Raw genomic sequence first — 72089 nt, 5'->3', positions numbered from 1 at the left:
GGGAGCAAACATATTAAGAACAGTATGCCATATACGCCAGGTCCCTTGAAACATATGCTGTGCAGATGTTTCTTCTCTGCAGCGACTGTGTCAAGCAGCAAGGATGGACCGGCTCCCAGCAGGCTTAGAAGAAGAGAGAGAGCAAGATATTGAAAACCTATTTGAAGAAATAATGACAGAAAACTTCCCCTACCTGTTGAAAGAAACAGACTTACAAGTCCAGGAAGCACAGAGAACCCCAAACAAAAGGAGTCCAAAGAGGACCACACCAAGACACATCATAATTAAAATACCAAGAGCAAAAGACAAAGAGAGAATCTTAAAAGCAGCAAGAGAAAGACAGTCAGTTACTTACAAGGGAGTACCCATACGACTGTCAGCTGATTTCTCAACAGAAACTTTGCAGGCCAGAAGGCAGTGGCAAGAAATATTCAAAGTGATGAATACCAAAAAACCTACAACCAAGATTACTTTATCCAGCAAAGCTATCATTCAGAATTGAAGGTCAGATAAAGAGCTTCACAGATAAGAAAAAGCTAAAGGAGTTCATCACCAGTAAACCAGTAATAAATGAAATGCTCTAAGGTATCCTTTAAGAAGAGGAAGAAGAATGAAAAGGGAAAGATACAAATTATGAACAACAAATACACATCTATCAACAAGTGAATCTAAAAATCAACTGAATAAATAATCTGATGAACAGAATAAACAGGTGATTATAATAGAATCAGGGGCATAGAAAGGGAGTGGACTGACTATTCTTGGGGGAGGGAAAGGGGTGTGGGGGATATGAGAAGAGACTGGACAAAAATCATGCACCTATGGATGAGGACAGTGGAGGGCGGGGTGAGGGCTGAGTCTGGAGTGGGAACTGGTGGAAAGGAGCTATTGAGGGAAAAAGAGGAACAACTGTAATAATCTGAACAATAAAGATTTAATTTTTTAAAAAAGGAAAAAATCCAGTTTTGATGGTTGAACCAGAATGAGGTTTAGAGCCCAGTCAGCCTGACCTCTGCTTCGCCCTCTAATGGTGGCTCCAGAGGCACCCAGTGACTACTAAGGTATCTGTACAATGTCAAGGGTGATGACTCAGCCTCATTTGCATACCCATAATACCTTGCGCAGAGTACAATCCTTTTCAAGTTTAAAAGACTTTTTTTTTAACTTGTCATTTCTAAGTACAAGAAACTTACTTGAAAAACGTCTTGTGCACACTTTGGGCAGAAAATACCTCCAGCGCTGAAATGCCACCATAACTGAACTAGGTGTTGTAGGTCTTGGGATAGGGAACCAAGCGCATTCTGGTTTTTCCTCAGATTGGATTAACCTTTTGCCCTTTACTGGAGATTTCCATGGAGAGGTGCAGTTTTTTTTTTTTTCATTTAGACTATATTTTATTGATTATTTTACAGAGAGGAATAGAGAGTCAGAAAGATTGGTCAGAGAGAAGTGGCTGGAATTGAACAGTGGGGCCAATACTGTCTCCACTGAGCCAAGCCAGTGAGGCTATATTATACTCAATATTTTGAGGCCTCGTTTTGGCAGGGCTAGTCCTGTGTTTTTGGAGAAGGACCACTTCTGTTTTTTTAACTTTGGCTGGACAGGATTTAAAATTGGGGCCACTGCCCTAAATATCAGCAGCCCAACAATTAATTGATCAGCAATTAGCTGAAATGCCCAGAGAAGGGGAAAATCCTGTGGGTTTCCCTAGTGACAGACAATGGCTACCTACAGCCTGGCAACCGAGCTAGAGCCATGACTACACGCCTTGGAAGACACCCAATGGGAAATCTGCGCCATCCTGCAGAATGCAGGCACCGTGATCCTGGAACTTTCCAAGGAAAAAGAGGATATTCAGAATGCCAAGAGACATATGAAAACATGCTCAAAGTCACTAATCATCCGAGAGATGCAAATCAAAAGAACAATGAGGTACCATCTCATACCTGTCAGAATGGCCATCATCAACAAATCAACAAACGACAAGTGCTGGAGAGGATGTGGAGAAAAAGGAACACTCGTGCACTGCTGGTGGGAATGCAGACTGGTGCAGCCACTATGGAAGACAGTATGGAGTTTCCTCAAAAAACTAAAAATGGAACTCCCATTTGACCCTGTGATCCCACTTCTAGGAATACATCCCAAGAAACCAGAAACACCAATCAGAAAGAATATGTGCACCCATATGTTCATAGCAGCACAATTCACCATAGCTAAGATCTGGAAACAACCTAAGTGCCCATCAGTAGATGAATGGATTAGAACACTGTATACATCTACATGATGGAATACTATGCAGCTGTAAAAAAGAAGGAACTCTTACCATTTGCAACAGCAGTGATGGAACTGGAGAGCATTATGCTAAGTGAAATGAGCCAGTCAATGAAGGAAACATACCACATGATCTCACTCATTTATTAATAAAGATCATTATAAACTTATGAACATAAATAGATACAGAGGCAGAGCAGAGCTGCTTTGAACAGACTATCAAACTACAGCGGGAAGGCTGGGAAGGGGGGTGGGTAAGAGATCAACCGAAGGACTTATATGCATGCATATAAGCATAACCAATGGACACAAGACACTGGTGGGTAGAGGAGGCCAGGGGATTGTCAAGGTTGGTGGAAAAAAAAGGAGACATATGTAATACTCTTTGTAATACTTTAAGCAATAAAAAAAGAAAGTAAAATGTGAAGGATAAATTTCATCATTTTTATGGGGAAAATTTGGCAGCAATAGTGTTTCCCCCACCAGGGTATAACTTACAGATGGTTTTCTGCTATTTTTTTTTTTTTTACTATAGTTTATATTAATAATTTCCAAATACATTGGCTCTTGCCCACAGTAAATCTTTGAGCCCTCCTCTGCTAGTTAACACTGCCTCAGAAGATCCTCTTGATATTCATTATTTTATATTTCGATTAAACAATAAACAAACCCAATGAACAAGAATATAGGCAGAGACATGGAAGAATCAAATGGACTATCACACTTCAGAGGGAAGGCAGGGAAGGTTGGGATGGGGAGTAAGAGATCAACCAAAGGACTTATATTCATGCATATAAGCCTAACCAATGGACAGAGACACTAGGGGGATGAGGGAATGTGCTGAGGGGTTGGGGTGGCCAGAGAGAGATCAATGGGAAAAAAGTAGACATATGTAATATTATATGTAATACTTTAAAAAATAAAGAATTAAACACACACACACACACACACACACACACACACACACACACACGCACACACACACACAAACCCCCCAAAACAAAAAACAAAAAAAAAGAAAAGAAAAACCACTATAGGATCCTGTTGTCAAGTGTAAAATTAGTCTGCTTTCAAGTTCTTATGCATAACTGTGAATTAAGGCCTTTGAATAGTCAGGATCCTGAAAACAATCAGAAGATACCTCCAAGTAGTGATAAGAGGACTGCTTGTGAAGATGTGGAAAAGCAAACTTTCCTCGGGCTATCAAATGAGGAGCCAGTCCTCCTCTTAGACCTCAAGAAGCAAGGGGAGGGAACAGATTGGGGAACTCAGAGAGGGTAGTTATAGGGAGAGGACTGCCTGACCAGAGCTGAAGCTTTCTGCAGACAGAGGCAGTCTTTCCATGGAAGAAAAGCTTACTCTTGCATGAATTTCATGCATCGGGGCCTCTAGAATTGAAAATAATCACCATATTAAGTCAACTTAACATCCACCACTGTATACATAGTTCCAAAAATATTTTTCGATGATGAGAACTTTAAGCTCTACTCTCTCAGCAACTTTAAAATATAAAATGTGATCTTACTACTATAGTTCTTATGCTATATTTAATATCCTTATGACTTATTTATTTTATACTAGAGGCCGGTTGCACATAAATTTGTGCACTCAGGGAGTGGTGGGGGGTCCCTCAGCCTGGCCTGTGCCCTCTTGCAGTCTGGGACCCCTCGGGGGATGACACCTGCTGGCTTAGGCCCGCTTCTCGGGTGATTGGGCCTAAGCTGGCAGTCAGACATCCCTCTGGTAGCCTGGGATCCCTCAGGGGATGTCCACTTGCCAGCGGGGATCAGGCCAAAGCTGCAGTCTGACATCCTTAGTGCTGCTGAGGAGGCGGGAGAGGCTCCCACCACCACTGCTGTACTGGCAGCTGTCAGCCTGGCTTGTGGCTGAGCAGAGCTCCCCCTATGGGAGCTCGCTGACCACCAGGGGGCAGCTCCTGCATTGAGCATCTGCCCCTGGTGGTCAGTATGTGTCATAGAGACCAGTCATTCCCAGTCGTTCTGTGGTTAGGGTCAATTTGCATATTACCCTTTTATTATATAGGATATGGAAGTTTGTAATGTTTAACTTTCTTCATTCATTTTGCCCACTTCTTCTAACCCCTCTGGCAACATATAATAGGTTCCTTCTTTAGAACTAATCTGAACTTGGAATCTATGAGCTTGTTTTTTTAAATTTTTATTTGTAGTTTCCACATATAAGTGAGATAATATGGTATTTATCTTTCTCTGTCTATGTTATTTCACTTAGCATAATGCTCTCAAAGTCCATTCATGTTGTTTCAAAAGACAAGACTGCCTTATTTTTCATGGCTGAACAATAGTCCATGTTATAATATATACCATATTCTCTATCCATTCATCCACTGATGAACACTTAGGTTGTTTCTGTCTCTTGGTCATTTAAAATAATACTACAATGAACATGGGGGTGCAGATGTCTTTTTGAGTTAGTGTTTTCATTTTTATCACATAAATACACAGAGGTGGAATTGCTAGATCATACTGTAGCTCTATTTTTAATTCCTTAAGGGACCTCCATACTGGTTTTCCATAGTGACTACACCAATTTATATTTCTACCAACAGTGCACAGAGTTGCTTATTCTCACATCCTTGCCAGGACTTGTTCTTTCTTTCTTCCTCCCTCTCTTCCTCCTTCCCTCCCTCCCGTCTTCCCTCCCTTCCTCTACCCCTTCCTCCCTTTCTCCCTCCCTTTCTCCCTCCCTCCCTTCCTTCCTTTCTTTCTTCCTTCCTTCCTTCCTTCCTTCCTTCCTTCCTTCCTTCCTTCCTTCCTTCCTTCTTTCCTTCCTTCCTTCCTTCCTTCCATTTTTGTTAATCCTCACCTGAGGATATTTTTCCACTGGTTTTTAGAGAGAGTAGAGAAGGGGAGACAGAGAGAGAAACATTGATGTGAGATAGACAAATTGATTGGCTGCCTCCCATATGAGCCCTGACCAGGGCTGGGGCTTGAGCCTGCAACCAAGGTATGTGCCCTTGACCAGAATTGAACCCAGGACTCCAGTTCATAGGCTGATGCTCTATCCACTAAGCCAAACCAGCTAGGGCTATTTTTTCATTTTTTAAAAAAAATTCGTGTTTATTATTGAAAGTATTACAGATGACCTCCCTTGTCCCCCATTGATTTATATCATCTTTTTTGACATTTTATATTTATTTTTACTCTTTATTGATTAAAGTATTATATATATATATATACTAGAGGCCCGGTGCACAAAAATTTGTGCACGGCGGGGAGGGGGGGGGGGGTCCTCAAGCCCAGCCTGTGCCCTCTCGCAGTCTGGGACCCCTCGGGAGATAACGACTTGCTGGCTTAGGCCTGCTCCTGGGTGGCAGAGGGCAGGCCCAATCCCTAGGTGCAGCCCCTGGTCAGGCTCAGAGCAGGGCCGATTGGGGAGTTGGGGCGCCACCCCCGTCATGCACAGAGCAGGGCGGATCAAGAGGTTGTGATGCCACCCTCAGTCATGCTCAGGGTAGGGCTGATTGGGGGGTTGGGGCACTGCCCTCTGTCACACTCAAGACAGGGTCAATTGGGAGGTTGTGGCGCCACCCCCTGTCACGCACAGAGCAGGGCCGATCAGGGGGTTGGGGCGCTGCCCCCGTCACTCACAGAGCAGGGCCAATCAGGGGGTTGGGGTGCTGCCCCCTGTCACTCACAGAGCAGGGCCCATCAGGGGGGTGGGGGCTCCGTACCCTGTCACACACAGAGCAGGGTCAATCAGGGGGTTGGGAAGCTCCCCCCTGTCATGCACAGAGCAGGGCCGATCAGGGGGTTGAGGAGCTCCCCGCTGTCGCTCACAGAGTAGGGCCAATAGGGGAGCTGGGGCACCGCCCCCTGTCACACACAGAGCAGGGCGGATCAGGGAATTGGGGCGCTGCACCCTGTCACACTCAGGGCAGGGCCAATGGGGAGGTTATGGCTCTACCCTGTCACACACAGAGCAAGGCCCGTGGAGAGGGGTTGGGGCGCCACCCTCTATCACCCACAGAGCAGGGCCGATCAGGGGGTTGGGGCGCCGCCACTGTCACACTCAGGGCAGGGCTGATGGAGAGGTTATGGCTCTACCCTGTCACACACACAGCAGGGCGGGGGGCTTGGGACGCCGCACCCTGTCACACACAGAGCAGGGCTGATCAGGGGGTTGGGGCGCCTTCCCCTGTCACTCACAGAGCCGCAGGGCAATCAGGGGGTTTGGGTGCTGCCCCCTGTCACGAACAGAGCAGGGCAGATAGGGAGGTTGTGCTCCTGCCCCCTGTCACACACAGAGCCGCAGAGCGATCAGGGGATTGGGGAGCTCCCCCCTATCAGGCACAGAGCAGGGCTGATCAGGGGGTTTGAGCGCTGCCCCCTGTCACGCTGATCCCGGTGCCGGGAGGCATATTACCCTTTTACTATATGGGATAGAGGCCTGGTGCATGGGTAGGGGCTGGCTGGTTTGCCTTGAAAGGTGTCCTGGATCAGGGTGGGGGTCCCCACTGGGGTGCCTGGCCAGTCTGGGTGAGGGGCTGAGGGCTGTTTTCCGGAAGCGGGTGAGTGAAGCTCCCAATCGCTCTTTTTTTTCTTTTTTTTCTTTTTATTCTGGGCCAGCTTTAGCTCTGAGACCTCGCTGCTGAAAACATCGATACAATGTTGCAGCTGGCTGAAGGCAGGCTAACTGAAAGCCGGTTTCTGGGGTTTTGTTTAGCTTCTTATTTGCAACATAGTACATAGTTGCTTAGAGTTGCAGCTGAGAGGCCGGCAGCGGCAGGCGGGGAACGTTGGAGTTTGCCGTCACTGGAGCAAGCAAGCCTCCCTGCTCACTTCAGGGCATGGCTGCCAGACGCCATCTTGGCTGACAGTTAATTTGCATAAGGATATGCTGATTAGCCAATGGGAAGGGTAGTGGTCGTATGCTAATTACCATGTTTCTCTTTTATTAGTGTAGATATCTCATTTTTCTCCCATTGACCTCTCCCCGGCCACCCCTATCCCCAGCACATTCCCTCAACTCCCTAGTGTCTGTGTCTATGCATGCGTACAAGTCCTTTGGTTGATTTCTCACCCTTCCTCTCCCACCCTTACCTTTGCCTCCCCTCTAAAGTATGAAGATCTGTTGGAAGTTTCTCTGTCTCTGGATCCTTTTTTGTTCATCAGTTTATGTTGTTTATTATATTCCACAAATGAGTGAGATCACGTGATATTTATCTTTCTCTAACTGGATTATTTCACTTAGCATTATGCTTTCCATGTCCATCCATACTGTTTCAAATGTTAAGAGTTCCTTCTTTCTTTGCAGTAGTGTAGTATTCCAATGTGTAGATGTACCACTGTCTTTTAATCCTCTCATCTGATGATGAACACTTAGGCTGTTTCCAAGTCTTAGCTATTGTAAATTGTGCTGCTATGAACATAAGTGTGTACATATACTTTCTGATAGTTATTTCTGAGTTATTGGGATTCTGAACTCTTTGATCATAGGCATTCTAACAGGTGTGAAATGATAATCGATTGGGTTTTGGTTTGCATTTCCCTTATCATTAGTGATCTTGAGCATCCTTTCATGTACCTTTTGGTAATTTGTGTGTCTTTTATAGAAAAATATCTATTCAGATCCTCTGCCCATTTTTAAATTGGATTGTGTGCTTTATTTTTTAAAAAGCTTATTTTTTACTATTAAGTCTTATGAATTCTTTATATAATTTGGATATTAACTCCTCACATATATGATTTACAAATATTTTCTAACGTTTGGTAGATCACCTTTTTATTTTTTCCTCTGCTTTGCAGAAGCTTTTTAGTTTGCTGTACTCCCACTTGTTTATTTTTGTTTTTGTTACCTTTGCTTTTGGTGTAGAATTCAGAAAATCTTGACATGCCAAGGCCCATGTCAAGGAGTTTACCTTTTATGTAGTAGTACTATGGTTTCAGGTCTTATATTCAAGTCTTTGACCCATTCTGACTTAATTTTTGTATGTGCTATACGATAGTAGTCTGACTTCAATTTTTAATTTATTTTTTCTATCTTTCTGTGAGGCTACAGCCATCATGGCCTGGGTTCAAAACCTGAAGAAAGGGCTGACATGCAAATTAATACACACTACAAAAAATATAAATTTGGAAATTATGGGGGAAGCTAGTTGTGAACTTGGTTCAAGGGATCAAGTTCCACTGAATCTCCGTTCCCATCTGCTTTTTATTTACTAGAATACACAATTGCCATTTAGGAATGCAAACAAACATAACAAAGGTGATGTTTAGCCATAACCGGTTTGGCTCAGTGGATAGAGCTTTGGCCTGTGGACTGAAGGGTCCCGGGTTCGATTCCGGCCAAGGTCATGTACCTTGGATGCGGGCACATCCTCAGTGGGGGGTGTGCAGGAGGCAGCTGATCGATGTTTCTCTCTCATTGATGTTTCTGGCTCTCTGTCCCTCTCCCTTCCTCTCTGTAGAAAATCAATAAAATATATTTTTGTAAAAAAGGTGTTTAGTAAACAGTAAAGAGATCATCAGGTTAGGGGAGTTTGCTTTCAGCTATAGAGTCAGTAGCAGGTAATGAAATGCAGATATTCAATCCTGTGAATATCAAAGCCCCATTCAACCTTCTGACTGGACTTCTCAAATGTATATTAATTACTGTTGATCTTGGCTCCTGGCATCTTTCCTCTCCTCCTGCTATTCTTTTGTATGTCTCTAGGCACAGATGATATAATGGTTGCATATAAAATAATTGGAAAGGTTGTACTATCCAATTTTGACTTTTACAAAGTTATTTTAATTTTCTCAGTATCCATTGCATTCTTTTTAAAAAATATATATTTTTAATGATTTCAGAGAGGAAGAGAGAGGGAGAGAAAGATAGAAAAATCAATGATTGGAGAGAATCACTGATCGGCTGCCTCCTACATGCCCCGTACTGGGAATCGAGCCTGCAACCCTGGCATGTTCCCTGAACTGGAATCAAACCCAGGACCCTTCAGTCCACAGGCTGAAGCTCTACCCACTGAGCAAATCCAGCTAGGACCACATTGCATTCTTGAAACACTGCATTTACTGCAAGATATAATGAACTGCTCTTACACTACAGCACGGTGAAGGCTAAGAGACAGGTGCTTAAATCAGATGTGGGTTTGTATCCTGGCTTACTTTCCAACTAGGCAATGGTCTTCGGTAAGTTATCTAACTTCTCCAAGCCTCAATTTCCTTACTTGCTGTGAGGGCTAAAACAAAAATAATTCTGTAAAAGTCAGTCTGGGCCCATCATAAGTGCTCAACAAATCCTAGTTTTTTATTCTAATCACACAAATCCCACCTAATAGAAGACGTTTTTTCCTCTCATATGAAACATTGTAGAGATGCCTATCATCTATTAAAGCCCGGAAATACAAAGGTAGTATAACTAAATGTTCAAAAGCTTTGGCCCTGGAGTGAACGTTATATGAAAAAACAAATGTTTAAATAATTACCAAAGCCAGAGGTGTTTGCAATATTGGCTGACTGACAAAGTAATTCAAGCTGCTTAGTGGTGCACAGGGCGGTGCAAAACAGTGTGTTTAGATATGTAATATCTTCACTTTCAAGTTCTTTCTTAGGTACCTAAGAATTGGGGAAATAAGAATTTTATGTCATAAGTGTATAGGTTACACTTGCCGTAAGGGATTTTTGATTCCTAAAAGAAATAATGTTTAAAGTATTTTCTTTTCATTAATGTTAATTTCTTCCTTTTCCTTTTTTATTATTAAATATTTATTGTTCAGATTATTACATTAGTTCCTCTTTTTCCCCCCATAACTCCCTCCACCCAGTTCCCACCACACCCTCTGCCACCACTCCCCACCCACTGTCCTCATTCATAGGTGCGCGATTTTTGTCCAGTCTCTTCCCGCATCCCCCACCCCCTTTCCCCGCCCCCAAGAATAGTCAGTCCATTCCCTTTCTATGCCCCTGATTCTATTATAATCACCAGTTCATTCTGTTCATCAGATTATTTATTCAGTTGATTTTTAGATTCACTTGTTGATAGATGTGTATTTGTTGTTCATAATTTGTATCTTTCCCTTTTTCTTCTTCTTCCTCTTCTTAAAGGATATCTTTCAGCATTTCATATAATTGTTATGCCCAGATTTCAGGATCCCCATGAGACCACACCAGGGAGCCAGCTGTGTCTGATGCAAAAGCATAAGAGTCTTATTCAAACCCGGGCTTGGCTCCCCTACCCTCCTTACTGACACAGCAACAAGTGGCAGAGAGAGCCAGCCCTGTGGGGAGAGGGGTTTTATAGTAAGGGGAGGAGAGAGGACTGTGGGCCCTGCTGATTGGCCAGGCGCAAGTCGGTGTCTCGTTACACAGAATGTGGTCGTATATATGGCACGCACTTCCCTTGATTATACTTCTGGGAAGAAGCTTCTTGCTGAGCACATGCCTGCTGCCCAAAATGGAGGATTCGGGTCAAGACGGAGGGCGTAGCCTCGTCCTTTTATTCCCCCCTTTGTCTTGGAGCTTCCGGCTCAATCACGAGACGGACTGCATTTCTATTTCACCGTTGCTAGAGGCCTGTACTGGGCACACAGAACTATCAACTGAACTATCCCTATACACTTAATAAATGGTCCGGTGGAAGGGAAAGAAACCATTTTAGCTTTAACAACTTCTATTGAAATAGGATTTTTCTTCTTAAAATTCCTCCATGGCTATCAAAAAGCCAAATCAAGATTAATTTATCTACTGTATTCAATTTGGCCTGATGTTTGCATAAACACAACAAGAATGGTAACTGACCACCTTTGCTGGAATCTCATGGTTGAATCTTAATGTGCCCCGTAGGAAGCCGAGAAGCCAAGCCATCCAGCTGCCATCAGGCCTGCCTGCAGTATCTGCTGAGTTAGGTGAATCCTTCATCTGTAGCAACTCCACCTGAGCCCACGCTCCAGGCTTTAAGGCCCATCTCAGTAGCCCTCCTATTTGTTGCGTCCTAGAGTGTGTGGGGGTTCCGCAGGGATGCAGAGGCATCCTTGCTGCTCCCCTTTTACTCTTACCAACCGCCAGTGATGGTAGGGCATGGGCCTGATGCTCCAGCGCCAGCCATCTTCAGGGCTTCCAAGCAGGATACCAGGCTTTCTTCATGGCATTCTTACTGGCTTTAAGTCTTTAGAGCTCAGACAGGGCTCTTTAAAACATGATACTCCAGTCAAAGTTTTCCGTTAATAAAACCACTATTAGGAACCAGTCTTATTGAATCTATGCAAAGAAATGTATTGCCATGATTTATTTAGCATTGCCAAATTTCGGAGGAATTACATAAGGAGAAAACCATACTGATCTGCTCTAAGATTTTCTGATTTTTCCTTGCTAATTCCTTTTCATGGATTTTTCAGTTATAACAAAACAGTAATTGTTGGCATTAAAATTTCTTTCTATGCATAACCATGACTCAGACCTTCTATTCCAAACAGGCCTTTCCCAGCTTTCTACAGTTGAGGTTTGTACTACCCCTGACATGGGCATGGTTACGCAGGCCTGCAAGACAGTATACAGGCTGCCAACCGTCAACTGTCTTTCAACAGAGACCAAAACCTGATGGGCACCCTTCCCTGCTCAGTTGGGCACCTGCCCTCTTGGCAGCTAGGCACCTTTTACTTTTGGGGCTCACCCCACACAGTCCCCTTCCAGAACAGCCAACATACATTCAAACCTGCAAGAGAATCAAAGGTCAATATAACATATCAATACAATGAAGTATCATGGCCTCTTCAGGCAGCCAAATCTTTTGCTACTAAACATGTGATACTAAAGTCTATTCTTGACCTTCCTATAAATTGTCCTTGTCTCTTTGGAGCCATGTCCATGAAGATGCAGGCATTATCTAAGTCTATTATACAGTATTGTGGGGGCTCCTGGTAGCAGGAGTGATCACAAGGAAACTTACCAGCATCAGGCAGGTCGAGCACACCGTAGCTTGAGCTTGAGCGGGTTGCATTGATCTCGATCGATGCTCCATTTGGTGATGAAGTCTTCCCGGATCACGGATGGGTCCTCTGACCGGACATGAGTGTGATGGACCCAGGTCGCGACGCCGTCTACCTTGAGAGCGGTGGGGGTCATCAGCACCACAGTGTAGGAACCCTTCCAACGTGGCTCGAGGGTCTCCCAGAACTGGAGCTCACAGCCTGAGATTCCCTCCTGATTGAAAAAGACAACCACGCCCTCAGCCACCAGCCCGCTCCGCTCCGGGTGTGCCTCTGTACCTTAGTATTTTACTTCTGCACCACACCTCCTCTGAGTCTTGGTATGTTTTTATCTTTCCTTCTAGTTGTAGAATTTCCACTCAGCCAGCCTTCCTGTGGTTCTGGGTGATGTTCGTTCCATCTTTTAGTTGTATTTTTGAAGTGGTTGTGTGAAGCAGCAAACTCCGGTGTTTACCTATGCTGCCATCTTGGTTTCTCCCATTAATGTTAATTTCATTGCTTGTATATTTCTTGCCTTATAAGTTATGTACCACTTGAAATGTTTTAGACACTTAAATAATTGTCCGCATGAAGGCACAGCAATTCTTCTGGAGTCTTGGTTTCTATCAAAACTTGGTAGCTTTCTTTGCACAAAGGTATATGCTAAGTAGTCAAAGATCAGTATAATTAGTTCAATTCCATTCCAGAAATATGATCTGAGCACCTAACATAGGCCAAAGAGCTTTGAAAACAGGACTGACATTCATGAACCAAAGGCTACCTGCACATGTATTGCTGGAAAAAGATAGAACACACCAATTAAACCTCCATTAAGGGAATTACTTCAGCAAAAGTATGGAGGAGTGTATTAGCTCTCTGCCTAATTTCCAAAACAAATTTGGTTCTTAATCTGGTCACAGTGGCAACAACATTTAATTATTTATTATACTCTAAGTGACTCAAGAATAACTTCAAGGCATTATTTTTTTTATCATTTTAATAAAAGATTAGTTATTTGAATCCACGGATTTTATCAAAGTAATTTGCAAATCCTTAGAGAAGGATTATCTGGACCAACATTTAATAATGGGTCCTTAATATACACCTTTTTGGTTCATTAAAGTCCATGTTTCTGAAGAATTCCATGCCTTTCACTTGAGTACTTGGTTCTATTTTATTTCTTCATATCACTTCATTGATAAACTTACAATTTTTTCCCCTCAAACTCTTATTTCCATTATGCCTGTGGAATTGCTGCCAGTCAAAAATTTTCTGAATTGTCATTTCACTTGCTTTGGAATATAGATTCAAAAACAATAGTGCTATAATGCCAGTAATGCACTCTAACTTTCTGTGCCTAAGCATGGCAGTATGAGAGAATCCAATGATAATCAAGTTCTATAGCTACTGAGTAAGTCTCAGATAGGTTAGAAAATGACTCAAATTGCAGAGCAATTTAGAATAGAACAGAGATTAAAACTCACGTTCCCTAACTACTTGTTTAGTCACTTTTGTATACTCAACAGAATTTTTTCACCATTTAAAGATTGTTATAGAACCGCCACATACTCCAGAGAGCAAATAAGAGATTTACGTATTCTAATGGGTTTGGCCTGTTAAAATATGTTTGCATCATCTATCTTTTGAAATATTTCATGGAGTGTGTTTGGTAGCAGCAAGATTCCTTTAACTTTGTTGTAAGAAGCCATCTGGAGCTCTTGGTATACATTGTGTAAAATCATTTGGAAATCATGGGTAATTTGGCAAGACACACAATGAAATGAAAAATAAAGAAATTAGGAAATCACATTACAAGAGTCCTTAGAATCTATATTTTTCTATTTATATTGTATTTAGTTTTTTGAATGTGTTTTTATTGACTTCAGAGAGAAGGGAGAAGGAGGAAGAAAGAGAAACACCTTACATGGATCAGCTGACTTCACATGGGTCGGCTGCCTCTCACATGGATTGGCTGCCTCCTGCACACCCCCTAATGGGGATCAAGCCCACAAACCGAAACGGAGACATGTGCCCTGACCAGGAATTGAATCTGTGAGCTTTCTGTGGCCAAGAGGACATGCAACCAACTGAGTCACAACAGAGGAATGGATGCCTGTTCCAGGTTTTTGTCTTGAGTTGTCTTTTTCTATTGGGGGAATCAACTTTTTCTTGGTAGTATGTGACTACTCGTCCATTGGTTAGTATTTCGTGGCCTAAGTCAATAGGCTCTTTGTAGGGGTGGTAAAAGTTTGTGGTAGGACCATAGTAGACAAATATGTGTGGGTGAGTTCTCTGGAATAAAACACATTGTAAACATTCTAGATTACATTTTCATGTGACATTGAACTTACTGATTAAACTATTGCAAAAGGAACAGTTTTCCACAAATGGATTGGGCTACTCTGAAACCTTTTTACAAGGCCATCCAAGGACAGTAAGATAATCAAAATGATGGTCACTGTCCAAGACTATTTCCTTTCTGATTCTGAGGTTATTTAAGTGAAAGATCAGAGTTAGCTTCCAAATCTGCCAAGTATGTGAGTGTTCAAATTGTGCTGGGAAGTATTCCTTAGTGTTTTCTCCAGTATTCCTACATTTAATTCTCCTATTCCACAAGCTTCATGTGATATCCACACAGGATAAAATGCTACATTCTACCATTCATACCCAAAATAAAGCTCTGTGAGGATCATATTTGGAAATACTCAGATATAATAGCAGATGAATTCACCAAATAAGGTGCTCCTACCCCAAACTTCAAATGTGTGAGCTGGGCATATGAGCTTATTGTATAGACTAGAGGTCTGGTGCATGAAATTCATGCATGGGGGTGAGGGGTCCCCCTCAGCCCAGCCTGCACCCTCTCTAATTCAGGACCCCTTTGGGGGATGTCTGACTGCTGGTTTAGGTCTGATCCTGGGGATGAGGCCTAACCCGGCAGTTGGACATCCCTCTCACAATCCTGGACTGCTGGCTCTGAATCACTCACCTGCCTGCCTGCCTGGTCGCTGTAGCTGCCTTTCCTGCCAGCCTGATTGCCCCTCACTGCCTCTGCGTGCCAGCCTGATACCCCTAACTGCCCCCCACTGCTGGCCAGGTCACCCCAACTGCCCCTCCCTGCTGGCCTGGTTGCCCCTAACTGGCCCTCCTGCTGGCCTGGTCACCCACAATTGTCCCCCTCACCAGCTGGTCACCCCTCATGATCCACCCGCTGGCCTGGTCGCTCCACACAGCCTGCTGTTCACTCATTTGGTTGTCCCTCACCAACCCCTCTGCTGGCCTGGTCGTAGACAGCCATCTTGTGAGGGCATGAGGGTTAATTTGCATATTACCTCTTTATTATATAGGATATCGCTCATTCATTTATGTAAAATGAGATTAAAAATGAGCCAGACACAGTGTTGTAGGTCATATCAAAATTCTTTGTCATTATGCAGGTGTATTCATTTCTTCTGTGTGAGGGTCTCCTCATCTGCCTCATGGATACTGTGTGAGAGATATTTCTTTCTAAGGGCTCCATATGGAAGCAGCAGAAACTGCTTTTTGCTTTCTTCTCCACATTTTGAATCTTCTTATTTTCCTTGTTGGGATAATAGGTTTCAGAATAACATTGACCATGTATTCATCCTATTCTCTTTTCTCTTGCTCCTGTATTCTTCCTCTGGAAAAGGTCTCCATTCTATTCCTATATAAAGCTTATCTAAGAAAAAGTAAAAGACAATGTAGGCTGAGATCATTCAAGTTTTGATATGTAGATGAGTAAGATTAAAGCATAAAAATATCTCTAAATTATTGTCACTTGAAAATTCTATAATGACAGATGAATAGTAATGGTTAATTTTCTTTGCATTCCTGCTATAACAGTTTTAATCCTCCCCAGGGCATTGACTAGAGAGATCATATTCAAAGAAATAAAAAAATTCAAAAATATTATACTTGTTAAATATGTTTATTGTTTTAAATTAAACATTTATTGTTCAGATTATTACAATTGTTCCTCTTTTTTTCCCCATAGATCCCCTCCACCTGGTTCCCACCCACTCACCCCCTTTATCCCCCCCCCCCACTGCCCTCATCCATACGTGTACGATTTTTTTCCAGTCTCTTCCCACACCCCCCCAAAAATTTCCAGTCTCTTCTCTTTCCCCCCCAAAAATTTTCAGTCCACTCCCTTTCTATGCACCTGATTCTATTATATTCACCAATTTATTCTGTTCATCAGATTATTTATTCACTTGATTTTTAGGTTCACTTGTTGATAGATATGTATTTGTTGTTCATAATTTTTATCTTTATCTTTTTCTTCTTCCTCTTCTTAAATAATACCCTTCAGCAGGTGCCTCCTGCACACCCCCCACTGGGGATATACCCACAAGCAAGGTACATGCCCTTGACCAGAATTGAACCTGGGACCCTTCAGTTCGCAGGCCGATGCTCCATCCACTGAGCCAAACTGTTCAGGGCTATCTGTTGACTTTTGAGTGCCTTAAAAGATCCTGTATTTTTTTAAAATCCTAAAGTGGTCAAATGATACCAATTCTAAAAGACTCATTTCTAGATTGAAGAGGTGCTGCTTCCCCTTATGTACCAGAGCCCCGTACATTTTTAGTTTGGATCTATTTTATAGGAAATAAAGTTATTATAAATTTCTGAGCAGAAGGATATTATTACACACTAGTGGCCCAGTGTAATAACATGGATTAGTGCACATTGAAAGGACTTTAATTGCCAATAGTTGGTCTTCAGACATATTCTGTATATGATGCCACTTTCTTTCAGCTTCAGAGGTACATTTTTCCAATAGTTGGTCTTCAGATACATTCTGGCATTACTTGTGTTTGGCTTTATTTATATCATGCATGCACAAATCCATGTTTACTTTTAAATTGCCAGTGCACGTCATATGTACCAGCCTGTCAGTAATTTGGTTGGTCGGACGTATGTATGGTCAGTCACTTAGCCTTTTAGATGTTTAGATGACATTTTGGGATGATATTTGTAGGAGTGACATGCAGGATTGCTGGTGGTTTCAAGTGTGTAAAACATTGACACATTTACTATAACAAAAAACAAATGAGAGAGAATAAATAGATTGAAAGAAGGAAATGATTTCTAATTGATTTAATATAAGGCCCTTGGTTAAAAGATTAAAAATTTTTTATCAGAAATAAGCAAATATGGAACTATAATAACATATTTTCATGGAAATCAACATAATAGGAGTTAATAAATGTCATTGACTGAGTTCTTCCATGTGCATGAAATATAAAGCAAATGGCTTTCTACTGAGGTTGAATATTTGAGCTGCAGTTTTAGAGCAGTGGTAGAGATAGAAGTTACTAGTATTTGGAGGAAATTAAGGGGTAAAGGAGTTATCAGGTAATTGTGCATTCAGGGCCCAAGGCTATGGCACACTTTTCTTGTGATAGGATGTCACTACAAGATCAGTTGAAAATTCCAGTTAATAACTGAGCTCAGTAAGTTGATTCATGTGACTGCCAAGGGGTTGGGGGAGTCTTCAGGACTTTTTGGTTTTGCATTCTGTTACAGTTCGGAAAGCCTGCTGTACTCCCAGGACACCATTTCCACAGCAGGAGTGAGGCTTGCAGAACTCCAGGCTTCCAGACACTCCCCCGATTGGCTGTGACTATACTTTTTTATTTTTTTAATTGGGGGCATTATCTTATCTAATAAAAGAGAAACATGCAAATTGACCATACCTCCACTACACCAACAAGCCATGCCCACAAACCACACCCACCAGCCAATCAGGGTCAAGTATGCAAATAGACACAACCAAGATGGTGGCAGCCACAGAGCTGGAGCGAACAGGAGGATTGGGTTGCCCCTGGCGATGGAGGAAGCCTGCCCTGGCCAGCTGTGGTCTCCACTCAAGGCTACAAAGTTTCAATTATAGAAGATAAATAAATCCCAGATACTTGCTTGCAGCCATTGAGGCCTCTGCTCAAGCAGGGTTTGGGAGCCTGTTTGCCCAGGGCTGTGGCCAGACAGCAAACAGCCATCAGCTACTCACCCAGGCTGGCCAGGCACCCCAGTGGGGACCCCCATCCTGAAGGGGGTGTGGTCAGCTTGAAAACAGCCCTCAACCCCTCACCCAGGCTGGCCTCGCCTCCCCAGTGGGGACCTTCACCCCATGGGGGTGTGGCTGGCCTGCAAACCACCACAGGCCCCTTGCCCAGGCCGCCCCGTGCCCCAAGGGAACCCCCACCCTGGTCCAGGACACCCTTCATGGCAAACCTACTGCCCCCCCCTCCCGCCCGTGCACCAGGCCTCTATCTATATGAATAAAAGGGTAGTATGCTAATTAGACTGGGAGACCTTCCAGGATTACTTCCATATGTTCTTCTGGACAAAGCCATGTTGTAGGGGCTGAGGTAGAGGCGGTTAGAGTCCAAGAGGGGAGGGCAGTTGTGGGTGATCAGGCTGTTGGGGGTAAGTAGACCAGCAGGGGGGCCAGTTGGGGGCAAGCAGACTGGCAGTGGGGGTCAGTTGGGGATGAGCAGGCTGGCAGGCAGTGTGGTTAGGGGCAATCAGGCAGGCAGGCAGGCAGGCAGGTGAGCAGTTAGGAGCTAGCAGTCCCAGATTGCAAGAGGGATGTCCAGCTGCTGGTTTAGGCCTGACCCCTGTAAACCAGCAGTGGGACATTCTTCGAGGGGTCCCAGATTGTAGAGGGTGCAGGCCGGGCTGAGGAACACCCCCTCCCCCATGCATGAATTTTGTGCACCGGGCCACTAGTAAAATTATAAATGTTTCTAGATTTAAAAACAAACAATTTTTCCTTAGTTGTCCTGATAGAAGATATTTCTCAAGTTCTCTTTGCTCTGATAGACTATCCATCAGCTTGAAACAAGGATTAGAAAATCAACTGTCTTCCAAGAGCAGGCAGGTGTGAAGCAAATGTGCAAAATAGGCTAGGTGTCAGACAATTGGGAGCGACTTCCTCTAGTAAACTGATTAGGATGCCCCACCCAATAATATACAAATTAAAGTGCTTTTCAAACCCTCTTTATTGCAGAGTAAACAATATAAATAAGTATGTGTTTGAACAATGTGTTTTAATGAAGATCATGTTAAATTGAGGTGTAGAGAGCAGGATCTCCCACAGAGTTTCTGCTCTTATGTTATAGGCTTGTCTCCTTCTTGCTTTATATCAAATGGATGTACAGGTTGGACCTCCAATTTTATATCATATCTTGAAATTAATGTCACAATATCTTATTAAGATAGAATTACTATAAAATTTTAATTAAAAATTTAGTAAGTGAAAAGGCAATAAGAGTAGACCACTGAATTGTCCTATGATTGGCCACATTGTTATCCTAGGGCAGTGATAGTGAACCTTTTGAGCTCAGCGTGTCAGCATTTTGAAAAACCCTAACTTAACTCTGGTGCCGTGTCACATATAGAAATCTTTTGATCTTTGCAACCATAGTAAAAAAAAGATTTATATTTTTGATATTTATTCTATATATTTTAATGCCATTTAACAAAGAAAAATCAACCAAAAAAATGAGTTTGCGTGTTACCTCTGACACGCGTACCATAGGTTCGCCATCACTGTCCTAGGGCTTGGAATAGGTAAATATTTGCACTGTTGGTACTAAAATTTATTCTAACCTTCACTCACTTCTAGAAAGTTTGAAAGTTTTTTAAAAAAACTTTGACAAAAAGCAAAAACAAATATGTTTAAAACCTCAATAAAAAACAAATGAATACTGTTAGAATTTAGCATGACTATTTATTTTCTCTTAAGTATTTTTATTTCAAGATGTAGTAATTATAGGGGAATAAGAGAATAAATATTCTGAGCATTACTATGAATGCTTATGCAACATTAATTTTATTTATTAATTAAATCAATTAAACTTTGTTATATAATTAAATATGGCTTTAGTTTATCAAGGGGCCATATTTTTCCCTATAAAAACATGCCTATGATGTTTTCATGACATAGAAAAATAGATTTACACTGTCAGAAATTTGTTTTCAAACTTCTGTGTTTTTCAATAGAATATTGTAAAGCAAAAGATGAAGTTTTATAATATTTATATCATAGTAAGATATCTTAAGATTAACTTCAAATATTTGTAATTTCCAGATCCTTTGGGATCACATAGCTTTGACGAATAAACCAGAAAGGCATTGACATGTTTCCATACACAGTGTGGGTGAAAGAAAATATAGGAAATGCAAGTGTATTTTTTTCAGTCCAGAGACTATTAGATTTAGTTTGTACTATTCCATTCTTTACCTTACCTGTGAAAATTTCCATTTGCAGGGGACAATACTAATTAAAAACATGTGTGTACATCCAAGGGTTTGTTTAACTTAAAGAGATATCCTAACTAATAAGACTAAAAGGGTAATTAACCATACCTCCGCTATGCTTCCCATGGACTAATCAGGGTGATATGCAAATTAACTGCCAAGAAAGATGGCAGTTAACCACCAACAAAGATGGCGGTTAATTTGCATACATAGGCGCAATTCTGGGAGGCGAAAGAGGAAGAATGGAAGAATGGTGATCGGAAACCCAGGTGGCAGGCAAGAGCCTACCCACAAACCCTGGATGGGAGAACTGGGCTGCCTTTGCTTGGCCCCAGGCGGTGATCGCATTTGGAGATCACGGGGCTGCAGGCACAGCGGTGGCAGCCTGGGGGCCGGGTGCCGCTGCCATGCCTGTGGCCCCATCATCACCCTCACCATCGCCATCAGAGATCATGGGGGCTGCAGTCCTGGAGGCGGCACCCATTATCTCCAATCGTGAGGGTGATGAGGGGCTGCAGGCACAGCAGCTGCACCAGGCCCCTGGGGTGCCGCCTCCAGGACTGCTTCCCCTCATTGCCATCACGATAGGAGATGAGATCACGGGGCTGCGGGCACGGCACTCCGGGCCGGGTACAGCCGCTGTGCCTGCGGCCCCGTCATCACCATTGCGATGGGAGATCACGGGGCTGTAGACATGGAGGGCACCCCTCATCGCCATCTCGATCAGAGAGCCTGGCCGCAGGCACGGCGGCACCTGGGCACCCCAGCACCTGACATACAAATGTCAGGGATGAAATGACTTTTCCCAATCACATCTGCAAATATCCTGGGGAAGGCATCACTGAAGAGTTCACAACAACTCTCTTACTGGGCAAGGAAGAAAACAGTTGGCAATGGAAACAATCCCTTACATCAAAGTTAAGGTCCCTCTGAGTAAAAAAGAATATTTCCAACATAAAGGAGGGAGCAGGCAAAAGTAATAGGTTCTCATGACTTCCACTGAAGTTTGAGCATGTGACAGAGTCAAAACGAACACACAAATTAAAACAGACAGTGGACATTCAAATGACCCGAATTAACTGTCACTGTTTGTCCCAATAGCAGCAATGCTTATGTGATAATATAGTTTAACAAACATACAAAACAAGTCACATGATAAGAGAGGTTTGGCTTCTAAAGTAAATTGAATATGGTCTTTAAAAATTCTCATGTCCTCCCCTCTGACTATAATTCTTAATTTTCCAATCAGAAAATTACCTCAGGTGATCCAGTAACATGTAGAACTCCAGTAACCTAACTTATTTAAAAAAACAAACATACCAACCATTTTTAAAATATTTAAATAGATACTTTAGGGTTAAAAATTATATAAGATATTTAGATCCAAATATGTTTTCTGAATAGAAAATATTTCAGTTTTTATTTAAAAAAATAAACATAAAAAATATATGTGACACATTTTCCCAAGGAACTCTGAATTAGTACCTTTCCCTCTAACTTTCTTCAAATTAAGAGAATCTATGGAGTTCCCTATACTGCACAAGTTTTGATGAAAGAAAATAAGACTTTCTAAGAGCATCAAATACATGTTTTCTTATTTACAAATATATATTCTTCTCTCTCTCTTTCTCTCTAATATATTCTTACTGATTCAGAGAGGAAGGGAGAGGGAGAAAGATAGAAACATCAATGATGAGAGAGAATCATTGATCGGCTGCCTCCTACATGCCCCGTACTGGGGATCAAGCCCACAACCCCCTGGCATGTGGCCTGACCTGGAATCAAACCGTGACTTCCTGGTTCATAGGTCGATGCTAAACCACTGAGTCACACCGGCCGGGCTCAATTCTTACTTATAAATTCATTCCAAGGACATATACAGCTTGAAAAGCTTTGGAAGTAGTTTCAAAAAAACTAGCTTTTAAGTAACAAGAAAACAGTTATAGAAGAAAGTTTAAATTAAAAGAAAAAAATTGTTTTAATTTATTCAAGAGTGGGAACATCCTCCATGAAAATGTGTACCTTGAGTGTGGATGGCTGGGTGGCCTTATCACACCTTAGGAATTCAAATGCTTTTTACAATGAAAAGAAAGAGAGTTTCATCTCATTTCTCTCCCAGGGTAAATGTCTGTCAATAGAAGGTGGACATCAATAAAAGGAGGGGCTTGCACAATCAATCCAGAAAGCCAGCAATCTATGGATAATCCAGAACCGAGTATTTATCTCCTCTGCCACACACCCTCCCTCCCAGCCAGTGAGCAAGATAATTACTCTCAAGGTCAAGCTAACTGCCCACCAGTCACAGTGGCCCAAAGCTGACATACAAAGCATACAAATAATTCTCACTTTGGCATAAAAGTGATACTGTAAGTGATACTTGGAAGAAAAGCAGATACTGTAAATTTCTCAAAGTCTTTCTGAAACATTTTTAAAAATAATTTTTACTTCTTCAGAAAAAATGCATACATGGCAAACAATCTGTAATAAAAGGCCCATTCTATAAAATTTTACCTGGTCCTACTCATACTTGCAATCATAATCATATTTATAGACAAATATACCTATACTAATATAAGAGTAATATGTTAATTAGACTGGGAGACCTTCCAGGAGACCTTCCAGATGTTATGTGGACAAAGCCATGGTGGCGGGGCCAAGATAGAGGTGGTTAGAGGCCAAGAGGGGAGGGCAGTTGTGGGTGATCCGGCTGGTGGGGGGCGGGGCCGTTGGGGGTAAGCAGACCAGCAGGGGGCCAGTTGGGGGCAAGCAGGCCATCAGTGGGGGTCAGTTGGAGGGGATCAGGACAGCGGGGGGAGGGGGCAGTTTGGAGTGAGCAGGCCAGCAGGGGGACAGTTGGGGATGAGCAGGCCAGTGGGGAGGGAAGGTAGGGGCGAGCAGGCCAGCAGGGGAGGGGCAGTTTGGGGTGATCAGGCTGGTGGGGGGGCATTTGGGGGCAAGCAGGCCAGCAGGCAGAGTGCTTAGAGGCAATCAGGCAGGCAGGTGAGTGGTTAGGTGCCAGCAGTCCCGGATTGCGAGAGAGATGTCTGACTGCTAGTTTAGGTCCGATCCCTGTAAACTGGCAGTAGGACATCCTTCAAGGGGTTCCAAATTAGAGAGGATGCAGGCCGGGCTGAGGAACACACCCTCCCCCATACACGAATTTCGTGCACTGGGCCACTAGTATTATATAAACATTTTTCCAAAGAAAAATGGCCAGTTCAAAGTTCTATGTCCAGTGGCAAGCAAACTGAAGCAATCAGTGCAAGCCGGGTGATGCCCTGTTAAAATTTCAAAGGTTACCAAGTTTGGGCTTTAGAATTTGTTTAGAGAAGCGTGATAACCTTGACTCTCAGTGAAGTATAAATTTACTAATCTGAGCCTCATTGTCCACATTTAAATCACTATTCTCCCCCTCCCCCCCTCAAAGTTCAGGTAATTATTTTTCACTATAGATTTCTTGGTTCTTATAGCTGAGTGATTATATTTTAAGTTTTTTTTTTCCCCTATGCCTTTCCATTTTAAATTGTTATAGTTATAGTTTCATTTTAATTCAATTTACTCAATTCAATGGCAGGTGACCTCACACAGTTATTAGGCATCTACAATGGTCTTTGTGCCTAAAACAGGATTAGGTTTGTGACTTGATTGCTAAACTCAAGTTCAGGCTCTTTTGTGTGTTCAGTTTTTAAGGGCTAACACAGAAACAGACCTCGATTTTATCCTATAAACCAGATATCTCACTTTTAACAAAAATCTCACTGGTTAACAAAGAAGAACCTTTCATTAAAAAATATTAACACTAATTGGTTGAGAGTAAACCTTCTCAAAACTCATTTAATAAATACTCAGTGTGCTAACCTTTACAAGTGAGCACCTCTGACAGCTCATTTGGATTTCCCTTTCCTGGTTTTAATGTGATAGTTCCTCAGTTTTATTTTAAAGGTTCAAAAAAACCCAAACTTGCCTTTCTACTTTTCAAATCATACTCAAACCAGAATTGTTATTGTTATTTCCTGATTTTATTCTTTCACTTGCCACTAAAATGCTATGTTTTTTTCCTTGGATATTTGAGTTAGTAGTAGGTAAATTTTCCTCGTTTTCATATATCATCTATTTTAGGCATTTTAAATGAAGTCCAGGATAATAGAAAGCTACTAGATCCCAACTAAGAAAAACCAGGGATTTTGTCTTGGCTCTGCCACTCATTTGCGTTTTAAACTTAATCAAGTTTGTTCTTTTCTCTGGACTATTCTCATAGTCCTCCAGTGCTGTTGAAAGAATTATAGCTAACATTTTACAGGATATTATGCTGCATTGTTGTGTATCATTATTGTAATTATTATTAGGTATTGAAATAAAAGACTAGTGCCTATTTAATTAAATTATGTGGATTATATTTTGAATGAAAAATACATACTCATGGTTTAACAAATAATTTCTTTTTTATTTGTGAGTTTAAACAGCAAGCATTAATAAATGCTCAAATGCCCTTAAATATATAAACTTAAACCATATTCTATTCAGAATAAAGTTAAACAAAAATCAATTTGGAACATAATAGAGAAATCAGAAATAAACCCTCGCTTATTTGGTTAATTAACCTAAAACAAAGGAGGCAAGAATATCCAATGGAGAAATGAAGAATTGATAGTCCCTTCACCAAGTGGTGCTGGGAAAAGTAGAACGATACACGTAAAAATTGAAACTGGGATCACTCTTTCACACCATCTACAAAATAAACTGAAAATCATTAAAAGACTTAAATGTAAGACTTCAACCATAAGACTCCTAGAAGTTTCAGATAGTTAACTATTTGACATTAGTTATAAGTAATTTTTATTATTTTTATTTTTGATATATAATTGTCTAATCACTATGCTATCCACATGAAATTAATACAAAATAATATTTAATGTAAACTGCAGTTGAAAAAAGTAAAAAAATAAACCCTTAAGAAAATTGAGTAATGTAAAAAAAGTAGAGTATCGCCCTGACCGGTTTGGCTCAGAGGATAGAGTGTCGGCCTGCAGACTCAAAGGTCCCAGGTTCGATTCTGGTCAAGGGCACATCTTGGTTGTGGGCACATCCCCAGTCAGGGGTGTGCAGGAGGCAGCTGATCGATGTTTCTCTCTCATTGATGTTTTTAACTCTCTATCCTTCTCCTTTCCTCTCTGTAAAAAAATCAATAAAATATATATTTTTAAAAAAGTAGAGTATCTTTAAACATATTTTACAGTATCACGAATTAAAATAAATTGGAATTACTCTCACATTAGAAAGTTTTTGTGCATATATTATTTATTTTATTTTACTTTTTAAATAAAAAAGATATTTTAATTAATTAATTTTAATCTTTATTCTTTATAGTATTACTTATGTCATCTTCTTTTTCTATTGATCCCTTCCAGCCCACCCTCACTCCTAGCCCCAGGCCGTCACCACCCTATTGTCTGTGTCCAGAGTTTATGCATACATGCACACTAGAGGCCCAGTGCACAAAATTGTCCACTTGGGGGGGTCCCTCAGCCTGGTCTGTGCCCTCTCCCAGTCCAGGAGCCTTCAGGGGATGTTTGACTGACAGCTTAGGCCAGTTTTAGGACATCAGTCAGACATCCTTAGTGTTACTGTGGAGGCGGGAGAGGCTGCCGCCACTGCCGTGAGCTCGCCAGGCATGAGCCCAGTTTCTGGCTGAGTGGCATCCCACCCTGAAGCAGCTGTGGGCAGCCGAAAATGGTCCTCAGCCCTTCATTAAGGTTGACCAGGCACCCCAGTGGGGACCCCCATTATGAAGGGGTGTGGCAGCCTGAAAATGGCCCTCAGTCCCTCACCCAGGGTGGCCAGGTACCCTCGTAGGAACCCCCACCTTAAAGGGGGTGTGGTAAGCCTGAAAATAGCCCTCAGCTTCTCATTCAGGCTAGCCACACCCCCATGGGGTGAGGGTCCCCATTGGGGGGCTTGGCCAGCCTGAAAACAGCCATCAGTTGGCGAGGCACCCCAGTGGGCCAGGCTGGGAAACCCCACCATGAAGGGGGTGTGGCCAGCCTGAAAACAGCCCTCAGCCAGACTGGCCAAGTACCACAGCGGTACCTCCACCCTGATCCGGGACACCCTTCAAGGCAAACCAGCCGGCCCCCACCCATGCACCAGGCCTCTATCCTATATAATAAAAGGGTAATATGAAAATTGACCCTAACAGCAGAATGACTGGAAATGACTGGTCACTATGACACACACTGACCACCAGGGGTAGACGCTCAATGCAGGAGCCGTCCCCTGGTGGTCAGTGTGCTCCCACAGTGGGAGCTCTGCTCAGCCACAAGCCAGGCTGATGGCTGTCAGCATAGCAGTGGTGGTGGGAGCCTCTCCCGCCTCCTCAGCAGCTCTAAGGATGTCTGACTGCCAGCTTAGGCCCAATCCCCTGGTGGATGTCCACCAGCCAGCAGGTGGACTTCCCCGAGGGGTCCCAGACTGTGAGAGGGCACAGGCCAGGCTGAGGGACCCGCCCAAGTGCAAAAATTTTTGTGCACCGGGCCTCTAGTCCTATATAATAAAACCCTGATATGCAAATCGACCAAATAGTGGAGCAATTGGTTGCTATTACATGCAATGACCACCAGGGGGCAGACACTCAATGCAGGAGCTGCCCCCTGTTGGTCAGTGCGGTCCCACAATGGGAAGGCTGCTCAGCCAGAAGTGGGCTCACAGCTGGTGAGTGGGCCTAATCCAGAAGGTGGACATCTCTTCAGGGGTCCCGTACTGCAAGAGGGTGCAGATTGGGCTGAGGGAACCCTCCCAATGCATGAATGTCATGCACTGGGCCTCTAGTAGGCTAATATAGGCCATCTCCAAGACAAGTGAAAAAGCAAGGAGAAGACTATGTATCCTCAGCTCCTGTGTGTGGGGGAGTGGAAGGGGGTGGGTATATGGAAGATTGTAAATGTGTGGATTGTCTCCGAAGAATTGTGAAGAATTTTATTTTTTAACCATAGTTTTCTCTGGGTTACTATGGGAGGAGATTTACTCTTCACTGTTTGCTTTTATCATTTTTATTTTCAATTGATGTTGACATATATTACTATATTAGTTTCAGGTATGCTCCCCAATGAATAGACATTACATAACTTAATAAGTTAGCATCCTGATAAATCTCACACCCATCTGACACCATGAGTAGCTATTAGACTATTATTATATTTTTGTATTTTAGAGTTATGAGAGCTTCATGAAATATAGGAAAATCAATTCTCAGTTTCAAAAATGATGAATTTTATTTTTTTTTGTTTTCTATATGAACTATTGTGTTACAATATGATATTGTAGTGAAAAGGAGATTGAGAAACAAATACTATTATTTTCGTTTATTAAGTGAAAAATAGGCGCAAAGTAGATGTGTGCCTGACAGAGGCCTAATTTTGTAAATTAGAAATACACTACATTCAGTTATAACAATTGCATGTTTGACGAAGTCTTCCCTGGAAGCTCATATTGAAAAAAGGCTAAGGTTAGAAATTGACTTAAAAAAAAGAAGTGCTTATTCTTCTTTCTCAGGAGGCAAAGAGAAGCCAATATAATTTATCCAAAAGGAAATTACTTTCTCTATTTGAGAAGTTAGAATAGTTTCCTTTTTTTTCTTTTCTAATTTAAGTTTTGGGGCTTTCAAAGTAGTTTTCTCTAATGGAAATAATTCCATAGGCAGAATTATTTTATTTCTATTCCTTAGTGGTATCTGAAAAACAAGTCTGGCTCCATTATTCATGTGGAAAGCATATTTGGAATTAGTAATCTACACAGTTCAGAGCTTAGCTCTTTAAGTAAGTCTTGTTTCCATGCTAAGTAATTGGTTTGGCTAAGTTTCTGCAAATATTAAAAACTAAAATGTTCAAGTGGTAAATCACACACAAATAACATGGAAATGAATAACGCATATAGCGACAAAAGTACGTTTGCAGGTGCTTGTATGGAAAATGATGCAATCATTAGTAAGTAATTATACAAGAGTGCAGGCCGGGCTGCACTGACCAGCTGTGGTCACTCCTACTCACAACTGTAAGCCTACTTTTGCCCTGGCCGGTAGATACAGATCATTTTAACGCTTTGGTCAAATTGGATAAGATGTTTTATATAACTGTAATGAACTGACAAAGTCTCATGGAGAAAACAGTTCCAGATGGCAAACATACGCAAGGGAATTAGTAAAACAAATTGTTGGCAAGGAAGCTATGAATTGTATAATCAGTTGAGGGCAATGAAAATACAAAGGTAAGTCTAGTTAATAATCTACAATGATTAGTTAAAGAGTATATTAGTGCTAATGTCTCTCCATTCATCCAGCCCTTTTTCTTTTTTCAACCCCACAAGCTTTTGGCACGATGAAGTGGATAACATTTATTTATGTTCTCTTTCTTCTTGACTCTGCTTACTCCAGGGGTGTGTTTCGCCGAGATGCATGTAAGAATTCTACGATTTATTGTTCAAATTTATTTCATTTTTCTAGTAAAAGAAATTTTCAGTATACCCTGCATCTTTAAAAAAGAAAGTTTTCCTTTAGCATTAATTTCTGGACTTTGATATTTTGTATTTGTGAACCCTCAGAAAGTTATCTTAATACTTAGAGTTATCTTAATACTTAATACTTAGAAGCCCGGTGCACAAAAATTTGTGCACTCGGGGCGGAGGTTGGGGGGGTCCCTCAGCCCAGACTGTGCCCTTTCACAGTCTGGGATCCCTCAGGGGATGACCACCTGCTGGCTTAGGCCCACTCCACGGAGGATTGGGCCTAGGCTGGCAGACAGACATCCCTCTGGCAGCCCGGGGGCCTAGGGGTATGTTCACTTGCCAGTGGGGAGCAGGCCTAAGCTGCAGTCAGACATAGTTAGCGCTGCTGAGGAGGCAGGAGAGGCTCCCACCATCACCACTGTGCTAGCAGCTGTCAGCCTGGCTTGTGGCTGAGAAGAACTCCCCCTGTGGGAGTGGAGTGACCACCAGGGAGCAGCTTCTGCATTGAGCATCTGCCCCCTGGTGGTCAGTGTGTGTTATAGTGACCAGTCATTCCTAGTCATTCTGCTGTTAGGATCAGTTTGCATATTACCCTCTTATTATATAGGATAGAGGCCTAGTGCATGGGTGGGGGCTGGCTGGTTTGCCCTGAAGGGTGTCCTGGATCAGGGTGGGGGTCCTGCTAGAGTGCTTGGCCAGCCTGAGTGAGGGGCTGATGGCTGTTTGCAGCCTGGCCACAGCTCCTTCAGAGTAGGGGTTCCCCCTGGGGTGCCTGGCCAGGCTAGGTGAGGGGCAATGGCTGCTTGAAGGCTGGCCATAGCCCTTTCAGTGTGGTGGTCACCACTGAAGTGCCTGGCCTGCCTGGGTGAGGGCCTGAGAGCTGTCTTCAGGCTGGCCACCCCCTTCAGGTTGAGCAGGGGACCCCCAGCCCGCTCCAATTGCCTACCCAGGCCTCAGGCTTCTGGCCGCAGGTGATCACCAGCTCCGCCTCCACGGTTCCGATCTGTGGCCCGGATCTGGCGGGGCATCTGGCACTGCCTGCCCCACCTGCAGTATGCAAATTTAACGACTATCTTTGTTGGGTTAATTTGCATACTCTTCTGATTGGCTGGTGGGTGTAGTGAAGGTATGGTCAATTAGCATCTTAGTCTTTTATTAGTGTAGTTTTTCATACTGTTCTCTCAGTAACTGTTAATAGATATTAAGAGCTTTAATAGATACTTTTTAGGTCTATTGAAGTTTGAATATAAATCTAAAGACATTTAATAATTTTAATGATTTTTTTCAAATAGTATCTCTGGTGATTCAATATTGCTTTTGTTTAAAAGCAGAAGAAATAGTTCACCATCATCCTAAAATATTTTGAAAGAATCAGAGCCCAATATTTGGAGCAAGTGAATACCTAGTGAAATGGAGAGAAACATAAAAAGTAATATAACCAGTTGTTTCTTCCAAATTTAAACCAATCTTCTTTCCCCCCTGCCAGCTACAAGTGAGCTTGCTCATCGATATAAGGATTTGGGAAAAGAACTTTTCAAAGGCCTGTAAGTTAAAATATTGAAGAGTCAAATTTAATGTTTCTAACAGCATGCTATTATTCTGAAGTTCTTATCTTCCCCTGTCTTTAGAGTCCAGACCCAAGAACAATATTGTCTAATAGAATTTTCTACATTGATGAGACCATTCCATATCAATGCTGGCCAATACGGTAGCCACTGGCCACACATAGTTGTTGAGTACTTTTAAAAAACTATGTATTTTTACTGATTTCTGAGAGAAAAGGGTGGGGGAGAGATATCAATGATGAGAGAGAATCATTGATCAGCTGCCTCCTGAGGATTGAGCTTGCAATCAGGGCGTGTGCCCTGACCTGGAATTGAACTGTGAACTCCTGGTTCATAGTTCAATGCTCAACCACTGAGCAACATCAGCCAGGCTGAGTACTTTAAACGCTGAAAGCACAACTGAGGATCAAAAGTTTAAATTGTATATTGTATATAATTTTAATTAATTTAACTATATAGTCACATGTGGCTGATGGCTACTGTATGGGGAAGTGTAGTAGCTCTGGAACTCTTACCTAAGCTTGATGGAAGGAAAGTCTTTAAAATATGGTTCCTTTCCCAGCACACACTCAGATTCCTTTACCTAGCAAATAGATCTCTGGTTTCTCCAGAGCATTTTAATATTTTTTTTAAAATCCAGTAAAGAATTAAAAAAATAGTTTATTTTTTAAAGATCAGTTTTATTCTATATCCTGATCAAAGAAGATGTATGTTGTGTGTTTGTCTTAAATAGTCCAAGGGTCTCTGTAACGCCTCTCTTCTTAACAGATCTATTTAGCATGCATGTTGCTTTCTTACTCTGTATGTGTTCATCTACTCACATAGATATGTAAACATGGTAGAAGTGCATATCCTCTTTGTTTGGAAAACCACCTATCCCTGGTTAAGCCTCAGATAATTGGTGATGTGAATAGTTTTTTAGGATAATAGTGAGATGCATAAAATACTATGGGATATATACTGATAACAATTTGTTCTCTAGCATAGCAACCGACTTTATATTAAAGTTTATTATACTACATTTTCCTATGTCCCATTTTTCAGGTTGCTGGTTGATTTTTCTCAGTTGCTTCGGAAGTCCCATTTAGATGAGATTGTAGGATTAGCAAATGAACTAACAGACCTGGCAGATGTATGTGCTCTTAATGAGTTAGCTGAAAATTGTGGCAAGTCACTTGTAAGTACACTGTGATTTTAAATATTATTACTTTTTATTTTAAGCAATCCTGAGCATTTCAAAGGGATAAGATCCTATTTTGGCTTTCTTAGTTATTACTTAAATGACCATATTTGAGAGAAACACTCACAAATGGGTAGAACCATCGTACCTTCTGTGATAGAGACATTCTAGCTATGTCCACAGTTTTTAGGCATTTCTTTATTGAGACCACACACAATGAATTCGTCATTTGTGAAAGTCTCTTTGTTATAAATCTGAAGTTTGAGTTGTTTTCATAGAGGCTAATACTAATAGCATGGTTTTTAATTTTCAGAAAGCACTTGGGTGATTTTTACCCTAATTTTGTTAGCTGGATAAAATAATACTACAGTGATATATTCCCCCTTTTAAGGATATTCATACTTTTATATCAAATCAAATCTGAGGGCATTTAATGTTTTAAAGGATTTTGAGCTTTTGGTGTTTCCAGATAGGTTTTTGTTGTTGTTAATCCTCTCCTGAGGATTTTTCTCTAGAGAGTGGAAGGGAAGGCAGGAGGGAGAGAGAGAGAGAAAAAAAAAACATCAGTGTGAGAGAGGTACATAAATTGGCTGTCTCCAGCATGGCCTCCCTCCCCCACCTCCCCCAAGCCATGGATTAAACCTGAAACCCAGGTATGCATCCTTGATTGGGAATCTAACCATCAATCCTTGGGTGCACAGTTTGATGCTCTGACCACTGACTCATACCAGCCAGGGTGGCAAGTCCTTTTTTCATTTATCACTGAAGCTATTCCTCCTCTTATTTCTCTATATATGTGTCTCCCCCTGAAGTCAGCATCAGTACTTTAACTTCATACAATATTTTGACTCTAAATGTGAATAATAAATATATATTTTTGAAAATCAACTTCATACAATATTTTGACTCTAAATGTGGATAATAAATATATATTTTTGAAAATCAATAAGTTCTGTCTTAAGCAGTATATTTTCCCTGGTATTACAAGTATTTTCATAATAAAAGTGAGTGGGGATGGAAATAATTCCTTTAATGCAGTGGGTTTTGAGACAACAGTTTCTGAAATAAAAAAGATTGATATTTTAGTGCAATAACAATTAATATATAGTGAATTGTAGTATTTCTCAATTTTAAAACAGTATCTACTAAGAAGTTGGACCTTTCACAAAGGAGTAGGTCAAGTAAGAAACTACCCCAACACTTTCTTCGCTGATGTGAATTCATCTGCTTCTTAGAGGAGTATTTCCCCTTGATTTTTATTATGATTGCTTCTAGTCTTTAGCCTCAGGTGAAAATTGGAGTAACACTCATTCTTTAAAAGCCATTGGCTGGCACGTTGCCCTATTGTCTTATTCGTGTGACAGTTACTTCTTAAAAATTACAGATAGGCCTAGCCAGTGGTTTAGTGGTTAGAGCATTGGACTGTGCACCTGAAGGGCTCAGGTTTGATTCCTGGTCAAGAGCACATATCTGGGCCCTACCCTGTTTGGCTCAGCAGATAGAATGTTGGTCTGAGAACTCAAGGGTCCCAGGTTCAATTCTGGTCAAGGGCACTTACCTTGGTTGAGGGTTTCTCCCCGACCCCACTCCCTGGTGTTCCTCTCACATTCATTTTTCTCTCTGTCTTTCCCTCTCTCTTCCATTCTCTCTAAAAATCAATGGAAAAATATCCTCAAATGAGGATTAAAAACCAAACACAAAAAAAGAGCACATATCAATCCCTGGCCCCACCTGGGGCTTGTGTGGGAGGCAACCAATTGCTGTGTCTCTCTCACGTGGATGTTTCTCTCTCTCACTTGCCCTCCTCCTCCCTCCCCTCCACTCTCTCTGAAAAGTAATGGAAAAAATATCCTCAAGTGAGGATTAACAATAAACAAACACAAACTTAAAAAGAAACATAGATGATCAAATTAAGGGAAACTAACACTGAGAAAAAGTGGATTTCTATATGACTTCCTCAGCAAGGTTTACTGGTACATTACATTTTTAATATTGTTCTTTGGGTTATGCAAACTATAAAACACGACCCACCAGTCTGAAACCTTCTGTCTGCCATTTAGCACACCCTTGTGGGAGAGAAATTGTGTTCAGTTAAATCTCTTGGCAACCTGGCTGCGTGCTGTGAAAAACAAGAACCTGAGAGAAATCAATGCTTCCTGAAACACAAAGATGATGATCTGGACATCCCTCCACTGGCGGCAATAGACCCCAGTGCAATGTGCACTGCCTTTCATCAATTCGAACAGAAGGTTTTGGGAACGTAAGTAACTTATGCTTCAAATTTAAAAATTATGAAATAGGTTAAGACTCAATGATAACAATTACTACCACAAAATATTTCCAATATGAAAACTTAGAAGCTTTTGTTCTAATGACAAATAGAAAGAAATATTATTTAATGATATAAAATGTTACACAATAAAAAATTTGAGCAATGATCTGTTGGAATCCATGAGGACAGATACGATCTGCATGAAAAACATTGTCATGTATTAAAATATTATGAAGATATATATTTTGCTATTGCCAGAATTAACTTCATTTTAGTCAATAACCTTATATCACCAATACTTAAATATTTTATATGTGTGTATACACTTTATATAGGTATATAAGTTTAGATTTTTCAATGACATAAAAAATGACCAAGGAAAGGTCAAATTGAGTTTAATTAGTAAGTCAGATGTCTTTAGGTTTTGGAATTCCTAGAGAAAATGTTGATAATTAGTGTTCCTGTAATCCTGTCTGCTATAGAAAAAAGACTGTCTGTCCTTCTTTTTAAAAATTTAGGTTCATAAATGAAATTGCCAGAAGACACCCTTACTTTTATGGCCCAGAGCTCCTGTACTATACTCAAGAATATAAAGAAACTTTGACAGAATGCTGCCAAGGTGCTGGTGCAGATGCCACGCTGGGCCCAAAGGTATGCCCAGCAGAACAGAAGAGCCAGTTCAGACTCAAACCTCAGATTTGGGGCATCTTATATAGGGCACCTAAGTTGCTGATATAAACTTTTTTACCTTCAAAAAAGCCTTCCTTACTCTTACTCATCCCAAAGATTCTTCACCCTTTTTGAAGGCCTCTGACATTCTTATTCCTTTTTGGATCTGATAGAAGGAACCACTGTGTATGTGTCTAAAAGCCCCTCTTATTTTATAGTGAAATACAGAAACTCATTTGTTAAATTGCACAACAAAGAGCCACAGCTTTTGTTTATCATTTTATGAACCTTTCATATTGGGGATGAAATTCAAAGTGGAGAATTTCACTGCTTCTAGAAGCCTGTGGTTAGTCATTCATTCTATAAATATTTATTGTGCACTCATCATGTTTTATAAGGTGTTTATTTTTAAATATATTTTTATGGATTTCAGAGAGGAAGGAAGATGGAGAGATGAGTGAGAATTATTGATCGGCTGCCTTCTACATGCCCCTTCCTGGGGATCAATCTCAAAACCTGGGCATGTGCCCTGGCCAGGAATCGAGCCCTGATGTCTTGGTTCTAGGTGGATGCTCAACCACTAAGCAGCCCTGGCCAGGCTATAGGGAGTTCATTGATGTGAGGGTTGGTGAAGGAGAGATTTCAATGAATTTATGCAAAATAAAAAAATCAGTAACATTTTATTCCCTGGGATATTAGTGTATTTTCCCTTCTGTTCCCCTTTCCCTGGCAATGCCCCCACGCTGGTTGTTCATTATCTAGGGGCTTCCACTATGACCAAACTGATTTTTCCTATAATGACATAGCAAAATAATTATTTTCCAACAGTGAGTACTTGAGATTTTAGGTGTACAGTATGTCTTTAGAATTTAATTTTTCAAAGTCTCATCTGAACTTATGAAGGGGTGTTTCATGTAGAATTTTTTTTCTATTTTATTTTCCCCATCACCATTTATTCTCCTGTACCCTCCTCCACCTCACCCCACTTTTTACTCCTCTTAATCACCATGTCCATGAGTTTTCTCTCTCTTTTTTCTTTTTATTCATGTGAAATTAAATTTTTTTTTCAAAATTATTTCTTTTTCAGTTGGATGCCTTGCAGAAAGAAGTACTACGTTCAGCTTATAGAGGGAAATTCAAGTGCTCCATGCTCCAAAAAAGAGGAGAAAATGCTTTGCAAAAATGGTATTTTAAAAGTAGATTTGTACTTTATAATGATGTAAAGGATGATGGTTTAGTTGACAAAATTGTACATTTTTATGAATTTTTACAAAGTGCTTTTACATACATCTTTTTGGTTGTCTAAAATGTAGAAATTTAACACAAGTGAAAAATCAGAGCATAAATGACAATTTGCATTATTTTAAATCATATTTTCTCAAGGTACTTAAAAATTTAGAGGATATCTTTTTTGTCATTCTAGACCATGTATTTTATGTCCCATTTATTTGTAAAGACTAGGGATCTTATTCTATTGGTCCATGATTTTTATACAGTTGTAGTCAGCATCTTTTATTTTATTTTTATTGCCCCCTGCAGTCATCTGAAACTGCCTGCTTATTTTTTGTTCTGATAATTAAATTCAGCCATTAAGGTCACTTTTCATTTTCTCACAGCTCCTGCTCTGTTCTTAATTTCTTGTTGCCTGGGCCTCTATTTTTATATAACGTAGCTGGTTCTAGGAGTATCCTTCAGCATCTGAGCCAATAAATCCCACCCTTGACCCCAATCCCTCACTTGTTAGTCAAGAATTAATTAGGTAAATTAATTGTGTTTAATCATCACAAACAGAGGATAAAATGAAAAGAAATAGGCATTTATCAAGGTCTCCAGAAACCATCATTTCAACTATGTTTGCCTGTCACCTCTACTATCTGCACAACAAAATCAAGCAAATAATTAAACAAAACCACCCCAATGTGAAACAATGCACATTTAAACAGGCTGTGACTGATTTTGGGGAAGAAGTATTATTTATCAGATTTAGGCAAGTCTGAAACAATTTGTGAAAGCATGTGCATATTAGCCTTTCACTCTGTGATCAGGCGTGAGACTGTGCTGGATTAATTTCTGGATAAAAATATGTTAAACTCTATAATCTTGAAAAGTTATTAAATTTACTTTCTTAACATCCTTTGGAACTCAGGAGGAAGGCTTTTAATTAGATAAAAAAATAGCTGGAGTTTGTGTGATCCTTTCCAGTTTATATAGAGCTTTCCTGTGCATCATCTAATCTAGTTCAAACCACAGTCCTTTGATGCAGCACGCGGTGTGTCTCTCCAGGCTGAAGCTCAGAGAGTCTAAATAACTATCCGAAGATCACACTGCTAATGAGCAGTAAAGTCAGATCTGGAAGTCAGATATGGGCTCCAGATGTCATCTCTTTCAGAATCCTCTATGATTTCTAATTTTATGAATCGCTGACTTCTTTCTACTCATCACACACACTTAGAATGGATAATTGTGCCCTAAGCAAACATTTGGCCCAAAGATAATTTGGTTTAGAACTAGCACTAATATATGAATTAATGAATTTTACAAATTATTTACATATTTTATTTTGTCCTGAATTTACTTGTTGTAAGTAGTATTTTCCTAGTGCTTTCACATAAAATATTGCATGTTAATAAACTGTTATGGGAAATTTTCCTTTTAGGTTCATATCTGAACTGAGCAAGAGATTTCCTAATGCTGATTTTATGATCATTTCCAAATTGGCAACAGATTTTACCAAAGTCCACAAGGAATGCTGCCAAAGTGACATGCTTGAATGTGCAGACGACTGGGTAAGGAATGCTCAGTATTCTCTTCGGTGGCTTTGCTTTGGTAAAATGCTCAGTGGATGCAATGAATCTATTTAATGTAATTGGTGACAGCTGACAGTGAATTGAAATCTCTTCTATGTCTAATATACTCAATTCTTTCCCTGCCTCCTTATGGCATGTTATTTATTTATTTATTTATTTAAACCTGGCTATCCCACTCACAAAATGATCTGATACATACATTCACTAATTTGTACTCCCTTTCAGTCATATTCTATCTGAGAACAAAGGTTCAAACTGAAGTAGGACAGCTGCAAAGGTAGATTTCTAAGAATACTTCTTTGTAAACATGGGTAGAGTTGGAGAAGAGCTGGTACCTGAAGACATTGTTCAAAATTATGTAATTTTTCTCTATATATCCTCCATTAATACACAAATATTTAGTATAATATATCTTCCCCCGAAATGTAAATATATAACCAATTACCAGAATCCTAATCTCTCAGAACACTTTCTGGAAAATTTAAGGCAGATATTTTACATGTGTAAGTAGGGCCTGTGACTATGATCTTGATTAATTTTTCAAAAATCCCTTGTACTTTATTTAGTTATTTGGTTACACAATGCCTGCACTTAATGTTGGGGAATATTTGGAAAAACAATACTAGGTTTTATATATATGTGCTTTATTTTTCAATTACTGTTTATATTTAGTATTATTCTGTATTGGTTTCAGATGTACAGCATAGGTAATTAGTACATCATGTGCTTTATAGTAGAAAGTGGACCCCTGATATTTCCCACACATAGTCATTAGGATACTACTGACTATATTCCCTGTGCTATAATTTACATCTCTGTGATTATTCTGTAACTACATATTTGTACTTCTTAATCTCTTCATCCCTTCCCCCAACCTCCTAATACTAGGCTTCAATTTCAAAACTTAAGTGCCTTGACAGTAGAAATATAAAATTAATAAGTAATTGTTACTGACTCATTTTTTTAATCAATTGGAAATATTTTAGTAGTGCTATCTGAATCTACAGATTTAGGAGCATTGATTAAAAATGTTCTTAGAAAGCAGGTTAGTATGTATATGGTCTTAGAATACAGTGGATGCCCTAACCGGTTTTGCTCAGTGGATAGAGCGTCGACTTGCAGACCGAGGGGTCCCGGGTTCGATTCTGGTCAAGGGCATGTACCTTAGTTGCAGGCACATCCCCAGTGGGGGGTGTGCAGGAGGCAGCTGATCAATGTTTCTCTCTCATCGATGTTTCTAACTCTCTATCTCTCTCCCTTCCTCTCTAAAAAAATCAATAATATATATATATTATTGATTTTTTTTATATATATAAAGAATACAATGGACATGTTCTGCCAACATAATAAATGTCTAGAGAAAACCTATAATGATGTCAGTTCACATTGAATAAATTTCATCAATTAACTTACAGGCAGATCTTACAAAGTACATGTGTGAAAATCCATCAGTCTCTCCTAAATTGAAGGAATGCTGTAATAAGCCTGTGTTGGAAAAATCTCACTGTCTTGCTGAGAAGACAGGTGACAATTTGGATGATAACGTGGTTGCTAACGTGGCTGATAAGCTGGCTGTAGTAAAATCTGGTACTTTTGTTGAAAATAAGGATGTTTGCAAAAACTATGTGGAGGCAAAAGAAGACTTCCTGGGCAAGTAAGTGTATGAAGAATTATCCTTTCAAAGCTTTTATGTAGCCTGAGGCTTTAGAAAACACTTCTAGCCTTTCCTTTGGAGGTGTTACAGTTGTTGCCTGCAATGCTTATTCATCCTTCCCTTTAGGAGCCTTTAAACATTTTTGGAAAAAGTTAATAGTTTTAAAAAATAGTCATAAAATAATACCGGCTCATGGCAAAAGCTCAATCAATAGAGAAGAGAATACAAAGTTATATGTAGACTTTCCTATCATCTCTCCCTCCCCATTCCTTTCTCCCTAGGAATATTTCTGGGAATATCTCTAGAAACATTATGTATGTACATGAATTATATACATAATATTCAAGTATTGATTCAAATAGTATTTCTTGAATGTGCCATGACTTACATGGGTAAATATAAGTCATACATCTTAATATCTCTGTATCTGACAGCAGTATAGACGTATAAAGAGAAGTATGGAGTCTGCTACCAGGTGCCCTATATTTGTTTGTAAAGATCAGAAGTTTCATAGCATGACAAGGCAGCATTCAGTTAAAAGATAAAAGAAATAGCCCTGGCTTACATGCGTGGCTCAGACCTGGTTAGAGTGTCTGCTGGAGAACCAACGTGTCTTGGATATGCATTCTGGTCAAGGGCACGTAGCTGGGTTGCAGGTTCCTTGCCCTGCTTGGGGTGTATGGGGGAGGCTATCAATTGAAGTGGCTCTCTCACATCGATGTTTCTCTCTCTCTAAAATCAAGTGAAAAAGTTATCTCCAGTGAGGATTTAAAAAAAAAGATAAAATAAATAATTATATATAGTTAGTAAGTGCTCATAAACTTTGAATTTCAATTTTTGGATATAATTCTGTGCACTAAATAATGTTTCATAAAATTATGTACCCTTCCAGATTTCACTCATGCAGAGAGGAAAATAAAAATGTAAGAATATCTATCTATCTATCTATCTATCTATCTATCATCTATCTATCTACATCTATCAATCATCTATATCTATGAGAAGCTTTTTGAGATATAGTTCAAATCAAACAATAGATACATAATAACAGGTGTTATTTATCAAACATTTAATATGTGCCAGTGTGTGTTATGCATAAATTATGGCATGTGTTTCTCAAAATCCACCTTATAAGTTAGATTTTATTATTACATCCATTCTAAAGAGAAGGAAACTAAGACTCTGATAGTGTTAATCAGTTGCCTAAGGTACACCTAGCCCTTGGCCACCAACCTTTATTGCATGGATTTAGTCAAATTGAGACCTTTGGAGTATAAGTCATGCTCGTGGTTAGTTAGGTGATTTTCTTGCTTCTTTGTTTAATGAAGTCTATTTTATTTTCATCTTAATTAGGTTTTTGTATGAGTACTCAAGAAAGCATCCTCACTACTCTGTCTCATTGCTACTGAGACTTGCCCAGATGTATGAAGCTACACTGGAGAAGTGCTGTGCCACCGATGATGCTCATGCATGTGTTTCCAAAGTGGTAGGTTTCTCAAAGGAAGAATGAAATGCAGCTCTTCAGTGATTTCAATAAAAAGAGAGAAAAATAATGCCAGAATGCAAAATTTTCTATAATGCAATTGAGCCATTCTCTTGAGATAATTTCAATTTTGTTCTCTTAAACATTTTGGGAAAAATGACTTCAATAGAATGGTAAATAAAACCTAGATAAGTCAAGAGAAAATGATTCGAATGCAGCAAGCTCTAATTTCAAAATCTTGACCATATCTTTCTACTTTCTCCAGGTCCTGAGAATAAAATAAGATAAGGTGAATGTAAATGTTAATGAAAAGAGATTTAATTTAAATATGAAGAGAGTTTACATGATTTCAAGGTTCATGAAGTATCAAGAGTTAAGATCTTAAGGGAGGTTGTGAAATCTATTTATTTAAATAAATTTAAAAATATTTTATAAGGTTTATAAATAGGTATATAAGAAATTATGTAAGGAGAGGAAATCTGTTCTTGAGGATTTTTAGCATATTTTGCTATGCTCATATGGGATTTTAGCAGGCTTAGGGTATTTAGCACCTTTAACAAATGTAGTGGTTTCCAAAGTTTAGATTTAGAGGGAAGTCATTTTTTCCTCTATCAAGAACCTGCTGTATGCTAGGCACCATGCTGAATCCATGACCGAAGGTGAAATCTCTTACTTCAGAGAGCTCAGAATCCAACTGGAGAGTTGGCTTTATAATAAAAATAATGCTTATAATCACAGCTATAATTTCTTGAGCTATGACTGTGCACCAAGCACTGTTGTCAGCTTATCATTTCATTAGCTCAGGTGGTTTTTACGGAGCAATTCTTTGAGTTGAGTACCATTTTCATCCCTATCTTAAAAGTGAGGTTTCTAAAACTTGGATATCAGAAGTAAACTTCCACAACTAGAAAATGAGCAAATACCAGCAGTCACCCTGCAGAGCCTGAATATTTTTACTCACTATGCTATGCAGTTTGGATGTACCTGAGAAGATTTGCATCAAAGATTTATTCATACGACTTTGGGCAGAAAGGAAGAAACCTGCATCTGGTCCTCTGGTGGAATCCTGTAAACACAATTCTTCTATCTTTTAGCTTGATGAATTTCAGCCTCTTGTGAATGAGTCACACGAAATAGTAGAAAAAACCTGTGAAGTTTTAGGAAACCTTGGAGAGTATGGCTTCCAAAATGTGTATGTATTTTTGTTTTTGACTAATTTTTTTCCTATTCAATTTGTAATTTTTAAAGACTTTATGTGTATACTAGAGGCCCGATGCATGAAATTCATGCTAGAATAGGCCTTCCTTCCCCCTGCTGTCGGCACTGGCTTCCCTCTGGCACCTGAGTTCCAGGCTACCCAAGGGCTGCTGGCAGGCACTTGGGACCCATGTTTCCCTCGCAACACCAGCTTCATCCAGAAGGACATCTGGAAGGACGACAGGTCTAATTAATATATTATGCTTTTATTATTATAGATACTCCCTGTCATACAACTTTCAGTCATTAAAATATAGTATATATTTCTAATCCTTTGATAAGAAAGACTGGATAATGGGAGATGAAATAGTTGATGGGTTGAAGAGACCTATATTTGAATGAAGTTTTAAAAATTACTCTCGAGATTGGGAAGGAAAATACAAAATCTTTTCCTTGGGATATAGGAACTGTGGATGCTCTGTGAGCATTAAGGGAATAGTTTATGAACAAATAAAAGACAACAATGCTTTCCAGAATAAGAAATGGTTTGTCTTGAGTAGCAGTGGCTCAGAAAGTACTGTAATATATGAGTTGATAGACTAATATCCTGATCTAATAGAGCCTTACATACAGAGGTAAAGTCAAAGGAGGGACACACCATTAGGTAGATATTTACTGTTCAACTTAGGCATGTCAGCACTCTTGTAACTGTGGGTGCTAGGGATAGCAATAATTAACAAGTCTCTTCCCTTGAGTAGATTACAGCCATATACTGCCTTACAATGGTGGTTGGAATTCCTAATAAAGGATTGTTACTTTGTGCTAGGTTGATGGCATACTTTGTCTCTTTTAATTTAATCTCTGCACCATTCCTATTGAGTCAGGTAAAGATCCTCCCATTGTATAGACCAGAAAACTCATTCATATCTTTCTAATTTAGCACAGTGCTGCTACACAGGGGTGGGCAAGAGTAGGTTTACAGTTGTGAGTAAGCTAAACATAGTTAATAAATCTGTGGTAATAATCCTAACCTGCCTGTGTTTTTCCAGATGAACAACTGTAATTCTACTTCATTCCACCCTGTATATTAAGCTCTAAGTAGGTTTTATTGAAAGAAAGAAGCAATCAATAAATACATGAATTACACTGAATTATAGTAAGCTAAATCACTTTCCTAAGATTATATAGCACACGTGGAATTCAAAATTAGGCTTACCTTGTTGCTTAAGACAAGGTCTCCCAACTTTACCTCATGGTGGAGATAACTTCATGAATGGAAAATTATTGTAATTGATTTTGTCTAAGTTCTCTGCTTCACCTACTATGCTAGATGAAGAACTCATGGTTGAGAACTCATGTACTCTTTTGTTACAGAGTCTTAGTTCATTACACAAAGAAACTACCCCAAGTGTCAACTCCAACTCTTGTGGATTTCTCAAGAAAACTTGCAAGAGCGGGCAGCGAGTGTTGTAAGCTCCCCGAATCACAAAGAACAGCTTGTTCTGATGACTATGTGAGTACTTTAAAATATAATTAGTCAACAGTGATGAATTTTGGCCTTGAAATATTTACAAAATTAACTTTCAGAAGCAAGAGTGAACTAAGTGTGTGTGTGTGTGTGTGTGTGTGTGTGTGTGTGTGTGTTAGGGTCAGCCAGAACTTGATTGTCTACATTATTCTGACTATCAGAATCAGGATTTGGATAAGATTCTAAAGATGATAAATTATTCTGAAAAAAATTCCATGAATTTTTAATGTTTCATCTTGACATGAAAATATATTTACTTTTTGGGGTGACTTTCCCTGAATGTTTCAGTATATGACTGCTTTCTCCCCTATCCAATACATACCTAAGAGTCACCTCAAATTATTTTAATAAATTATTTTCTCAAATGGATTATTCTGCAAATGTAGGCATATCTAAAAGAGAAAAGACTTCTAAATGTCCCTTATTACTTGAAGTAAGTAAATCACTCCCTCAAATCAAACTTGCATTCAGCATTGGTAATTAAAACACAACACTTTTTTTGGTCCATCGGAAAGTAGAGTTCAAGAAAACTTTTCATTATGCTTCTTTTGAATTTCTGCTCTATTCTCTGTTCTTCAGCTGTTCAACGTCCTGAACAGTTTATGTGTGGCACATGAGAAGTCACCAGTGAGCGACAGAGTTACCAAATGCTGTGCAGAGTCATTGGTGAACAGACCATCATGCTTTTATGCTCTGGAGGTCGATGAAACCTATGCTCCCAAAGAATTTAGTGCTGAAACATTCACCTTCCATGCAGATGTATGCACACTTCCCGAGCCTGAGCAACAAGTCAAGAAACAAACGTGAGGAGCATTGCATTCCTGCATATGTTTGTAATCTTGATAGGGAGAACTGTCCATTGAATGGGCGACTTCTTATGAAGTATTGATTAAATTCCTTAGAAAAGTAATTAAATTCCTTAATATGTAAGTATTGGCCTTTTGAATGTGATAAAAGTGTGAAAATTAAAATGGATAGATTTTTGTTTTCTTAGCAAAAAAAAAAAAGAAAGAAAGTACAACAAAACTTTATTATAATTTGGCCTAGCAATTATTCAGAATAATTTTATTTTTAAAAATTTATTTCAGAGAGAGGAAGGGAGAGGGAGATAAAGCATGAATGATAAGAGGGAATCACCGAATGGCTACCTCCTGCATGCTCTCTACTGAGGATTGAGCCCACAACCCAGGCATGTACCCTGATCAGGAATTCTAATACTGAGCTCCTGGTTCATTGGTTGCCACTCAACCACTGCACTACACTGGCCAGGCAAGAATAGTCATGTAAATAAAGACTACAGTAGAATAATATCTTATCCAGGTTCAATTGAAAAAGCTGAACAATTAACTGATTCATTTGTGCAGATAGTAAATAAGTCAATAGAAGTCTTAGAAGAATATATGTCTACACATAAATGATTTTAAGTTGTTTTTCTGTGCTATGGCAACCTGCAGGCAAGGCAAACCTCTGAGATGTAACTTTTGTGAAAGGAATTTGGATGAAAAACATCTAGAAATGAGAGTTCTGAGACTAGACTCTCTGAGGCTGTCACTAGGGGTTAGATAGGCAACATAAAGTTGCTGTCCTGTCTGGTGGGTTCTGATCATGGCCATAGACTTAATTGGAATATTGCAAAACTTACTGTCTGCACACAACTCTCTAGCACTTTTATCTGTGCAGATGTCAATGAAAGAGAACTGCCAGGTCCCATGAGTTTGGATAGTTTATTTCCCATGGCTCCTGCATATTTATTTTGAATGGGCCAATTTCTTCTTTTTTTTTTTTTATTGCTAAAGCATTACAAAGGGTATTACATATGTGTCCTTTTTCCCCCCCCACCCTTGACAAGCCCCTCCCCTCCCTTACCCCCCAGTGTCTTATGTCCATTAGTTATGGTTATATGGATGCATACAAGTCCTTCGGTTGATCTCTTACTCCCCTCCCTCCTGTCCCCCAACCCTCCCTGGCCTTACCACTGAAGTCCGACAATCGGTTTGAGGCAGCTCTGCCACTGTATTTATTATTGTTCAAAAGTTTGTAATGGTCTTAATTATCCATGAAAGAATGAGATCATGTGGTATTTTTCCTTCATTGACTGGCTTGTTTCACTTAGCATAATGCTCTCCAGTTCCATCCATGCTGTTGCAAATGGTAGGAGTTCCTTCTTTTTAACAGCAGCATAGTATTCCATCGTGTAGATGTACCACAGTTTTCTAATCCATTCATCTACTGATGGGCACTTAGGCTGTTTCCAGATCTTAGCTATGGTGAATTGTGCTGCTATGAACATCTGGGTGCATATATCCTTTCTGATTGGTGTTTCTAGTTTCTTGGGATATATTCCTAGAAGTGGGATCACAGGGTCAAATGGGAGTTCCATTTCCAATTTTTTGAGGAACCTCCATACTGCCTTCCATAGTGGCTGCACCAGTCTGCATTCCCACCAGCAGTGCACAAGTGTTCCTTTTTCTCCACATCCTCTCCAGCACTTGTCGTTTGTTGATTTGTTGATGATGGCCATTCTGACAGGTGTGAGATGGTACCTCATTGTTGTTTTGATTTGCATCTCTCGGATGATTAGTGACTTTGAGCATGTTTTCATATGTCTCTTGCCTTTCTGAATGTCCTCTTTTGAAAGGTGTCTATTTAGATCCTTTGCCCATTTTTTGATTGGATTGTTTATCTTCTTTTTGTTAAGTTGTATGAGTTCCCTATAAATTTTGGAGATTAAGCCCTTATCAGATATGATGTTGGCAAATATGTTTTCCCACGAGGTGGGTTTTCTTGTTGTTTTGTTGATGGTTTCTTTTGCTGTGCAGAAGCTTTTTATTTTGATGTAGTCTGAATGGGCCAATTTCTAAGACAAAATATATGGATTCTTGAATTAGAAACTTTAAAATGGAGTCCAAGGTAATTAAGCTGATAAGGATCATTTTTAGTTCTTACAATGCTATAAATTGGATACTTTTTAAATGTAATGACATATAATTTCCAGAGATATATCTGGGAAGAGTTTATTGATTTATTGACAATATTACTATTGAGCAATTTGCATTGATGATTTTATTTGAACCTTCCACCAACCCCAAAAAGGTAAACTTTTTTCTCCTCCTCCTTACGGAAATGAGGATATTGAATTTTGTAGTGGTAAGCCTGAGCCTCAGGATCAGAGACTTGCCTGGCTCCAAGAATTATGATCTCAAACAACAGTTCAATGAAGCCAGCCCATCTGGTGAGGTGCTGTTCACTGGAATAGGAGCTGTTGTATGGAATGGAAATGCTCTGAATAACTTAGGCAGTGGCTTTCCTTCTTCCAATTCCCATTGAAATCCCACCAATGACAGTAAATATTTAGAGTTTTCAGATTGCAGTGAATACACCATATGAGAAATATTAATATGATTGAAAGCATTTATTACATCTTGAAAATTTTTTAATGTTTTAGAAATTCATTGGGAATATTTTTTATATGGAACCCTTTTGACTTTTCAGTCATGTGGCTTTATATTGTTAGTAGAAAGTCAGAGACTGCAGACTGGAGAAGTATGCAGAAGCATCTCCATTTTTCTTGTGAGTAACCTCTTCCGTGTTTTGTTTTGGTTCATTTAAATGCAGTGCACTTGCAGAGCTGTTGAAACACAAGCCCAAAGCAACTGAGGAACAACTGAAAACTGTTATGGGGAACTTCTCAGCTTTCTTCCAGAAGTGCTGCGCAGCTGCTGACAAAGAAGCCTGCTTTGCAGAGGAGGTGCTGGAGTCGTCTTCATTTTAATATACAGTGTCCTTTGTTGTTGGCTTGCTCAGGCTGGGGCTCAGTGGTCTCTGTTTCTGTACCTGGGGCCCAGGAATCTTATTCTACATGCATTGTCTGAAAAAATGACCTAAATTAGCTCTTGTGTTTTTCCCCTCCTGCTGCACTGAAGCATATTGTTAAATGTTTGTGGTGTTTGTTCTGTTTACAAACTTGGGCCATTTATGAATTCAAATAGGAATATTCAGAAGTTCTGAAATCTTTTGGTAGAGACATCATTAAACCAGAACCTTAATTTATTAAGCATTTTCTTCAAAAGTTCTGGTCTGCAATTTGGTTGAACTTAAGTGTTTGATTTCACAGGCAAGTGGGGGAGTTTATCTCTAAATGTCGAGTCATTTACTGTTTTTTTTCCTATGACTTGACAGCAACGTTTTTATGTCTTTGGGCACAATGAGTGTCGGTAATTTTCCTTCTAGAGATTCTAGTACTAAGTTGGTATTAAAGGGTATGAAGCATGGAAAGTTAGTTTGTAATCATCAATGTCTGTATAATGTTCATTTATCCTAATAATGATGCTAATACTTCCCTGAAATATGTCATTTCTTTGTATTCAGGGTCCAAAACTTGTTGCTTCAAGTAAAGCTGCCTTAGCCTAAAATCAGCATAATCACAAGCATTTCAGGTAACTATCCTCGGGATTTTCTTTAAAAAATCAATGATAACAGTTAATATTAAAATAGATAAGAACCATATGGTCTAGTGCCAATCACTATTTTTAGGGCCCTTGTGTAGATGAACTTATTTAATTCTCACAATAGTTTTCTGAATTGAGTTCCATTATTATTCCCATATTTCAGATGCGAAAATGAAAGCACAGATCAACCATAGACTAAGTAGTTTACCCAAGGATCACTGGACTTCTGAGAGGTGGAGCCACAATTTAAAGCTGAAACCAGATGTTGACAGTTAATTGCTTTCTGTTCTGACTTAGTGTGATAGGGTAGATAGACAGAGCCATTGAACTAAGCAATGATTCACAGTGGATTACTTCAGGAATTAGGCTGGACCATATGCATTCTTGCAGGGTAAAAAAGCTGAATGACAATGATTGCACAAGGTTCAACTTAATAGCTCAATACCAAATTCATGTCATTGGAGAATATGAGAACTCTGCCATGAGCTCCTATTTAATAGTAAATAATTTGCTACTAAGTTTCCAGTAGGTCAACATTCCGAGTTTTAAGATCTTAGATCAAAAGGTCCACTTTAAAATTTAGGTGTTTGACAATAAACATATTAACATGTTTTATCCATTTTGGTTGTTATATTTTGGGGAAAATTAAAAAATAGAATAAACTTTCTTTCTTAAAATAAGTTGTCTAATAATTTTGTAGCATGGATTTCTTTAATATTTTTCAAACTGACCGTGATGCTTATTCCACTAACTACGTTTTAACTTACTATTTGCTAAATGATAATCCTATATCATAAAAGCCTAATATGTGAAGTGTCCGACTGTTTGATGAGTTACTATGATGCACACTGACCACCAGGTGGCAGATGCTCTGACCAGTAGGTAGCTTGCTACTGGGGTCTGGCTGATCAGGACTGGGCAAGATGGGCCCTCCAGCAGTCCTTCCCCGGTACCGATTGTACATCAGTGGGGTCCCATGGCCTGGCCTGCACCCTCTCGCAATCTGGAACCCTTCTGGTGATGTCAGAGGGCTAGTCTTGGCCAATCCCTGCTAGCCAGCCTGAGGGACTCCACAGGTTCAGGAGTACCTGCACCAGGCCTCTAGTATCTACATATTGTGCATTCAGGCAAGGAAGAACTTCCTGTCTCTGAAAATTTGGTTGTTTGAAAATGGTTTGTTGTAGTACTAAGTGGTAAGATTTTATTCCTTGAGGTGTAATTTGGGAAAACACCTTGCTTATTTGTAATTATGAAGGTAAGAAATAGATATTTAGTGAATAACTTGGAGGAGTCATGATGGCATCTGTGACCCTGAAGCCTGAGGAGTTGGATGATGTCAGTGACTAAGAGAGGACTTTACAATAACTAGTGGAGTGTCCTCTCCCCTAGCTCAGCAGAAGAATTCAGCTGCCATGGTTTGAAGGCAAGCTTGAATTATTTTCATTGGTGAAAATGGAAATTGCAGAAAGACAATCTCCAGTGGTCGGCAAACTGCGGCTCGCGAGCCACATGCGGCTCTTTGGCCCCTTGAGTGTGGCTCTTTCACAAAATACCGACTTCTACGCATGGGCCATGAAGTTTCAATCACACTGTATTTGCGTGACCGCACGTGGTATTTTGTGGAAGAGCCACACTCAAGGGGCCAAAGAGCCACATGTGGCTTATAAGCCGCAGTTTGCTGACCACTGGAAGCTAATTGACATTCATTTAAATAGATTTGAATGAGGGAAGGTGGGGGGGAGTGAAGGGTTAAGAGATCAAACAAAGGTCTTGTATGCATACATATGAGCATAACCAATGGACACAGATGGGGGGGCGGGGAAGGGGTTGGGGGTGTCCAGGGATAGATCAATGAGAGAAAAAGAGGCTTATATAATAAAGAACTTAAATTAAAAAAATAAAATAAAAAGATTTGAAAATGCACGATATTTTACAAACAGTACTTATAGTTGTATTTTTATTTTTCAGATTTCCCTGAAAAAAAGAGAAATGAAGACCCACATCTTATTCATTTGTTTTTCATTTCATGGTCAATCTAAAAAACATACAATGTAAAAAATATTTTGCCTATGTTATTTGTGATGAAATTAATAAAACAAATTTAAAAATCTAATATCATGGTTGAGGACTGTTATTTTTCAGAGTCGTTGCCATCCTGAAAATTTTGTAGTCTCGCTGTCCCCCCTTCCCCCCCACTTCATTGCACAGCTTCTCATTCCTTTGGGATCATTAATTAAAAGAAACATTAATACTCTTCTGAGTTGTGGATTATAAACATTTAAAGTAGCATTTTAGCATTATTATAATTCTGGAAAAAGAGTAAAGATTGTGGTACAGGTAGGGTATATGAAACATGGTGTGTCTTTACCACTAGAACTTTTAAGCAATGCGAAGTACAAAGAAGATAGAGATGATTGTAAGGATAGTTATTTGCATGGGGAAGAAAACAGTGATCCTGGAAGAAATTTAACAGTCTAGGATGACAATAAGTTAAGAGTATAATAAATTTAACAAGTTTGTAGAATGGAGGAAGTGTAAGAGTTGGAAGATAACATTTTCTTATAAAAATTAGATGTTATACTCAATATTGGGCCTCTTTTCACTGGTTCTAGATGTGGTCACTGATGTCAGATCATTGTCTATGAATTTACATACTGAAAAATAATTTATAGGCTTGTTATTTTTTATTTTTATAGTATTGGTTTTATATTGTACATGGTATTCCGCAACTTGTTTATTTTGTCCTTAATAATTATGCTTCATAGTTTTAAGTATGATGCTTGCAAAAGGTTTTGGTACCAAGTTAACACAAAAAGGCTCCTTTTGCATCTGGAGTTTTACATTCTACACTCTCCCCCATCCATATCCAACCCTGACTTGGCCTCATGTTGATTGTATCAAATATTTTCCCCATTTGTTGCCATCATCACAAAGGGGTAAGAGAGCCTGGGAGGGGTGAAATGGAGGTGGAGTGGCTTGTTCAGGATCTCAGAGGCAGACCTAGATTTTGAGTAAGATGTTTCCATATAACTGGACCCACATGGGATTTGGTCTGCCATACCCTTGCCTGGAATGTCTTGCTGTTCAGACACCAAGTGGGGACTTAAACCTTTTGGAAAAACATTCTACAATATGGGACCCTGGAGCCTAGCTTCCTCCAATTTCTGCAGGGTCAAGCAGATTCCCTAAATTTTCTGAACACTTGAGCCTAAGAGTGGTCCAGGAGCCCAATGCCTGCCCTGGTTCTGAGACAGTGGCTATTCTGTCTGGCTCTCACTGTATGTCTTTTGCTACACAGATTGGGCAACCAGAACATGTAGGCACCCAGATGTGATGGTGTGTGTGAGTGTGCGAACTGTTCTTCTCATTTCTCATCAGGAGGTACATGACATCCACATGATTTATCATCAGGGATTTCATGACGGAGCATGTGGTTAAGTGTACTGATGTCTCTGCTCCAGAAATGGAATTTATTCTGCATTAAAACTTTCTTAAATCCATCATTCAAACAACAAATCAAGATTTGATTGTTAATATTTCCCAAAATAAATGTTAACACTTTTGCTTTTTTTAAGTATCCTGTGAATATAAATATTCATCATTTGTAGAATACATCTGAATTTGCTGGTTGAAAGAGTTACTCTTGGCATCTATTTTTCTTTTGTGCAGATTCATAGTTAAACTGCTTTACTCTATTGCTTTTTCATTTATAGATTTTTCATGTATAAAAGGTAAATTCTATTACGATCAGAGGGCACTCTTTATTAGAGATTTGGCTCTAATGAGTTACAGAACTCTCAGCAAATTATCTTCCCTTTCTAGGCCTCTGAATGAGATGAATGAGATGATCTCTAAGGTATCCTTCAGATTCTGTTATTTGCCATGATGGCAAACTATTATTCTTACACTAGAGGCCTGATGAACGAAATTCGTGCACGGGAGGGGTCCCTCAGCCTGGCCTGCACCATCTCCAACCTGGGACCCCTCTCGCAATCCGGGACTGCTGGCTCCTAACCGCTCACCTCTCTGCCTGTCTAATCACCCCTAACCACCTCTGCCTGATCGCCCCTAACCTCTCTGCCTGCCACCTGATCACCCCTAATTGCTCCCCTCCCAGCTGGATCACCCTTAACTGCTCCCCTGCCTGCCTGATCACCCCTAACTGCCTCTGCCTGCCAGCCTAATCTCCCCTAACTGTCCTCCCCTGCTAGCCTGGTAACCCCTAACTGCCCTCCCCTGCCGGCCTGGTCTCCCCTAAGTGCACTCCCCTGCCAGCCTGATCGCCTGTAACAGCCTATGCCTTGGCCCCCACCACCGTGGCTTTGTCCAGAAGGACGTCTGGATGGATGTTCGAAAGATGGCCAGTCTAATTAGCATATTACCATTTTATTAGTATAGATAACGTATATGCTCCTAAAAAGTTATATTATTTTACTCGCTTTAAATTATATAGTACATATTGAACCTCTATTACCCTGTCTTTTTTTCTAAATATATCTTATTGATTTTTTTTAACAGAGAGGAAGGGAGAGGGATAGAGAGTTAGGAACATCAATGAGAGAGAAACATCGATCAGCTGCCTCCTGCTCACCCCCAACTGGGAATGTGCCTGCAACCAAGGTACATGCCCTTGACTGGAATCAAACCTGGGACCCTTCAGTCCTCAGGCCAATGCTCTATCCACTGAGCCAAACCAGTTAGGGACTCCCCACTTTTTTTTTAGATCATCCACACTTGTAGATATGGCATTAGTTCATTTTTCCATTGATTTTTAGAGAAAGTTGAAGGGAGAGGGATAGAGAGAGAAACATCAATGCAAGAAACATCCCTTCAGTTGCCTTCCTTAGGAGCCCGACCAGGGATCCAACTTGAAACCCAGGTATGTGCCAGGTATGTGCCTGACCTAGAATTGAACCTGCAACAAGACCTTGTTCATGCTCAACCAACCTATCCACTACAGCCCAGCCATTATACAATTTCTGGAATTTTATTTCAATTAATTCTTGCAAAGTCTGTGGGTTAGGTAATATTCACATTTTGCTGATGAGAAAGAAAAAGCTAACCTCTTCATTTTGAGACATTATTCTTCACTCATTGCTGCGTTTTCCTGCCAGCCCTAGAAAGGCTCTTGACAGCAGTTTCACTGGGTATCCAGAGTCGGGTGCATTCCCTTTACCACCACCCTTTCCAAAGCCCCCTCTGCACTGGCACTGAGGCTGCCCTGGAGGGCACTGAGGCTAGGTAACCCGAGACAATGACAGGATTTGGACCCCTGGAGCCACCGTACACCTCTCCTCTCTGCCTTTCTCTGCAGCGCTGGGGATAGGCCAAGGTTTGCGGCATTTCCAGAGCTGCTGTTGCTGCCTGGAGGTTTAGGGCTATGCTGGAAGTCCTCCACAGGCCTCCCTTCGGGGCAAACATGGTGCTGGACTTGGCGATGGAACTGCTATTTTTAGATACTTTTAAACACCCCAGCGCTGAGGTGAGACTTCGCTTCTTGATTCTGACTCTGCTTCTCGACTGTGGGACATGTACAAAAAACCATTAGGCATGCCTCAGCTTTCCCTCCTGCCGGCGGCCTTAAATTCTGCACATACACACCCCCTCCTCCAGCTGGGTGTGGGCATGATGTCTGTGGAAGAGCATCGGTGGCCAGGACATTTCTCTGTGTTATCTTAGGCTTTGGTTGAGTTGGCTGTTCTGCTTGCTTTGCTCCCCTGCTCCTTATCACCGTCAACTTTGGGCCTTGAAAATTCCTTGGCTCTCAGGTTTGAAAGGGCGAGGGCTATGCCCTCCATCTTGCCCTGAATCCTCCATTTTTGGGCAGCAGCCATATGCTCAGCAAGAAGCTTCTTCCCGGAAGCTCAAGCCTCTGCTAGCCACACCTAGGATTTCTTTAAACTAACCAATGATAATCAAGGGAAGTACGCGCCATAGATACGACCATATCCTGTGTAACTAGACACCAACTTGTGCCTGGCCAATCGGCAGGGCCCACAGTCCTCTCTCCTCCCCTTACTATAAAACCCCTCTCCCCACAGGGCTGGCTCTCTCTACCACTTGCCGCTACGTCGGTAAGGAGGGTAGGGGAGCCAATCCCGGGTTTGAATAAAGACTCTTATGCTCTTGCATCAGACACGGCTGGCTCCCTGGTGTGGTCTCATGAGGATCCTGAAATCTGGGCATAACATTTGGGGGCTCGTCTGAGATCCCCAAGACCATCGAGGGACCCCTGATCCAGAGAGTCTGACTGACCGAGGTAGGTGTCTGTGTTGTTGTGTGTTCTGTTCTGTGCGAGCTCGTTTCCGAAATCTGTAGTGCCTGAAGCAGTCTAGGTGGATGCACTGTTGAAGGACCACAGGCCGGGGGAGTCGGAAGACGTTCCCCTCCCCCTCTGGAGGGATGCGGAATCCCCTCACTTCAGGAGGGATTCGGAAACCCCTCACAAGGGCCGTGTATTCCCCTCGAAAATCTGAGACAAGGCGGGTCACTCTCGCCAGTTGGCGCAAGGCCATCGTCTAGCTTTCGGTTTTGCTTCTGCTTGGTCAGAAGGCTGTTTTTGAGTGTCTTTGTTTGTCTGTTTTCTGTCTTATTTTATGGACTTACTGGACAGACATTATGGGACAGACTCAAATTACTCCTTTAAGAATTATGATTGATCATTTCAAAGAGATTAGGGGAGGCTATAGAGCTCCCTCAGGAATTGGGAAATTGTCAGGAATTGGATGGATTGTTTAAACTCTGAATGAATGTCTGGTGAAGTGTGTGAGTGTAGAGGGAGGGGGCCTGCCCTCTCCCCTCCTTTGTGTGGCTCCATGACTTCGGTCAGGCTGGCATCTGAGTGAGAATCTGTGAAAACAGGTCACCCCCGCCCCAAGTAAATGCGTCTGGGATTTCTGTGCACGTGTAAAGAGAAAAGCTGGCTTAAAACTAATGCGCGCATCATCCGATTTTGGATAGAGTTTTGAGCTGGAGTCTCTTTGCAATGTGCAGGATGGAGCCCAAGACTGATTATTTACCCAAAGGAAAAAAGATGCTAGCTAGATTCTAGCAGAAGGATTAGCATTTCCATAATAAAGAACAGTTTTTAAATGCTAACGAAGGGTGTTAAGGCTGGTTTCCCAAGGCAATTTCTAATGGAGGATGGGAATAGTCGCTTCCCACCTATAGCAAAATCTTAAAAGAAAGAATGTGGTCAATTTACATCTGAAAAGACCAGGTAGGCCAGAACCTATTTTGCAAGGCTCAAATGTGGTTTTCCAGAGCCGCTTAAAAGTAAAAAGTAAAGTTTACTCTAATTTGCCTCATGAAAAATCTAGAGGACAGAATTAAATCTGTTGGTTGAGTATTGAGAAATGCTGAATATTTAACTTGCCAGCTAAAAGTTTAAGGTTCAGATTGAATTGGGAAAAATTATGTAATTGTGGTAACTAAATGCCTTTGCTTATTGGTCTGATTGAGAAGGGAGGATTGATTTTGTGACCTCAACTGAAGATTTTTGATGCAAAGACCAGTTTAAATTTAATTGATATTATTTAAAATGATTATAAAAGTATAAACAGCTAGCCGAAACCAGTTTGGCTCAGTGGATAGAGCGTCGGCCTGCGGACTGAAGGGTCCCAGGTTTGATTCTGGTCAAGGGCATGTACGTAGGTTGCAGGCACATCCCGAGTGGGAGATGTGCAGGAGGCAGTTGATTGATGTTTCTCTCTCATCGATGTTTCTAACTCTCTATCTCTCTCCCTTCCTCTCTGTGAAAAATCAATAAAATATATTTTTTAAAAAAGTATAAACAGATAATAATATTTCCGTTTGTCTGCAATACAGCCACCATTTTGAGCTGCATGACTTGGGAGCCACCATGTCAGCCACATGGCTTGCCTCTTCCCTGGGGACTGCCATTGTGAAACAGCAAAGGCCCCTCCCTCTGATTTAGTCAGGGGTGGAGCTTTTAGACGGAGTTTTGCTGCAGAAATGTGGATGGGGCAGGAAGTGTGCTTGCCTCTCGGATTTATTTTTAAACTATAATCTCTTAAATCTAGAAAACCCTGCTTTCCTTAAACTAAGGACAATTAAAGGTTATGTCAAAATTTTTAAAAGGGACTGACTGATAGCAGTAATCCAATTTCTAAAGTACGATTATTTCAGGTAGAAACTGTGGTTTCATACTGATCTTAGAGGGCACATTTTTCCTTTGTCTAGGAGGGACAGCACAGCTGTCCCAGGGTTGGAGGGCTCCAGTTAACTTGTCAACTCAGTGTTCTGGAGACCCAGGACATGCCTAAGTTTAACCTAGGTTACCCAAGGACTCTAGATAATATGTTTACCCAAAACTGTGGTTTGGGTTACATGTTGTCTCTGCTTCTGTAAATTGATCTGTCTCTATTGCTTAAATATGTATCTTTGTTGTTTAAAATTGTTTAGCTAGTGAAATTTCTGTTTATGTCTCTTAAAAATATGAATATATTGCTATTCTGAGGCTGTTGGTTTGATAGGGACTTTGATTTGCTAAAAGGTACTTGTAGCTTTTCTAGTCTGATTTGGACATTTAGGGGTGGGGCTCACAGTTCCTCAGGGCAGAGATTTTTATGGGCCCCCCCTGCCTGTGCTGAATTAAATAATACAGGCCAGTGTCATTTGGCTTTCTGGTTAAAGGAAGGCAACGGGCCCTAGAATCTGTAAAAATGGCTGGGAATGAAGCCGGTTAAATGTATTGAAAGGGTTTGATAGCTGTTTCTGCTAGCAAAGGAGGGGCTGATATCCCCTTCTAGCGCACTCCCTTGAAAGAGGCCTGGTTGCTGCTCTGCCACAAAGGGAATGGTAGAAAGGCAAGAAAGCAGAGTGCTGTAACTAATAAACAGGGTTAACAAAAGGGCACTCTTCCTGGACCTGGAAGCCAACGGGACTTTGAAGTTCTCCAAGAGAGGAGGAATCTGACTCAGAGACTGGCCAAAACCTTGTTGGGTTGGGAGAACCGGAGGCTGCGTATTGAACTTAGAGACTGCAGTTTGCTGGGCAGAGATCCAAGCCCAGTTGTATAGAGGTTGAGCTACCTGTGTGCAGCAAAACAACTTTCTCCCGTGCCAGAATACATTTTAAGGAAATTGGACAGACTGTGTTTGTTGCAAGAAAGAAGAACTGGCCACAGTGCACAGCCCTGACAGTGACCTGCAGAACACTGTATATTGACCTTTGATTCTCTTGCAGGTTTAAATGTATGTTGGCTCTCCTGGAAAGGGACTATGTGGGATGAACTTCAAGAGTAGAGGGTGTCTGGCTTCCAAGAGGGCAGGTGCCCAACTGGGCAGGGAAGAGTGCCCATCAGGTTTTGGTCTCTTTTGAGAGACAGTTGATGGTTGGCAGCCTGTATACTGTCTTGCAGGCCTGCATGCCCATGCCCATGTGTGTTCCTGAGACCGAGCAGGTCAGGATGGCTTCATGATTTCTAACCCTCCATTCCCAGGTCCTTTTTCTAATGGCAGTTAGGTTTCCCAGGTGTGACACTCATTCTGTTTAGGATTCACCCATTAGGACATGACATATTTGCAAGGAAAGGCTTGTGTGAAGGATACCTGCGAGGAGGGGAAAAAGCAGTGAAAGGAACCAATAGCAGATTTGGAACCCCCAGACCAGGAAACTCACTCACTCCCCACATGTCTCCCCACTGTACTCCCAGAATGTCTCCCGTGGGGGCCAGCCTGGGTGTGTGGGATGCTTGGAAGGCAAGCCTCCCGCCTGCTCTGCTGGCTTAGTGGCTCCGGTGGGCACCTCCATTTTTGTAGCAGAGTGATGGTTAATTTGCATATTACCCTTTTATTAGATAGGATATTTGCTATTTCCTCCTGTGACAACTTGATGATTCCCCCTCCTGTGATGTCAGGCTTAGCCATGGGACTCATGATGTCCTTTCCTGTGGGAAGGTTATACCTCCCAGCTCAGTAATGTCAGGTGTTGCCAGGTTACACACATTGGCCACGGGAGTGTAAGTGGAAATTGTGTGCCATTTATGGCCAGGAGCTCTAAGAAGAGACATCCTATGTCCTTCTCTCTCTCTTTTTACTCTGCTACAACAGTGACAAAGTTTCACATAGAGGCTACTTTGTACCCAGATCATGAAGGGAAGGGGATGTGGAGCACACACTAATCACCAGTTCACAATAAAGTAAAAATATTTTTGTTGTTGTAAATGCTGTAAATCTCTGAGAGATTGGGATTTTTATTATTGAAGTATAAGCTAGTAAAAGAAGATTAGTATATAAACTCATCAATAATTGCATAGCAGTTCCTAATTAAAATTTAAAATAATTAAAATTTAATATAAAACTCATAAAGGAAATGTATATACATATGTATATGTGTATATGCTTATATACATTAAGGAAATGAATTATAAAATTAAAAATACAACAAAAGTATAACATTTACATTAAGGAAATTGACCTATATATCTACTCAGAATATTCCTTGCAGTTTGATGTGGGAAACCGTTCATTGTCTTCACTAGCTGATAAGCATAGACAGAGAACCCCCCTGAAGGCTGGGTACCTATGAAACCCTAGCAAAGGTAGGAGCTAGGCACCACCTCTGTTTGCCCAGACAGTGGTAGCTAAAGCAACTTCCCCATCTATTATTATGTAAATCCTTGCTGATGGGCAAGTCTGCCTGTTGCCAGGGGTCGCCTGCCTAAGGGCTATGCTATGGGTATATACCAGATCAATAAAAGCTTGGTGAGGCCTGAACACCAGTGGAAGTCCTTCCCCTTGAGTTGGAGTTGCCCGCCTGGCCCCCCAATATTTCCAATTATCTCTTGTCTCTTCTCTTTCATTTGTATGTGGCTCCTCTTCCAGGTCCTGAACCCTGAACCACACGGAACATGGAGGGAAACACATTCAACAGTTTCTACCTTGAATCCTTGAATGGCCCTTCCCAGTAAAAATGAATATTTTTCAAAAGCAATTCTTCATTACTAAAATATTACATGTATATTCTGTATGGTAATATCCCTTAGGGATTCAATATTTTCAAAGATGAACTGAAGAGTCGGTCTTCTCCTAAAGTAATATGATTTCCTGACTCTGCTATTGTCATTTTAAGGCTGGTTAAAGGAACTGAAAAATATTAAAGCTTGTCAACATTGCATGTTTGGCACAAGCATACTGACTCATTTTTCTCCTTGCTTCCCACAGCAAAGGGGACATGGAAGTCCATTGTCTGTGGCAATGACTTGCCTTCATGACTCCCTCCCAATTAAAAAAAACAACCATATCTTCAGCCACCAGCCCTTTCCGCATGTGCCTCTGTACCTCTGCACTTTACTTCCACACCTCATCTGAGTCTCAGTGTGCTTTTCTCTTTTCTTCTAGTTGTAGAATTTCCAAAAGGCAGTCTTTCTGTAGTTCTGGATGATGTCCATTTTGTCTTTTAGTTGTGTGTTTGAAGTGCTTGTGGGAGGCAGCAATTTCAGGTGTTTACCTATGCCACCATCTTGGTTTCTCTCTGATTTTACTTCTTTATTTGTTTTTTTGTTAATTCTCACCTGAGGATATATTTTTTCCATTGATTCTTATTTTTACTTTTACTTTTTTTATTTTTAATTGTTTTATTGCTTAAAGTATTACAAAGGGTATTACATATGTCTCCTTTTTTCCCCACGCTTGACAATCCCCTGGCCTCCCCTACCCCCCAGTGTCTTATGTCCATTGGTTATGTTTATATGCATGCATACAAGTCCTTTGGTTGAACTCTTACCCCCCCCCCCCACCCTCCCTGGCCTTTCCGCTGCAGTTTGACAGACTGTTCGAGGCTGCTCTGCCTCTGTATCTATCTGTTCATAAGTTTATAATGGTCTTTATTATCCATAAATGAGTAAGATCATGTGGTATTTTCCCTTCATTGACTGGCTTATTTCACTTAGCATAATGCTCTCCAGTTTCATCCATGCTGTTGCAAATGGAAAGAATTCCTTCTTTTTTACAGCAGCATAGTATTCCATCATGTAGATGTACCACAGTGTTCTAATCCATTCATCTACTGATGGGAACTTAGGCTGTTTCCAGATCTTAGCTATGGTGAATTGTGCTGCTATGAACATATGGGTGCATATATCCTTTCTGATTGGTGTTTCTGGTTTCTTGGGATATATTCCTAGAAGTGGGATCACAGGGTCAAATGGGAGTTCCATTTTTAGTTTTTTGAGAAAACCCCATACTGTCTTCCATAGTGGCTGCAACAGTCTGCATTCCCACCAGCAGTGCACAAGTGTTCCTTTTTCTCCACATCCTCTCCAGCACTTGTCGTTTGTTGATTTGTTGATGATGGCCATTCTGACAGGTGTGAGATGGTACCTCATTGTTGTTTTGATTTGCATCTCTCGGATGATTAGTGACTTTGAGCATGTTTTCATATGTCTCTTGGCTTTCTGGATGTCCTCTTTTGAAAGGTGTCTATTTAGATCCTGTGTCCATTTTTTTGATTGGATTGTTTATCTTCCTTTTGTTAAGTTGTATGAGTTCCCTATAAATTTTGGAGATTAGGCCCTTATCAGACATGACATTGGCAAATATGTTTTCCCATGCAGTGGGCTTTCTTGTTGTTTTGTTGATGGTTTCTTTTGCTGTGCAGAAGCTTTTTATTTTGATGAAGTCCCATTTGTTCATTTTCCCTTTAGTTTCAAGTGCCCTAGGAGCTGTATCAGTGAAGAAATTGCTTCAGCATATGTCTGAGATTTTGTTGCCTTTGAATTTTTCTAGAATTTTTATGGTTTCCTGTCGTACATTTAAGTCCTTTATCCATTTTGAGTTTATTTTTGTGTATGGTGTAAGTTGGTGGTCTAGTTTCATTTTTTTTTTGCATGTATCTGTCCAATTTTTTCCAACACAATTTATTGAAGAGACTATCTTGGCTCCATTGAATGTTCTTTCCTCCTTTGTCAAATATTAATTGAGTATATTGGTTTGGGTCAATTTCTGGGTTCTCTATTCTATTCCATTGATCTATATGTCTGTTCTTGAGTCAGTACTAGGCAGTTTTGAGAACAGTGGCTTTGTAATACAGCTTGATATCTGGTATTGAGATCCCCCCTACTTTGTTCTTCCTCAGGATTGCTGCAGCTATTCGGGGTCTTTTTTATTCCAGATGAATTTTTGGAGAGTTTGTTCTAGGTCTGTGAAATATGCTGTTGGTATTTTAATGGGAAGTGTGTTGAATTTATAGATTGCTTTTGGTAGTATGGACATTTTAATGATGTTGATTCTACCAATCCAAGAACATGGTATGTTCTTCCATCTGTTTATGTCTTCCTTTATCTCTTTTTTCAAAGTCCTTTAGTTTTCTGAGTAGAGGTCTTTTACCTCTTTAGTTAAGTTTTTCCTAAGTAACTTAATTTTTTTTGGTGCGATGGTAAATGGGATTTTTTTTAGTATCTCTTTCTGTAAGTTCACTATTGGTGTATAGAAATGCCATAGATTTCTTGGGGTTAATTTTGTATCCCGCTACATTGCCAAATTCTTTTATTAAGTCTAATAGTTTTTTGATGGAGTCTTCAGGGTTTTTTATGTATAATATCATGTCATCTGCAAATGAGGACAGTTTTACTTCCTCTTTTCCAATTTGGATGCCTTTTATTTCTTCTTCTTTTCTAATTGCAATGGCGAATACTTCCAGGACTATGTTGAACAGGATTGGTGAGAGTGGGCATCCCTGTCTTGTTCCTGTTCTTAGGGGAAATGGTGTAAGTTTTTGTCCATTGAGTATGATGTTGGCTGTGGGTTTGTCATATATGGCTTTTATTATGTTGAGGTATGATCCTTCTATTCTCACCTTGCTGAGAGTTTTTATCAGAAATCGGTGTTGAATTTTGTCAAATGTTTTCCTGCATCAATTGGTATGACTATGTGGTTTTTTATTTCAACTTGTTTATGTGGTTTATCACATTTATTAATTTGTGCATATTGTACCATCCTTGCATCCCTGCAATAAATTTTACTTGGTCATGATGTATAATCTTTCTGATTTACTGCTGGATCCGATTTGCTAAGATTTTGTTGAGGATTTTGGCATCTATGTTCATGAGGGATATTGGCTTGTAATTCTCTTTCATTGTGTTGTCTTTATCTGGTTTTGGTATTAGGGTGATGCTGGCTTCATAGAATGAGATTAGAAATGTTCCTTCCTCTTGTATTTTTTGTAGTAGTCTGAGGAGGATAGGTTTTAGTTCTTCCTTGAATGTTTGGTAAAACTCCCCTGTGAAGCCATCTGGTCCTGGGCTTTTGTTTGCTGGAAGCTTTTTGATGATTGCTTTAATTTCTTCCATAGTTATTGGCCTATTGAGATTTTTAGATTCTTCCTGATTGAGTTTTGGAATGTTGTATTTTTCTAGGAATTTGTCCATTTCTTCCAGGTTGTCTTGTTTGTTGGAGTAGAGTTGTCCATAGTATTTTTTAACAATCATTTGTATTTCCGTGGGGTCTGTTGTTATTTCACCTCTGTCATTTCTGATTTTGTTTATTTGGGTCCTCTCTCTTTGCTTCTTGGTGAGCCTGGCTAGAGGTTCATCAATCTTGTTGATCCTTTCAAAGAACCAGCTATTGGTTTCATTGATTTTATGTACTGTTTTTTGGTCTCTATGTCAATTATTTCTGCTATGATCTTTATTATCTCCTTCCTTCTGTTCACTCTGGGCTTTTCTTGTTGCTCTCTTTCCAACTCTTTGAGATGTAGAGTTAGAGGATTTACTACCATTTTTTCTTGTTTTTTTGAGGTAGGCCTGTAGAGCTATAAACTTCCCTCTCAGGACTGCTTTCATTGTGTCCCATAGGTTTTGGATTGTTGTGTTTTCATTGTCATTATTTTCCAGGATATTTTTAATTTCTTCTTTGATCTCATTGGTAACCCAATCAATATTTAATAACATGCTATTCAGCTTCCAAGTGTTTGAGTATTTTAGGTTGTTTTTATTGTAGTTAATTTCTAATATTATGCCATCGTGGTCTGAGAAGATGCTTGATATGATTTCAATCTTCTCGAATTTGGGTAGACTTTGCTTGTGACCCAATATGTGGTCTATTTTTGAATCTGTCCCATGAGTACTTAAGAAGAATGTATATTCTGTGACTTTGGGGTGAAATGTTCTGAAGATGTCATTTAAGTCCATCTGATCCAGTGAGTCATTTAAGATTTCTGTTTCTTTGCTGGTTTTTTGTCTTGAGGATTTATCCAGTGGTGTCAGTGGTGTATTAAAGTTCCCTACTATGATTGTATTGTTGTCAATCTCTCCCTTGATATCTCCCAGGAGTTTTCTTATGTATTTGGATGCTCCTGCATTGGCTGCATATATGTTTATCAGGGTTATATCTTTTTGTTGTATTGATCTCTTTAGTATTATGAAGTGGCCTTCCTTATCTCTGGTTATGGCCTTCACTTTGAAGTCTATTTTGTCCAATATAAGTATTGCTACCCCAGCTTTTCTTTCATTGCCTTTTGGCTGAAAGATATTTTTCCATCCCTTCACTTTCAGTCTGTGTGAGTCCCTTCTAATGAGGTGGGTCTCTTGTAGACAGCAGATGTATGGGTCATGTTTTTTTATCCATTCAGCCACTCAATGTCTTTTGATTGGAGCATTTAGTCCATTTACATTTAAAGTTATTAGTGAAAGGTACTTGTTTGTAGCCATTTCTATTTTTTGTACCTGTTTTCTTTCTTAGCTTTTTATTTATTGTTTTTATACCAGTCCTTTTAGCATTTCTTGCATTGCCGGCTTGGGGGTGATAAACTCCCTTAGCCTTTTTTTGTCTGTGAAGCTTCTTATTTCCCCTTCAATTTTGAATGATAGCCTTGCTAGATAGAGTATTCTTGGATTCAGTCCTTTGCTTTGCATCACTTTGTAAATTTCTGTCCATTCTTTTCTGGCCTGATGTGTTTCTGTTGAGAAATCATTTGATAATCTAATGGGAGATCCCTTGTATGTAACTTTCCGTCTCTCTCTTGCAGCCTGTAAGATTCTCTCTTTGTCCTGAACATTTGCCATGGTAATTATGATGTGTCTTGGTGTGGATCTTTTCGGGTTCACCTTGTTTGGGACTCTCTGTGCGACTTTTTTCTTTCCCACCTCAGGGAAGTTTTCTGATATTATTTCTTCGAGTAGGTTTTCTAACCCTTGTTCCTCTTTCTGTTGTTCTGGCACCCCTATTATTCGTATGTGGTTTTGTTTCATGTTGTCCCATAGCTCCCTTAAGCTCTCCTCCTGTCTTTTAATTTTTTTTTTCCAATTGCAGCTCAATTTGGGTGTGTTTTGCTTCCCTGTCTTCTAATTCACTAATTCAGTCCTCCGCTTCTCCTAGTCTACTGTTGAAACTTTCAATGGTATTTTTTATTGCAGCTATATCATTCTTCATTTCTTCTTGGTTCTTACCTAAGTTATTGATTTTTTCATCCATTTTTTTTGATTCTTACATAAGTTGTTGATTTTTTCATCCGTTTCTTCTTGATTCTTGCATAAGTTGTTGATTTTTCCCTCCATCCCATTTATGCACTCTAGAACCCTTAATCTGAATTCTTTTTCTGTCATGTTGCATACCTCTGTTTCACTTAGCTGCTTTTCTGGTGAGTCCTCCTTTTCTTTCCTTTGGGAGATTCTTTGTCTACCCATGTTTGATCTCACCGACATATCTAGATGTTGAGTCATTCAGTGGCTGCTCCTTGGGTGGCAGTGGCTCCTCCGGCTGTGGTTGCTCCTCGGGCAGTCGTGGTAGCAGCTGCTCCTCAGTTGGCAGCAGCTCCTCTGGTGGGTACTGTTCACAGCTCTGGTGGCTCCTCTCTTCATTGATTTTTAGAGAGAGTGGTTGGGAAGCAGGGACTAGAATAGAAAGGGAAAAAAAAGTGATGTGAGAGAGACACATCATTTGTTGCTTTCTGCATGCTCACTGACTAGGCCCGGGATCAAACCTGCAAACCAGCTAATTGCCCATGACAAAGAATTAATCCCATGACCATTCTATGTGCGGGCCTATACTCTAACCACTGAGAATACCAGCTAGTGCTGATTCTTATTTTTCAAAATTATTTTAGCTATTGTTGAAATTAACATATAAATGTAGAATAAGATTGTCCATTTCTGAAGAACTAATAGCTTGGATTTTGGTATGGATTGTGTTGAATCTGTAGATGAAATTGGGGAGTGTTAGCATTTTTACAAGTCAATTTTCCAAGCCTTGAACCTAGGGTGTTCTTTCCACATATTTAGGTCTTTTATTTCTCTCAGTACAGTCACCTGGTTTTGGAAGAGCTCTCTTTGACAATCTCTTTCCCTGGTCTCTCAGTTGAACTGTCTGCTCCTTTTGGTGGCATATTCAACTGTTAATTTCCAAATTGCCTGCTGTTGTTCTATTGCTTTAGACAATGCTTAGGGTCATAAATAGCTCGATTGTGAAATAGGAAAAATGGCATGAGTTTCTTTGCTTCTGTGTTCAAGTCTAAGTATTTCTGAATGACCATCGCATAAAACTTATTTTTTGTTTGTTTATTGACATCATTCACCAGAGATACAATTCACCTATTTGAAGTGTACAATTCAAAGGCTTTTAGTATATGCATAGAGTTACTCATCCATTTTAGAAGATTTCATTACCCTGAAAAAGACCCTTGTGTCCTTTAGCCATCACCCCTTAATCTCTTCTTTATCCTCAGCCCTAGGCAGCTGTAAATCTACTTTCTGTCTCTATCTATATGCCCATTTATGTCAATTCATATAAATGGAATCATACAATATGTGGTGTTTTCAAACTATATTTCCCAATTAGCATAATGTTTTCAAGATTCACCCATGTTGTGGCATGTATCATTACTTCATTTCTTTTATTATTGAACTAAAGGCCTGGTGCATGAAATCCTGCATGGGTGGGGTCCCTCAGGTGGCCTGCAGGGATCGGCCTGAAACCCACAGTCCAACACCACCTGCAGCTTCTACCTGCTACTGCTGTTCATCCTGGCCCCACTGCACTTGCCACAGGAATGAGCGGGAGAGGTTCATGCCACCGCAGCAGCACTTGCCAGCCTGAGCCCTACAAGGAGTCCCAGATTGGAGAGGGTGCTGGCTGGATTGAGGGATACCCCCCATGCACAAATTTCGTGCACCGGGCCTCTAGTATGCATATAAGTTCTTTGGTTCATCTTTTCCCACACCTCCCCCTGGCTTCCTGCTGGGACTCCGATATTTGTCAGTCTGTTCCAAGCTTCCATGTCTCTGATCTCTTTTATTCATTATTTTGTTAATTAGATTCCACATATAAGTGAGATCGTCTGATACTTATCTTTCTCTGACTGGCTCATTTTCCTTAGCATAATACTATCCAGGTACTTCCATGTCCTTTGCTCATTTTAACATTCGGTTGTCTTTTTATTATTTAGCTATAAAGAGTATTTTATATGCATATTCCAGGTACAAGTCCCTTATAAGATTTGAAAAAATTTTGTTCTATCATTTGGAATGACTTTTCATTTTTTTGATGGCATTCATTAGAGTGCAAAAGTTCAAAATGTTGATGAAGTACAATTTTCTTTTTCTTTTGATGCTTGTACCTTTGGTATCATATCTAAGAAACTGTTTTCTAATCTGAGGTCAGATTGATTTATACCTATATTTTTTGTAAGAGTTGAATAGTTTTTGTTCTTACATTTAATTCTTTAATCCATTTGAGTTAATTTTTGTATATGGTGTAAGGTAAGGGTCCAATCTCATTATTTTGCATGTGGCTATTCACTTGTCCCAGTGCCATTTATTCATAAAACTATTCATTCTCCATTGAACAGTTTTTGCACTCTTGCTTAAAATCAGTTGACCATAGATGTATGGGTTTTTTTTCTGGACTCTTTAATTTATTACACTAATTTATGTGTGTATTCTTGTGTCATTATCCATTATCTTGATTACTGTAGCTTTGTAGTAAGTTTTGAATGATCACCTTAGCTTCAAATTTATATGATTTGACATTTACATATAATTTATATTTGGTTATACTTAAAAGGTAGTTGGTACTAGTATAGCCTTATGAATTAGAGATTTATGGTTAAAGGCAATGAAGCATAATGGTTGAGGAACAGGTGTTTAAAGTCAGAAAGATTTGGATTTGGAATGATTCTACCACTTCATAGATGTGAGAACTTGTATAATCTTTTCAGAGCTTCAGTTTCCCATATTAAAATAACAATAAGAGGAGAACCAAGATGGTGGTGTGAGTACACTGGAACTCACTGCCTCCCCAATCACATCAAAATTACAACTAAAATATGAACAACCATCATTAAGAACCACCTGAAATCTAGTTGAATGGAAATCCTACAACTAGAGAAGCAAAGAAGAAAGTACATTGAGACAGGTAGGAGGGTTAGAGGTGCTGAATGGGCTGGTCCTACATTAATTGAGAGGAATGTCCTGGCTGTGGAGGCCTCCTGTAAGTAATAAGGGGTCCCAGGCTCACATCAGACTCCTCATCCCAGGTTCCAATGCCGGGAACAGAAGTTCCCATAACTTTGGGCTGTAAAAACCAGTTCCTCTTAAAGAGTAGGTGCATGGACTTACACAGACACACTCCTTTTAAGCTCATCGCTGGGGCAGTAGCTTGGAGGGGGATCCAGGGACATACTGGAAGAAACTGGATTGGATGGCACCAGAGCAAGAACTCTGGGCGGCTTTCTCCCAGAGAGGGGCACTTGCAGGAGTCATTGTTCCTATCCTGTGATCTCTCCTGCTACAGAGATTGCAGCCATATCTGTGTTTCCATCAGCCTGCCTTACACTGTTTGCTCCACTCCGGAGATTCTCTGAGACTCCACCCCATTCAATTTGAGGCCCAACCCAAGTTGTTTGCAGTGGCTTTTTTATATGAATGGCCTATCCTGATTCAGGCTTCAGATTTTTCTAAAATCTCTCAAACAAGCAGCAGTTGATGTCAGGAAGACCTGGTACTTGCAGTAGCCTGCCTTGCTTCATAGCTTGTCCTCACCTGGGTGCTTACAAGTACAACATAAATATCAACGATCTACAGATTGCTCTGTAGCTCCTGCTGAGTGGCCCCAGGTAGTGGCTGACTTTGTACCTCCCAGGAGGTCTCAGAGCCAGTGTACCCAGGGGACAGCTTCAGACTATACCATATTACAACCCTACATGTCCACAAGTGACACATTGATGGGGCAGACTCAGTGAACACAAGGCCCCATTGAAGCAAGTCCTGTTCCATAGAGGTGTCTCTTGCATGGCAGCTCTTCCACTGTAGTCTCAGTTGCTCCTCACAATCAACTGGCCTGAAGGTTCACTCCTCCTAGTGACACCAGAAGCAATTAAGCATCAAAAACAAGAATGCACACAGCCCACACAGTGGTGCACCTATAGTGCCCAGTTCAGGTGACTGGGGAGGATGAGCCACTGGGCCCTAAAGGACACTACTACACAAGGTCACTCTACCAATTGTAGGAGACAAAGCAGCCCTATCTAAAACATAGAAACAGGCACAGGGGAGTAGCCAAAATGCTGAGACAAAGAAACATGTCACAAATGAAAGAACAAAAGAAATCTTCAGAAAAAAAGTAACTGAAATGAAAGTCAACTACTGGATACAGAGTTCAGAACAATGGTTATAAGTTTGCTCAAGGACCTCAAGGAGAGCGTCAAGGGACTCAATGAGAATCTCAAGGGACTTAGTGAGACTTTTAAGCATCTTAGTGAGAATTTCAAAGACACAAAAAAGGACCAGTCATAAATTAAGCATACCCTAACTGAAATAAAGAATAATGTACAGGGATTTAACAGGAGAGTAGAGAATTCTGACAAACTAACCAATTTGGAAGATGAGGAAGCAAAAAAAACACAATCAGAAGATCAAAAATAAAAAAATAAAAATATGTAGATAGTGAAAAGGGCCTCTGGGACAACTTCAGGTATACCAGCATTCACAATATGGGGGGTTACAGAAAGAGAAGAGAGAGAATAAGATATTGAAAACCTATTTGAAGGAATAATGACAGAAAATTTCCTCTACCTGGTAAAAGAAATATACTTACAAATCCAGGAAGTGTAGAGAGTCCCAAACAAGAGGAAGCCAAAGAGGCCCACACCAAGACACATCATAATTAAAATGACAAAGGGAAAAGACAAAGAGAGACTCTTAACACATTGTTTGCGGGTAGTTTTTATCGCGTGCTAACAGGTGGCGTGGGCCATTTTTGCTAATTTTTTGCGCAAATGAAACATATAAATACGTTTCCCTCATACAATGTGTTAAAAACAGCAAGAGAAAATCAGTCAGTTATCTACAAGGGAATGCCCAAATGATTGTTGGCTGACTTCTCAACAGAAACTTTGCAGGCAAGAAGGGAGTGGCAAGAAATATTCAAAGTGATGAATAGCAAGGATCTATAACCAATATGGCTCTATCCAGTAAAGCTGTCATTTAGAATTTAAGGTCAAATAAAGAGCTTCTCAGACAAAAAAAAGCTAAAGGAGTTCTCACCACCAAACCAGTATTACATCAAATATTAAAGGGTATTCTTTAAGAAGAGGAAGAAGAAGCAGAAGCAGAAGCAGAAAAAGAAGGTAAAAAATATGAACAATAAAATGGCAGTGACTACATATCTATTGACAATTGTATCTAAAAATAAAAATAAATGAACAAGGACTCTAATGAACAATATAAATGGATGAATAAAGTAGAACCAGAGGCATGGAATCATGGAACAGTATGATGAATCTCAGAGGGAAGGGGATAGGGGAAAGTGGGAAGAAATTAACCAACTCACTTATATGCATATATGCATTATGTATGGACACTGATAATAGGGTGGTGAAGGTCTAGGGGTGGAAATCTGGTGGATGGGGGCATTGGGGAAAAACAGCCTCAACAATAAAGATTAAAAAAACCGTAAAATTAAATTAAAATGTATAAAAATTAAAAATAAATGGTCTGTCTCCAAAGACTTACAGCCTCCTATACATACATTAAGAAATATACTTTCAAACAGTGTCTTGGTTTCCCTTTTCAGAACTTATTATTAAGATGGGCCTCTATCAGAGACAATGGGGTAGGTTTTTGCTTAACATATTTCAGTTCTAGATCATAATTTCATTGTATTTTTAAATTTAACTTAAAAATCCCCGTACATCTGTTATATACAATAATAGCAAGAGTTCAGAGAATGTGGGATAAGCATTTTACAGCATGTAGCAACCAATCTACTAAACTCAGGCAGTAGCACTGCTATTATGTAGAAAAAGGATCTGGGCTCCTTTTCTGTTGTTTTTGGCAAAACATTTGTTAAAAATTTTCTTTTCCAAGTTACTCCTGCAGGGAAACTTTGGTGGCCTCATCCACAAGTAGCTCAAGTGAAAAAAAAAATTTGGTGATTGCGAACAGTCAGTGATGCAACATGAGGTGGCATTCTTGTCACAGTGAGTGCTACAGAGCAATTCATTAGTCAAAAGATGCACCACTTCAAGAGATGTGGTTGGTCTGACTGGGAGTCTGCCTGACAGTCGGAACAGTAACTGGGCACATGGCTGGCCATATGTGGGCTTGAGAAAGTGGATTGGTACAATAGGGCAGGGGCATAAAACATCGTACAGCAACAACCTAAGAAAAATTAGAACTAGTGTCTTGAAAGTATGTAACAGTACATTTATTAATTATCTTCATTATTTATTTTAATCTTTATAACAATCATATTTTCACTGGTGCTCCTACACATGCCTAAAACAATTATTAGATAACTAGAGGCCCTTTGCACAAAAATTCATGCACTTGGCGGTTGTGGGGGAGGGGTTCCTCAGCCTGGCCTGTGCCCTCTCACCGTCTGGGAGCCCTCAGGGGATGTCCAACTGATGGCTTAGGACCCTTTCCCTTAGGCACTTTCTTAGTTTCTATGTGCAAGGTGCTAGTTTAACTTTTGGGAGCGTAGGGTATAAAAATGGACAGCATAATGAAGAAATTTATTGCATAGTGATTTTTAATATTTAATTGTTTACAATTTCAAGGTTAAATTTCATCATTGCTTTGGGGAAAATCTGGTAATAATAGTGATTTTCCTGGGTTATAACTGATAGATGGTTTTCTGCTGTTTTCTAACTGTAGTTTATATTAGTAATTCCCTAATGCATGGACTCTTGCCCACAATAAATCTTTTCGCCTCCCCTCTGCTAATTAACACTGCCTCAGAAGATCCTCTTGATATTTATTACCTTATCTTTGGGTTAAAAAACAAACAAACAAACAACCAAACAACCAGTAGAGGACCCTACTGTCAAGTGTAAAATTAATTCCTTTTACAAGATTTTATGCATAATTGTGAATTAAGGCCTTTGTATAGTCAGGATCCTGGAAAGACTCAGAAGATACCTCCAAGTAGTGAGAAGAGCACTGCTTATGGAGGTGTGGGCAGTGTTTAGAAAAGCGAACTATCCTAGGGCTAGCAAAATGAGGCCATAGTCCTCCTCCTAGGCCTCAAGAAACAAGGGGAGGGAACAGACTGGGGAGCTCAGAGAGGGTAGCTGTAGGGAGAGGACTGCCTGACCAGAGCTGAAGCTTTCTGCAGACAGAGGCAGCTTTTCCATGGTGACCAGCAGGTGGTGAAGGTGGAAATTCCTGTTCTCACCTCATTCTCCTACCAACCCAATCTGCCAGGGGTTCCCATTGACAGACCCCATGGAATTGAGAGGGCAAGGGATTCAGTTGATATAGTTGGCAAAGGTTAGCCTCCTGTGCCATAGATTCAAGGATCACACCTTGGGAAGGGGATAAGAGAAATAAATTAGCCATCACTTTATGGAGTACTGTAAGCACAATGGGTTATAGGAAGGCACAGGGCCAATGGTAGCTCATAGGCAGGCTACCCCAGGTTGCAGGTTATCTGGAAGGCTTCCTAGAAGAGGTGATTTGGGTAGACTCCTTGATCAAGTGTAATTACCTGTATCTCCTTTTTTCATATTTATTTAACTCTTATTGAATCCTTCGAAGATCTATAATAAATTATGTGTCTGTGAGTTTCCTTCTCCTTATTTCTCTTCCAATTTCACCTTTAAACTTCTTAAAATTCAGTAGATACCTATTTACTCTTTTTTTAAGTTGTATATTTTAGAACTAAGATATTATTGACATATAAGGTTACATTTGTTTTAGACGTATGATGTAGTGATTTGCTATTTGTCTGTATTTCAAAATTATCATCACAGTAAGTCCCATTAATAATCATCACTACAAGCATAATTTCAAAATATTTTTCTCTTGTGATGAGAATTTTTTTTTTTTTGTG

General features: G+C 40.2%; 1 protein-coding gene across 2 annotated transcripts; it reads left to right on the top strand.

Moving 5' to 3' along the window:
- Positions 1 to 28857: 28857 nt before the first annotated feature.
- On the top strand, positions 28858 to 49912 carry LOC139006961 (albumin-like). Of its 2 annotated transcripts, XM_070409845.1 has the most exons (15): positions 28858 to 28948; positions 30483 to 30540; positions 31606 to 31738; positions 33802 to 34001; positions 34532 to 34664; positions 35770 to 35867; positions 37339 to 37468; positions 38905 to 39143; positions 40497 to 40629; positions 41721 to 41818; positions 43198 to 43336; positions 43931 to 44154; positions 46967 to 47099; positions 47720 to 47787; positions 49768 to 49912. In XM_070409845.1, the coding sequence occupies exons 1-14, from the start codon at positions 28870 to 28872 to the stop codon at positions 47759 to 47761; spliced, it is 1839 nt and encodes a 612-aa protein (XP_070265946.1). In that variant the 5' UTR covers positions 28858 to 28869; the 3' UTR covers positions 47762 to 47787; positions 49768 to 49912. The 2 variants fall into 2 exon arrangements, with proteins under 2 accessions (XP_070265946.1, XP_070265954.1); XM_070409853.1 differs by lacking the exons at positions 30483 to 30540; positions 31606 to 31738 and having other exon boundaries at positions 28928 to 28948.
- Positions 49913 to 72089: the final 22177 nt, after the last annotated feature.

Source organism: Myotis yumanensis, unplaced genomic scaffold (assembly GCF_028538775.1).
Source record: "Myotis yumanensis isolate MYYU_CA2020_CCGP unplaced genomic scaffold, mMyoYum1.0.hap1 SCAF_1, whole genome shotgun sequence".
Classification (NCBI taxonomy): Eukaryota; Metazoa; Chordata; class Mammalia; order Chiroptera; family Vespertilionidae; genus Myotis; species Myotis yumanensis.
The sequence above is the reverse complement of the archived record's forward strand: the minus strand, read 5'-3'. Positions and strand labels throughout refer to the sequence as shown.

Coding starts and splice junctions, on each gene's coding strand:
- LOC139006961 (XM_070409845.1), top strand. CDS start 28,870: ATGAAGTGGATAACATTTATTTATGTTCTCTTTCTTCTTGACTCTGCT. Junction 39,144..40,496: donor AAAGAAGACTTCCTGGGCAA/GTAAGTGTATGA, acceptor CATCTTAATTAG/GTTTTTGTATGAGTACTCAA. Junction 41,819..43,197: donor GAGTATGGCTTCCAAAATGT/GTATGTATTTTT, acceptor CTTTTGTTACAG/AGTCTTAGTTCATTACACAA.